General features: G+C 37.6%; 4 protein-coding genes and 1 non-coding gene across 5 annotated transcripts in view; 3 read left to right on the top strand and 2 right to left on the bottom strand.

Moving 5' to 3' along the window:
* Positions 1 to 4,869: 4,869 nt before the first annotated feature.
* LOC117374736 (5-hydroxytryptamine receptor 3A-like) lies at positions 4,870 to 24,653 on the bottom strand. Its single transcript, XM_033970923.2, has 10 exons — positions 24,569 to 24,653; positions 24,388 to 24,484; positions 22,320 to 22,483; positions 21,326 to 21,370; positions 20,155 to 20,264; positions 19,010 to 19,182; positions 18,084 to 18,247; positions 16,753 to 16,963; positions 15,510 to 15,668; positions 4,870 to 5,171 (listed from the first exon to the last, which is right to left on the bottom strand). Exons 2-10 carry the CDS (start codon positions 24,425 to 24,427, stop codon positions 4,897 to 4,899), a joined length of 1,341 nt encoding a protein of 446 aa, XP_033826814.1. The 5' UTR covers positions 24,428 to 24,484; positions 24,569 to 24,653; the 3' UTR covers positions 4,870 to 4,896.
* Positions 24,654 to 27,463: 2,810 nt separating this feature from the next.
* On the top strand, positions 27,464 to 36,805 carry tsen54 (TSEN54 tRNA splicing endonuclease subunit). The gene is made up of 14 exons (XM_033971779.2): positions 27,464 to 27,615; positions 28,284 to 28,442; positions 28,603 to 28,666; positions 28,753 to 28,836; positions 29,292 to 29,390; positions 29,948 to 30,000; positions 30,808 to 30,906; positions 31,073 to 31,150; positions 31,609 to 31,787; positions 32,585 to 32,787; positions 33,265 to 33,400; positions 34,115 to 34,175; positions 34,492 to 34,605; positions 35,586 to 36,805. Exons 1-14 carry the CDS (start codon positions 27,494 to 27,496, stop codon positions 35,734 to 35,736), a joined length of 1,602 nt encoding a protein of 533 aa, XP_033827670.2. The 5' UTR covers positions 27,464 to 27,493; the 3' UTR covers positions 35,737 to 36,805.
* Positions 36,806 to 38,049: 1,244 nt separating this feature from the next.
* LOC117374858 (C-reactive protein-like) lies at positions 38,050 to 43,939 on the top strand. The gene is made up of 4 exons (XM_033971060.2): positions 38,050 to 38,079; positions 38,993 to 39,049; positions 40,378 to 40,588; positions 43,517 to 43,939. Exons 2-4 carry the CDS (start codon positions 38,998 to 39,000, stop codon positions 43,923 to 43,925), a joined length of 672 nt encoding a protein of 223 aa, XP_033826951.1. The 5' UTR covers positions 38,050 to 38,079; positions 38,993 to 38,997; the 3' UTR covers positions 43,926 to 43,939.
* Positions 43,940 to 57,213: 13,274 nt separating this feature from the next.
* On the bottom strand, positions 57,214 to 57,285 carry trnat-cgu (transfer RNA threonine (anticodon CGU)). The gene has a single exon. It is a non-coding gene; the product is annotated as a tRNA-Thr (tRNA).
* Positions 57,286 to 61,748: 4,463 nt separating this feature from the next.
* The window catches only part of LOC117375201 (polycomb protein suz12-B-like), a 14,891-nt gene continuing 11,120 nt past the window's right edge, over positions 61,749 to 65,519 (top strand). The window contains exons 1-4 of the mRNA XM_033971469.2: positions 61,749 to 62,350; positions 64,249 to 64,295; positions 64,372 to 64,436; positions 65,512 to 65,519. The exon at positions 65,512 to 65,519 is cut by the window's right edge and continues 61 nt beyond it. Of these exons, the coding sequence (XP_033827360.1) occupies positions 62,203 to 62,350; positions 64,249 to 64,295; positions 64,372 to 64,436; positions 65,512 to 65,519 (268 nt within the window). The 5' untranslated portion in view covers positions 61,749 to 62,202. The remainder of the gene's footprint in view (positions 62,351 to 64,248; positions 64,296 to 64,371; positions 64,437 to 65,511) is intronic.

Genomic DNA, 65,519 nt, shown 5'->3' with positions numbered 1-65,519 from the left:
AGACTTGTTTTCTTCAGGATCTAGGGTGGAGTCAAATATGATGGTTTTGAAATTCTTGCATGTGTGACATGTGTTTTGTGGTCAACCAAAAGAATGAACAGAGAGACAGAACAGTCTTCACTTTGTACATTTACCAGGGTTTACACATGTAGCTGATGTCTTAATGGCAGTATTTTGAGTTTTCTGAGGTCAAATTGTTAGAAGATGACACTACTTGGTTTATCTAAAACTTTTGTTTTTTATTTTTATTTTTTATCAAGTTGCGTTCTTGTAAGGTACACTAAGTTTAATGTTGTATGAACATTTTATTTATCTGCTAGATAAATAAAATTGCCTTGAACAAAAGACAGATATAACAGCCCACAAAACTGATGCCTTGGGAAACTTTTACTTCAGTCCACACATTTAATTTTATATTTGTTTTATAGTGATAGGTTATATATTTTAGTGCATTTTTTAAAACGTGGAGAGAATTCAAGTCATTTTAAAACTCATATAATGCAAAACCTATGGTAGTAGTAGTAGTAGTAGTATTTGTATTATTATTAATAGTAGTAGTAGTAGTATTTGTATTATTATTAGTAGTAGTAGTTGTTGTTGTTGTTGTAGTATTTGTATTATTATTATTATTATTATTAGTAGTAGTAGTAGTAGTAGTAGTAGTAGTAGTAGTAGTAGTAGTAGTAGTAGTATTTGTATTATTAATAGTAGTAGTAGTAGTAGTAGTAGTAGTAGTAGTAGTAGTAGTAGTAGTAGTATTAGTAGTATTTGTATTATTATTATTATTATTATTAGTAGTAGTAGTAGTAGTAGTAGTAGTAGTAGTAGTAGTAGTAGTAGTAGTAGTAGTAGTAGTAGTAGTATTGTTGATGCTAATGTAAAGATTGACGCTTTTCTGAACAAAAGGCCGGTCGCAGAAACGTATCGTTCTTGTCATGATCCGCAGTGTCCACTCCGGGTTTTCCTCCCTGCGTGCTCTTTCCCTCCCTCACCTGCCAGATCTGGGCTGGGCTCCTGGCTCCTCCCGCGCGCACCTGCAGCCCATCAGTGCAATCAACCTGCCTGCTGGGCATAAAAGGAGCTGGGAGAGGAGACTCAGCGTGGGATCATTGTCATGTTCACTTCACCCTGTCGTGTCACGTCTTTCCTGCCTGCATTCCTGGCGCCCTTGTGTTCTTGTCGTGCTCCGGTCCTGGATGTCTCCTGCCTGCTCTGCCCTATACCCGTCTGGTCTGCCTGTCGTCCTGTCGTCCCTTCATGTGGTCTGTTCCTGTGTCCTGTGTTCCTGCTCACCTCCGGATCACCCCCGGATCACCCACTGGTTGTACATTGTCCTATTTTCTACAATAAATCCTGTAAATATTTCCCGAGTCTGCATCCTTTGGTCCGCCACACACACCCGTTACGACAGTTCTAAAGCCGCCCACCCCCAGTCCACCGAAGCCCAGCCTAAAACATGGCAAGTACCACCAAACCCTAGAGAAATACAGTTTACATTTAATTATTATTTTTATAATCATTTCTTTTCTTGTGTAACTATAATTTGTGTATCATTTCTTTCTTCCTCTTATTTCTTCCGTAGTTTGGTGTATGTGCATGTATGTGTGTATGGATGCATGTGGACCACAGACTGTATAAAGAAGTGGACTAAGTGAATACGTCACCCATAGGCTCAGGTCAATTGAAGCTCATCAAGGCTGGCAGCTACAGAGGGGAATTTGGAGCCAAGTACCAGCCACGAATATCATAGCAACCAAAGAGCCAATCTGGAGCCAATCAAACCTGTTGCAAACGCTGGCGGGAGCGACCTTGGGAAAAGAAGCCACCTGATTTGTCTGTTATTAATGTTCATATCTTGACTTATGAACAAAATAGCAAAATAAAAACAGCAGGATCATGAAGAGCATGTTAATACAAACATTTTATGACAAAAATGATGAGTCTGACAGCATCAGTTATAGAGAGAGGGCCACAGTTTTTCAGTGTAAAGTGAATTAGAGCCAGAGTCGATGGAGCCAGTTGCTCACTTCCTATTTGGAACGGCTAGCATGTCAGCTATGTCCATTTATATATACAGTCTAGGGTGTGTATGCAGTCTCTTTTAAAACATGTGATCAAACTCTGTGAAAACTAAGCATTCACACTTTGATGATTAGGGTCAAACAGGCTTATGGTTTTTATTTTTATAGCTCTAGGCCTAAACTCTATAAAGAAGTCTAATCAAAAACAACACACATGATAAACACATTTAAAAAAGGGGCCAAATAGGACAATGACATTTGTGACATGTTTCAGGCTTATTTTAGGCACGTTGTTGTTTGTAGAATGTGTTACCTGGTCTGAAAGTGCAGGATTTGAGAGAGTACCCCAATGTGACCCCAGCGAGCGCAGTCTGCTTGGTAGGCTCTCCCAAGTAAGAGTTAGCATCACGAGAGGACTTCAGAAGGTAACACACATACTTTCTGTGGAAGAGAAACAAAATGTGGGAGTTTATGCACTTCTATAATCATTTTGTTCCATGTCTTTGAGCCTCAGTGCAGATATTTCCTATGAGCAGCTCTTGAGGTCAAAATAAGCCCACTTTGTGCTGTCATCTAACTAGAAAGCGTTTTATTGTCCAAGAATTAGGAGGTGCTCTGTTAGAATGCTAGTTGTTGTTTGTATGAAAGTTGTGAAAAGTGCTTAGAAACATATCACATTCAAACTGTTTCAACTGCAAACTGCTTGTTTTGTTTGATTTTATTGTTTTATTGGTAATTGTTTTATTGCTTTTATATACATATTTATTATGTTTAATTTTGCTATTTGATTTTAGTCTAAATGTTGATTTACTTAACCAGTTGTTTTTATCTGTAATGTATTTGTGCAGCACTTTGGAAACTGCATTTGTTTGTGAAATGTGCTATATAAATAAAGTGATTGGATTGGAAAATGAACTATTTATTTAAATATATCCAAATAATCTTGTTTTCCCTTTACTCTGGGCTGTTTGAAGCATGGTTGTAATCACAGTGCCCTTTAGTACACCCTACTAGTCACTGATCAGACTGCATCAACCGCGGTTCATCATTCACTTGTTTTGTCGTCCTGTGTTACGGAGGCCATGTCGATGTTGAGAGTACGTTTTAGAGTATTGTGCATGTGTACTGAGGAGCACAGCAGGTTCAAACACCGCTGCATAAACCCATATTATAGATCCAGAGACAACACCAGCAGCGCCAACTTTCAACACAAGTGACAGAAATAACTAGATTTTTACTTCATGTTTCGAGATGTTAGTTAGTTCTACAGAAAGGCATTTCAACAAACAGTGGGCTAGTTTCAGGGCTAGTTTGTGTGAAGTGGAGGATCCAGACGGACCAGTGGAGGAGACCGTCTGTTTATGAAACGACAGCGTTAGTGGAATTACAGGACTATTACACTTGTGGTTTTGATTTGCATCTGTAAGTGGTGAGTGTGAGCGTGCAGTTTTAAGGAAAGGCTGTCTGACCAGTGCACTGTTCTCATTAGTATCTCTTCATGAATGTACATTATGTGTAGTACTTTACATATGTGTAGAGCTCACTCCTGTGGTTTCTAGATGCATAATAATAATTGTATATCTAACAATAGTACTGAAGTAGTGAATAGTATTATTATTATTACTACGTCAATAAAAATAAATCTACTAAATTGCAGTGTAGTTTGAATAAAAAGTGGTGTTATTGTTATTGACTAAATGTTGATGTCCACACCAAGTCTGCTCGTCTACCCATAAAAGTCACTGCACGCTACTGCAATGCAAACAGTTTCTGATCTATTCCATAAATGTTGTCTACATATCTATTTTAGTTCATTATTATATTTTTCACCTTGTCTAATCTGACAGTGGCTGTTTACATGCACACTAAAATCTATTTCTGGAGTTGTCAGATTATTGAAATATCAAGTTAACATTAGTTTCATCTAGTGATAGGACTTTTGGCTCTTTTATGGGATCTCAATCTTTTCCATTCATTTCAAAGAGCTGTTCAAAATACTGGCTCTTTCACTATTTGTTTATATGACAGAAGCCAATTTTAACAACAAACTAATCACAGAGAGAAAGGACCAAGGCTTAAATGTGTTTAAACTGGCTCAAACTGAGAGTGAGAGTGTATTTACCCTTTCAAATTATGCAGAATTGAAATAAAACTAAAATAATTATTTAAAAAGTAACTTATTAAGACACCAAAGATGTTTTTGTGCATGAAGCTCTCACTCGCGTCACCTGCTCTGCTTCTGTTCCAATTCTTGTCTCAGTTCAGAGTTAATCGGGATTATGACAAAATGAGCCTTTGTAATCTCACCTTAATGTTGTTTATATTCACACATTTCCTATATTTTTTAATGTGTAACTAAACACCAAACATAACTATCCCGGGTGTGGTTTGTTTAGTCTTTTAGTTAGTCTACCCTTAAGTTAAATACCGCACTTACACCTGTTACTTTAAAGAGATTTTATTTGGTTACATTTAGTTAATTCAGTTACAAAACATATGCAGCCATTCTGAGCTGAATCTCCACACGTCCAGACAAAGAGGCGGTGCCCTATATCGGACATTTTTAAAGGCTTGGGTGTGGTCATAGGTGAGTAATGTGATTTATTTTCTGATTCTTCACACATTAGTTATTTTAAATTGTGTACTTTTTCTTCCAAATAGATCAGTTACTCTTAAAACCCACTGATTAACTGAAACGTGTCACCAGATGTTTTTCATGATATTTTGTGTTTTTTAACAATAAAAAAACACCTGCAACTGAATAACAAGATAACTTAAATTAATGACATACTGTGGAATATTATAGGCATAGCAACAAGATCAAAATGAAGACAGGTGGTAACCCCCCCCCTACCAGAAAAGTTAAGCATTATTATTACATATCAAAATAGCGTCTGGCCCACACCACGTACATATAAACAAGGAAGGTGCAAACTGTCAGGAAGTATAACAGGAAAAAAACTTGATCAATGAAATGAGCCAGCTTTCCAAACCGGGGTTTGGTCTTCACGCCTTTTGGACATTCCAGATCCCCTTTCGTGGATTTGATTTCATAGAGAATTTGATGAAGTAGAATAGACTCAGTCGTGCCGCTCACTGGAGGAGGACTGGCCTTTGTCAGTTTACCTTCCACAGTCAGAACAAGAGGGTCTGAAAACAAGACAAAGAAGTATTCAAGACATTATATATATTATTATCAATAGTAGCAGCAGTTAACTAGTTAAAGTCGTGGTTGTTGTAGTTGTGGTATTAGTAGTACTTCAAGTTGAGGCAGTAGGACTGCAAATTATTGATTTTACTAGTTAACTAGAGATTATTTTCTGGATTTCTTCACGAGTCAAACCAGTGATATGACGTTCAAATCACCCTCAAGATGGCAGTGCTGTGATGTGGCTGCTGATCACTATTGTGGCTGCAGAAGCAGAAACACACAACGAACTCCTATGGTGACTGTGCAAACACACCCGTACCCTTCCTACTGGTTATTGTGGGTCACTCAATTTAATATTGAAACTAATTTACCACTGTGTCACGCTCCCGTGCCTATGCCATCTAATCAGACTGTCTTTTATCAGGATCGAGAGTTGGGTCTTTGATTGTGTGTCTTTGTTAAATAACATAGCTTTAAACTCCTTGACATTTGCATATTATGAGCTTTGAGATGCTGCTAAAAAAATAACTCAATGTCCTGAACTTTACTTAAGGGCTTAGTTCATGTCCTTAATCATGATTGTTATGGTGTAACAATCACAATTAAGGCCAGTCCCTGCAAGGATTTGTGTTCTTATGATATGTAATATTTAATTATGATATGTAATATTTAATAAGTCAAGGTTAGTTTCATTTAGTTAACAGGGACCATGCGCAAACACACTAATCTCATAAAAGAAATGCTTTACACTAAATTTACCTAAAGCTAGTTTCCATCTGCAGTCCCTGGGCAGGCTACAAACAAACATGCATTTACAATCAAACCATGCATTCTCCCATTCTTTCATTTAAAACATCACACTCCACAATCCTTGTTTGAACTAAATACCACAACATAACCAGGTGTGTGTATCAGGATCTCTTCTCCTTTGTCAATACTTAATTTTGACAGTCCCATTAGATAAACATCACCTTGACCGGGCTCAAACTGTATAAAAAGCCCACGGTGAAGAGGAGTTTTCTGTAAACTCAAGATGAGAAGACAGGTGCTCCTGGTGCTGCTGCTCTGCCTGTGGGGCCTCTGCTCCGGTCAAGGTAATGGGAACACTGTTGAAATCAGAATATCCACTTTGATTTATACTTTATGTTTAACACTTTTACTAATATACTATTTTAATTTCAATGTTTTGTTAATAAAACCTTTGACTGGGAACACTTTGTGACTCTCCGCAGATTTGAAACAAAAAACTAAATATATTTAAATGAGTCACTATAACCAGTCAATAAATGTACAGCTAAAATGTAAATGTATCAGAAATAGTCGACCACTCAAATTAATGTTAATTTATGTTAATAATTATGAACATATTGGGGCTTTTCTTTTGTCACTGTTCTGTTCCTATTTTGTAGGATTACTTGATTGTGCAATTGTTCCCTATAGTTTGTCTAAATTAATAATTTTGTAAAATAAATTTCACCGACTTATAGTCCAGTGCAACTTATATGTTTTTTTTTTCTAAATTATTACGTATTTTTTTTGGCTGGTACAATTTATACTCCAAAGTCCACAGTATAGTCCGGAAAATACGGTACTTACTTTCCTAGATTAAAAGGAATACATGTCAGTACTTTGAACTGTACATCTATGGTATTATTAAGAAAAAAAATAAAACACAGCTCTTACAGTGCATACATGTGTGATATTTCATCTCTAAATAAACATAAATTAATGCATAACCAACGCTGCAACACAATAAAGCTGTAATTTTACTTTTTGATATAATGCAACTTGGTGTAATGTACAGTTTAATGTTCAGTATTCAGTAATTATACACATTTTCAAAGTATTCCCATCACTGTTAACAAGGTAACAATGGTGCACTTTGTTTAGCTCATTGGCAGCTGTGATTGGCCAAAAATACCACATGATTACAACAGCCATCCAGATCAATATTACAGAGCCAATAGCAATGCAATATCAGAGTAGCTTTTATTTAAGCATGTGGGGTGCCCCAGGGGTCAAGCCTGGGACCCCTGTTGTTCAATCTCTACATGCTGCTGTTAGGCCAGTTAATACACAGCAATAATGTGTCCTACCACAACTGTGCAGATGATCTATGTCTCACTGCAGCAGGTGAATATGGGCCAGTGGATTCACTCTGTCTCTGCATCCAACAGATCAGTGTGTAGATGCAAAACAACTTCTCCACCTAAACTCAGACAAGACTGAAGTCATCATCTTTGGCCCACAGAAACATAGAGAAAGTGTCAGCAGTCACCTCCAGTCTTTCTCTCTAAAACCTTCAAATCAGGCAAGAAATCTGGGAGTAATAATGGACTCAGACTTGAACTTTAACAGCCACATTAAATCAATAACATCTGCAGCTTTTTACCATCTAAACAACATTTTATGATGATTTGTTTTGATTTGTTGTAATGTGATTATAATTATTTTGTTTCTTATTCTGTAACACACTTTGAATTACTTACTAATACGAACTGTGCTATACAAATAAACTTCCCTTGCCTAAGCATCTACTGCATGCAAAAAAACTTACAATGTAGAGCTACCAAAGGATGATTCTGCTGTTGTTTTCCACAAGCATACACATTTTTTACAGGAAAATACCAAGGCTAAAAGGGCCTGTACCTGAAGAAAAATTAGACCAAAAGATGTAACCAATGCATTTTACATAGCATTTTGTTGAGTAATAACTGAGAATCTACTGCCAGGGTCACTTGTTTTCATCCGATCATGAATATTGTTCGCCAAGAATCATGGAAAACGACAGTTGGCCAGACAACAGAATCTCTGTCACGGTGCAAGGTCGAAGTAGTGGAAGGACTAAGCGGGCAGGGCTACAGTTCAGAGTCAAACATCAAGTACAAGCCCTTTAAGTGTCCAAATACGATGATCCTGTTTATTTTCAGGGTGTGTTGTGGAGCTTCAGGTGAATATGGAATTCAAGGGGATTCTGGTGTCGGACGTCTACTCTCCAGATGAGAACCACTGTCAGCAGATGTGCACTCAGGAACCCACGTGCCATTTCTTTACCTTCTACCGACCTGACTATAAAGGGAACACCAAAAGGTATACAGAAATACTTCTAAAAACACCATGAAACTTAGTTGTTTACTATTAGAGTTACTAATAGAAAAATATCAGGTTTTCTCAGTTTACCTTTTGGATAATTCACAAGAAAGCACAATGTAATCAACAGGGAAATCTGACTCTTGACCCCATCTGGGATTATAACATCATCACAAGCTAGAATTTGAAAACCCCAAATGTCATATCACAGTTGATGAACTCTTCTCAAACAACAAACTAATGCTTTCCACTCATGCACCATTTAACAGACTAAAAAGTCCAATTTATTCCTTCAAAGTCTAAATTCAAAATTGTGTATTTTTACTGCTACAATTGGCTGTAGACCCACCAATAAAAAAATACAAAATAAATAAATAAATAAATAAAACAGCCAATAAGTAAAATTTAACTGAAACTATAATATTTAACCACAGAAACTACCTCACCAAAAATATGAAACCCTGTCATATGCACTTTAAGAGAAACTTAAACCGTAAATTTTATGTTAAAGTAGCACTAAGTAACTTTTCTGGTAAGATTGCTCGCCTCTACACTGATCTGACCACTAACTTGGCTGGGTGCCATCACCTGCTTGTCTCATGGTGATAGATACTGTGGAAAATTCCAGAAAAAGCAACAACATCTCCATAGAAAGAAGACGCTCCACCAGAAAAGTTATATAGTGAACCTTTAATGTCAAGCCCTGACACAACTGCTCCACCTCCAGAGTTATTGTCTCAAAAACATGTCTAAAATCTGGTCTTTATTCCACAGTATTTACATCTGCTCCATGTTGAAGGGTCATACTAACTTAGAGTCTTACACTGGAGACCCCACTTCAAAGAAAGAGGTTGCTGGAGTCATTTCGGGGTATTCCCTCAAACTCTGCACTGAAAGACCAGGTAAAACACATGAATTATAGAAAAAAATCTGAATTCTGCCAACTGGATTAAGGTTTTAAAAGTCGAACTAAACTCCGCCCACAACCACATTTCAAATAGAGCTGCTAAACAAGCCCTTTGAAGACTAAAGAAGAGAGTGAGGAGGGGCGGAGTCTGGGGGTATAAGGAACACTGATTGGTCTAACAGTTATCCACACTTCAAACTACGCCCCCGCAGCCAGGTGTTTGTAATCAGAGCAGTCCTGTGTGATGTCACGTAGTACTTGAATTTGGAGTGACCACTGGAGGCAGCACGCAGAGACACATTTTGACTGATTGTGAACACAAAGCTGCACATATACGTGGTTTGCACTTAAATTGCCAAAAAAAGGACTAGGAACAGTATTAAAACACCATGTGTCTAGTTCCTACATAACTGTAAATATGTTTTACCCAAGAAGCTTCTTTAGTTCTGATAGGGTTCTGATAAAACACTACCTTATATCTGCTTGAAGGAAGGAGATAAAGGCACCTAAAAATGAGGAAAAGACAAGTTCTGCAGTGGTCCAAAGTTACTGCTCACTGATCATATGCAGTGTGAGCATCCTAATTATTCACTGCAATGAGTTTATAAGTACTTTTCACAATTTCCAGGGGCGAGGGCAGAGTTTACCTTGATCATAAAGTTACTAACATAGAAGACCAGTCTAGGTCTACATCACAACTAAACAGCAAAACAAATACCACCAAGTGTATTTGTTTTTATTGTGATTGTGTTAACGTCTTTCTTATTCTGTAAAGCACTTTGAATTACTCTGTGTACGAATTGTGCTATACAAATAAACTTTCCTATTTCTGATTTGTTTACGGTAAATGCTAATTCCCATCTTTGCGGTCCCACCAGTCTTATGTTTGGAGACGGTCTACCCAGATGTGGATGTATTGATACTTTGCAGACCAACATTCCCGGGGGCACTGCTCTGCTTCGAGCTCTATTTCTCAAGTTAGACTTTAATCTGAGCTTTATTTTAACACAATTTGACCATAAACAATTGACTAAGATGGAACAACAACAGAGTGATTTAAACATCTCTCTCAAATAACATCACAGTCACAAGCTAGCTAGAATTAACCAACAGTTTTACAGTTAGCTGCTCTCACTTTTTATTGTTAAAAATCAATCGACGCTCATATTGATCACAGGCTCCTGAAATTGTGTTGTTAAAATCCATTTTGTTTTTTTCTTGCATTTTAAGATAATCTAAAAAAAACTTATCAGGCTGTGTTTGCTAATGTGTGCATTGTGTCGCCATGGTAACTGCTTAACATCCCTCCATAGACATACATGTATCAATAAGAGCAATACTTCATTTGAACATGTTTACCTCATATCTAGGGACACAGATAGGTTATGTTTATTAAACAAAAAATGTAAATAAAATGTCTACACTCTTCCATAACTGTTCAATTTTGTATTTTTAGATATGAATGCACGCTAAAATTCAGCTGGACTGTTGTACGGACACCTATTGTGGCTAAAATAGAAAACCAAATCTCTGGCTTTTCTTACCATGCAGAAATCACAGCTCGGACTTTCTTTGCAAGTATGTCCTAGCACTGAATATGAAAATGAATGAATTTCAATGTTGTACCTATGTTAATTATCTGTTATAAACATAGACTGTATATATAAATGGACATAGCTAACTTGCTAGCCGCTGCATTCAAAATAGGAAGTAAGCATGGGTGCACTTCTGGCTACAATTCACTTTACATTGAAAAACCATCGCTCCTCTCTTCGTAACTGCTGCTGTCTCATCATTTTGGTCTTAAATTGTTCGTATTAATCCGCTCTATATGATCCTCGTGTTTTTATTTCGCTATTGTGTCCGTAAATCAAGATATGAACATGAATATGAATACGTTGCTAAGCGCCAGCTCCCTGCTAAACCAGCGGTGTGAGCGGGAAGGGGCGTTACCTTCAACAGCCCCGCTCTGAATTGGCAGTGCAGAAAACTGAGAAAACTGCACTGAAAATATAAAACAGAAAAATGTACAATCAATGACAGATACTTAAAACAGTCTGAATTTTTATGAAACAAGAAAAATAGTGAATAACAAGTCGTGATTAAGAATTACTTTTTTCAGGATTTAGTTTTGTTCTGACTAGATCTAATTCAATTGCTTATATGAAGTAGATGTGTAGCTTATATATTACCATCTCGATTTAGTTCTTATTTAGCAGCTTTAAATGTAGAATGCAAACAAAAAAAACAAAGAAAAATAAATGATAAACAAATAAATAACACAAAAAGCATTTATCTTGGCTCAAATACATTCAAATCAAATTCAGCGTTATCTGTAACAGCTTAATCTAAGAGACCGTGCTACACAATCTATTTTCATAGTACGTTCTTTGCTATGTGATAGGGCAAGAATGGAGTGTGTTTGTGCAGTGTTGCGTGAAAGTCCTAAACCTCCTTTTAGTCTAATCTCTAATATTATGAGCAATGACGTTTTACGTCCTTCAAGATCCTTCACCAAACTAACTGTCTATTGTATTTACTGTTTGTAAATTGTATTTTTTTTTTTCTACAGAATGCAACAACATATTCTTCGAGAACAAAAACTTCAGGGGACAAAACATAGTGTGGATGGACTGTGGCACCAAAGAACACTGCAGTGTGTTGTGCGCCGCCCACCCACTATGTACCCACTTCACCCACGCAGAGTACGCCCACAATATTACATGGACAAAGAGGAAACCAGTTTAACCACTAATAGGCCTGTCATATCTATACATCAATATAACAAACCAAAAACAGCCCTGGAATTGCCAATTTCTACTGAAGTAACGGTAAAAGGTGGTAGTTACCTTGAAAAATACCACTTCATGACATCACAAGGTGGAACAGAGCATTTTGAGCTTTGGAGGTGTAGACAGACTAATAATAAAGGGTTATTTGTGTGAATGAAAGAAAACACAAGTCCAGGTTTGTATTTGAGGAGGTAACAACATTTTAAACATGGCTTAAAGCTCACAAGAGATGATTTTTAATTAGCCTATGTTAGACAGAACAATCAGTTTTGAGGGTCAGTATTTATCGTAGGTACTTTTTCTTTGTACAAGTGGGAAATCTTTAGCTATTTTCTATACTACAATAAGATTTGAGTTGTAGAAAGTTGAATAAATAACTTCTATGACTCGTTATAGATACAAACAAACTACTAGAGTGTTTCATTGTGCTATTTATTTATTGCAGCTCATGTTAATGATGTAAATTTAAGTTAGTGTTTTGGATATAACCCTGCTTTAGAGTTCAGCGGCATCAATTTTTTTTCAATATCATCCATTGTCTATATTTTCATCACCAATATATCCTGCTTCAAAGTTTGTTATTGTTACAGGCCTAACAAATTACAATTACTTGAGTTCAAAATATTTTCTTTTTTATTTAACCAGTTTAAACGCCTCTATTTTGCACTTAAAGCTACCATCTGCTAAGTTGTTTATTTTATTTTTTCACCAGTAGATGGCAGGTGTGAAACCTGTCCCCCCTCCGACCTCTCCCCGCAGAGTGTCCATACTGGGAATTGAAAAAAAGCCCTGTGCTCTCTTCTGTCTTGCAGATTTTCAGGCAAAAAAAATTAAAACATAGATATGTTTTTGTTTTGTTTTTATTGGCCTAAAACATTGAGAACCATGCATCTCCAAAAACCTGACCTGGAAAAGGGTCTCCTAAATTTAATTTCAACTGGTAAAACCCCTCAAAACTATAAAACTAGAAAATATTCAGAAAACAAGTAATTTTTGTGTGTATCTTGGCAGCTGATTACCATGAACCAGAAGATGAACCATATAAATGTTAAGTCTTTTGACTAATTCAAATCTAAATGTGTATTTCAAGGAACACGTTTCCTCAAAAAACACCTGAAGAGTTTTGTAATGGAAGACAATCAAGTCACATCTGGATTACCTTCACACTTCTGTCAACAGCCTAGGTGTATGACAAAAAACACAATCCTCTCCTCTGTTCCATCTGATTCTCCCCTCTGCATCACCCGTTTCATCTGACCCTCCCTTTTGCTCTCTCTCTCCTCTGCATCCTCTGCTCCATCTGACCCTCTCATCTGCAACAAAAACATGCATATGACCAATAAGCTACTGTTGTTCAATGGAGCTGTACACAAAATCTCTATACATTCCCCTTAGATGGATTTTCCCTAAAATGTGGGACAGTGAAATTAATCCAATTTTAAAGCCACAGTATCTAGCTTTTAGCCAAAAAGGGGGCACGAGATCCATTCACTCCTTGGCAGAGGCTCAGCAGCTCCACCTGTGGGCACTGCCTCGTCTGCAGAATGTTAGGGCCGTCCATCTGCTGGACGTGCAGAGCTGTGCTGCGGATTTTCTCTTAAGGCAAAAACTCCTCTCAGAATCAAACACTCTGCTTCAGCAGGATGTACTAGCACACCTGTGGCCGAGTGCCTCCTGTATGCATTTTCTCCTTTTCCACTGCTGCTCCACAGTCACAGAGAACTTTGTTGGTATTTATTCTCGACCTATGTGCTGTGGACACATGTAAATATCCAGAATTCATAGAACCTTAGTTACATGTGTAACTCTCGTTTAATGGACAGGTCCACATTCAATCTTCTATCAATACAATTATATGGTTTGGAGCGTAGTTTAGACTTTGGAGGGGAAAAAAATATATATAATTTTTGTGTTAAATTGCACTATTAAAAAGTCTGTATTGTTATTTGCATAAAAATAAGACAAAATTTAATTTACAAAAATGACATTCATCTTATTCTTACAATATGATGTTTCCTAACAAATTTCCCTGTTTTAAAACAATGTTGTTTTTTTCTTATTTTCAGGAAGCTTTGTGCTCTGAAACGGGTTATCGTGATTCCTGCTCTGACCAAAGTGGTTCCCATGGATCATGTTGTGTCTGGGTTTGCCCCAAAAAAGCAATAATGAAATAATGCAAATATCTACGGTATGTAAAATCAATTTGTTCAGAAAGCAGAAATAAAAGATTCAATGACCAAATGCACTCTTTTTACTGACTGTTTTTAATAGATTTTATGACTAATATTATTAAAGGGGTTCTGTGTAAGTTTTTAGGTGGAAGGTCCAGAACACACACTTCTCTAATACTTTATGAAGAGTGAGTCTGATCACCAGTGATCCCTGTTTTCAGATGGGCAGGATTAACAGGTGATTAACAGGTGGATAAGGAGATCAGGGACACACATGGTCCATCCATATCACAACAAATGTGCCTGCTCACGAGAAAAAAGGAAGAAAAAATATATCAGAGGGAACTGAAAAACAATGCGAAACAATGAGAAAAGCACAAAAAGCACAAAAAACTCTGTTAATCAACTTTTACAAATTCAGTTTCATAAATATGTTGTTTATATTTTAATGTAATTCCACATACATTTAGTTTTTCAGTTCAAGATAATGATCCCTGAGCGTCAATATAAGGTAAAATACTTTGTAGTAGAGCAGTTTCACAATTCATTAATTTCGATACTGCAGTATAGTTGCCATAGTATTACTAGGTATCAGATCAAAACAAAAATCACTGGTGCAGCCCATCACTATTTTTGGCAAGAAAACTTTTGGACTGGATAAACACATACTTTCATAGTAAACTGTGGAGTAAGATAATGGATTAATTGCGTTGTTTCAGTAGTAGTCATCAGTTACATTTAAGAGAGACTTTTTAAAGAAATTGCACTTTTCAAAGTACTTTTCTAGAGGCATACTTTTACTCCTCCTTGAGTAATATTTTTTACTTAAGTAACAGTTCTCTTACATGAGTAAGGTTTTGGTTAGTCTTCAGTGTGAGTAAGTCTACAAGTGACAAAAGCTTTATGTTGACCATATGAAATCTTTTGAACATTTGTGTTTATTGCAGCGCTCCTTCAGATATAGTGTGTTTTTTCTCATTTTTGTGTCTTTTGAAAATACCAGACTTTGTGCATTATTTAATGTTTTGTCCTTTCACATTAACTTCAAATTATGAATCAGATGTTACGTCCCGACAGTTACTCTTTAAGTTACTCTTACTTGAGTAGCAGTTTTTTCATACATCATAGTCATCATAGTTTTTGCTCTTACTTGAGTAATTTCTTGGATGACTACTTTGAACTTCTACTTGAGAAATATTATTTTGAAGAAACACTACTCTTACTTGAGTACAATTTTTGGCTACACTACCCACCTTTGATTAGTAATAGTAGCAGTAGTAGTAGTAGCAGTAGTAGTAGTAGTCGTAGTAGTAATAGTAGTAGTAGTAGACTAGATCTGCTGTTTAGTCTGTTGACTGTTGCATATTCAAAACTCACCTTTGGAGTTGGTTCTCTCCAGATGAATGCTGCCCTCACAGTCTCTACAGTATTTTGGATGCTTTTTGACTTTTTCTTCAAAACTGAGCAGGAAACTTATTGTCATGGCCTCCAGAACGCTGATGCCCACCAGAGCGAAGATCCCAATGCAGTAATTCGCTGAAATCAACAACACAATTGCATTTTTTTTTAGCTCAATACACAGTCATTCAATCTACTATCAATGACATTATGTGGTATGGAGAAGAGTTCAGACTTTGGAGAAAGAAACTGACTAGTTTTGTGTTAGATGAAATTAAAAGTCTGTTTTGTACCGGGCATTAATATTGAAATCGAGTTTTCAGACAAAACTGAATAAAAAACAGTCATCTTATTCTCCCAATATGATTTTTTTCTAACACAAATTTCACTGTCTTAAATTATCAAATATCTTAATTTTTTGAGGCTTGTTTTCAGGTTTGTGCCGTGAAGTGAGTAATGATTCCTGCTCATTGTAATAATGAGCAGGTGCAGAGTTTAAAGGCGCACTGTGCAACCTTTCTGGTGGAGAGTCTGCCACCTCCTCACTTCCATGGAGATATTTTTGTTTTACTGTATGATATTAAACTTCTGTTGTTAATTTATTCATGTACATGTGTTAAAAAGATCCTCTGCATTCTTACTATTATTATTACAATTACTAAATGTCTGGATTTTGTTTGCGGTTCTTCTTTGCCATATCACTCATCCTTGTGACAGTGTAAAACTAAAGACGTTGAATTTTAATGTTTTTGACAACTCAGATTCTATTTTTGTATTGAAGGGAACATATTAAACTGGAACTAAACACTAAATCAACTTTTTTCTACTATTCCAAGTCAGTTTTTTTGGTAATCTTAGTGCAAACAAGATAAATTTGCAGCTTTGAGGCCAAAATGATGAATGTCCTGGCTCCAGTGGCCTCTGCAATTTCAAGAACTACATGACATCATACAGGACTGCCCTGATTGTTTGTGATTGCAAACACCTGACAGCAGGGGCGGAGTTTGACGTATGGACACCTGTTCAGGAGACCCAGACCCCGCCCCTCCTTCTCCCTCTCCCCTTTAGTCCCACAGGTTCTGCCCAGTCTAGCAGCTCTATTTGAAATGTGGTTTTAGGCAAAGTTTAGGTGTTTAGCCAGACTTTAATTTCATGATAACACTAACAGGTCATGTAATTGTTAGCTGTAAACCATCTGTGTAGGTTCATTTGGTCGACTCACCGATCCATGGCATGGTTTTCTCAGTAGAGGGCAGCATATCTTTGAGAATGAGCAGCAGCACAGAGATGGAGAGGAGGATGGTGATTTTGAAACTCAACTTTTCTCCGCGCTCCTCGTTTATGAAGAAAGACGCCAAATCCAGAAGCAGGAAGTAGAAGAGCGGAATTATGAAGTTTATAACATACAGCATGGGTCTGCGGTTCAGACTGACCTAAAACACACAGAAGGACACTACACAAGTTAGGGATGATTTTTTGAGTTGGGAAAAACATCTTAATAGCATTGTGATTAGATTTATGATTTATGTTTTGTATTCAAAGTTCAGATTTTGTCCAGAAGAAATGAAAAAAGATTAAAATATGAACTGACAAACTAATAAAAGTTTGTACAGATATAAACTACTAGGAGTTTTTACGCAGAATAAGACAAGATATTGTGATGTTTCTGGAGGAAATTGCCTGACTTGATGTTATGAATTAGGGCTGGGAGATATGGCTTTTAGTAATATTTTGCAATAACTTTACAGAAGAAGCTCATTGGTGCAGCTCTTCACCACATGCCTGGATTCAAATATAGCCCAGAAGTCAAATTTTGCATCTTTAAAACTATTGTCGGCGATAATTTCATATTGTCCACTTCTATCAGAAAATCCCCTTTAGTTGAAGACCAAACTGAACTTGTCCAAAACCCTGGATTAAGTCCAAATCTGCAAAAGATCTTACCGTGAATAAGGCTACAAAAGACCCTACTTATTCTGCATACAAACTGCTAACCCTATGGTTTAGCTCTGTACAAACATGTCCTGAAATGTGATTCTTATGTTAGTCTGTCTTTTTTCATGAACTATGAACTAAACAGAATCCTATGAATAAAACATAAATTGCAAATGTTTACCACAATCATAATGCTTGTCAGAAAAATCGTAGTTAGATGTATTTCCAAAATCGCACTCAGAAAGTACAGTTATGACACGATCATCACCATGTTAGCTTTTATTGTTCTGAAAGTGCTACATTTGCCAAAAACAACGTATTAACATATTTTATAAGTTTCACCTTCATTTTTGGACCCTCCATTTGTTTCCCATGCCAAGTCACTCCCCCTTCAGAGCGTTATAGGTTGGTGACATAGGCTTCAAGGGTTCATATAGGGCCAGAGAGATCGCTAAATTACTCAAACATGTAAGTATGACACCTAAAATAAATGTCTTTGATGAGGGAACAATACCACACATTCCTCCTCTTTAACATTACCACTTCCTAAACAAATTTACTGACCAAAACTCTATCCACAAGTGCGATCCGACTGTGATCTTTATGCCGTACTCTTACCCTGTAGACGAGTGCACTTTGCGTCTTGTTGTCGGGCATTGTTCTCAAAATGGTCTTGATCTGGATGTGTTTCAGGTCCCATTCGCCCTGAGTGATGATGACCTCTTTGGACTGGTTGGTCAGCTGTGTGCCGTTGCCCTGTGAGCTCAGAAGTATGGCCTCGGCTGCAAGACAAAAAGCCGCATGTGGACTTTTTATTTTACAGTACACATCAGTTATAGCACAGTAATTACTTTAAGCCCCATTCACGTGCCGTTCCCAGTAAATACTAGTAGGGCTGTCACGATACTAAGGTTTAAAACTCGATTTCGATACTAAGGAATAGAATTGATCCCGATAAAAACACTCTTTATTCATACAACAGAAGAGTGATTTTCAACATTAGTACTTTTTTTTACCATTAGGCCTTATATCTGTGTTTAATCCCTCAGTGGTCCAGGTAGTTTCCAGAGTGATCCATGGGCGTATACTAGTCTGGGTCTTATACTTGTTGTGATACAGCTCAAGATAATTCTAAACCTATTACCTAAGGTTTCAATGTTTTGATTATGATATAACTTACAACTAACAATTGCAATTTATCAATATTAGAAAAGTATCAACCTGGGTCTGAACCAGGACTATGTAATAATAATAATACATTTTATTTATAATGCACTCTTAATTAAACAAAATCCCAGAGTGCTACAATAAAAGAACATTAAAATACTAATTGTTAAAAACAAAAAACATCAGCAGTAAGTTTTTCTAAATAAAAAGGTCTTTAAATTACTATGTCAGAATTAAACCAGGACTAAACCAAAACTAAACCAGAATTAAAACAGTAAACGAGAGAAATTTGTGAAGTTAAACAGGCTTTTTTGAATATGTAGTATCCTGCCAATTTTGCAAATCAAAGAAAGCTGTTTTTGTTTTGATGCTTTTACCGCTTGCAGTCATAGAGGAGAAGGTGATGTCACATTTCTGGTCGTCGAAGGGGAACATGTTGAGGTCGAGCTGACAGGTGAAGGTCAGGAGCTGCCTGGACGTGGTCATGGCCCAGCCGTCCGGATACAGGTTCACATAAGGACTGTCGTAAGAACTGCCGGTGTCTGACGCGCTGCACAGGAGAGGAGCAGTGAAGGACATCGAAACAACCAGACACGTGCGGGGTTACAGATGACATTACAACATTCTATAGGCCAATGTTATTTAATACAGATGAGGGCAGCTAAAATGAATATTGCTGAAATATAGATTTTATTTGAAATACGACAAGTTCTAGAGTCTATTCAGCAGATTCATTTATCCAGTTCAACATTTATGGATTTATGGATTACATTTTATAACATGTTTGTACACATCTAAACTACTAGGAGTTTTTATGCAGAATAAGATAAGATATTTTGAGGTTTCTGGAGGAAATTGCCTGACTTCAAGTGATGTTATGAATGATTTTAATTCTAGATATTTCATAAGAAACTACAAGATAATGAATAAGGAAATCTGGCTCTTGCTCGCCATTTAGGAGTATGACATCATCACACATAATCTGAAAACCACCAATTGATACTTTGCAGTGACGTCACTCTGGGGGTGTTGTACATGTCTCTGTATGGCAGGAATGTTCAGCAGTTACCATGGTGACACAATGCATACATTAGTAAACACTGCCAAAAAGATTGTAAGATTTTAAGATTGTATGAAATGTAAAAGAAAATGCAAAATGAATTTAAACAACAGATTTTCAGAAGCCTGTGATCAATCTGAGCGTTCGTGATCCTGGGTGTTTGAATTTCAACAAAAAAGACGACTATATGAAAAACTATTGGCTAATGCTAGCTAGCTTTTGGCTGTATTTGTTATTTGACAGGGACTTGTTTGATAGCACAAATCATCTCACCTGGTGTCAGTTCTTTCTGGTCAGATTGTGTGAAAATAAAGCTCAAATTAAAGTCTAACAAAGTCTCAGACAGAGCATGCCTACAGTTAGCATCCCACACCCAGGGAATGTTAATGACGTCAGCTGCAAAGTATCAGTTGTGGGTTGTCAGTAGTATTCTAGTGCCATGGATTAAAAAAAAAGACCTACTCCTCTTGGATGTGAATGTCGGGGATCCAGAGCAGGGAGCGAGGGACGGTGATGACGTCGATGCCGCAGAATTGTGAAGAGTTCCAGTTCACGAACTCATTGGACCAAAGCTGCACAGAAACAGGAAGAGTTTAGAACAAATGAGGCACACAACAGTGGCGTGGTTACAACAGTGTTCCACAACCTTTTTTGTCTTGAGGAATCCCTAAGCATTGTGTCACTATTAACAGCACCTAGGCCCTTCACGATAATTATTATATCGACTTAATATATGTTAGATGAAACAATAGCCTTTGGGCATCATCATTTATCGTGTGTGCTTGTATCTCTTTGCGCCAGTGAGACATTTTGGTTATTCTTTCTGCAATATGATAAGATTTGAGCTGTAGAAGGTTAAATTATGACTTAAAATTCTAAACTAATTACTTGAGTGATGCATTATGATATTTATTTATTCTTTTTTAAACAATATTGTGGAATTACAGGCTACTTTTTTTAGATTATTTTGCTTTACGGTTTGGTTGCAATATTATCGTTTATTGTCTATAGTCACTTCAGCAATATATCAAATATGTCAGCTGGTCAAAAACTTGCAGGAGCAGCTCTTCAGTTCTCAACTTTGAACTGATTTGAATTTTTCTTTTTCTATGGATCATATCTTGACAACTGAGGAATTACACAAACAGTTCAAAATTTGTTATCGTGACAGGTCTAACGGTACCAGGGTTTCAGTTATTCAAATATTTTTAAAAGGACATTGCCAAAATTATCCTACAGAAATATTCCCAAGGATCTAAAATGTATTACAAAGAGTAATGTAGAGTGCATTCACTCTTTCACATCAATTACATAAAAATTTAGACTGAATTCTGAACTACAGCAGGACTAAACCGGGACAATAAAAGACTCAAGCAAGTCTACATCTGGACTAAACCGAGCTCAAACCAGGACCAAGCAAAAACATGTGTGATCGCACCCTTACATTCATGCCACTTTTCTTTTAAATGTGAAATCAAATCAAAACCGGGTTAGAAGATTAGTCCTGATATTTGATGTCAAATTCCATTGCGCCACTGCCACCCCAAGATCCAAAAAAAACGAAAAAACAAAAGAGGCAGAGGTGCCCACCGCACTAATGCTATAATCGGTAAAGTAGTCCAGGTCAACTCACCATAGTGGTCCAGGTGTGTCCTTGAACAGTTTGAGACTTCTCATCCTGGAACAAAAACAGCATTAATAAATAAGTAATAGGCTAATAATAGTGAAACATATGCTGAGAATATGGTTAGTGGTTCAGGGATACTTTAACTGGGGGATTTTGCCTATAATGTATCATACTTTTGAATATTTACGTAAAACTGTCCTGTGGGAGCATGGGTGACGCAGGCTTGTGGGATAAGCATTAAACAGAATAGTACAGCGAAACCTAATACAGCTAATGATGTGCAAGGCAAAAATGATAAGGTCCCCCCTTGTTTACAGATGTTATTCAAACAGAGAGAGAGTCAATATCATCTTAAACCAACGGGTATATTTAAAAAAATTAAGACCAGAACCAATAAAAAACGTCATTGTATTTCTGTTCGAGGGGTTAGTGAGTGTAATATAAATGATAAATTAAAAAGTTCCTACACAATAGAAGCATTTAAAAAGAGGTATAAAACATTACTTTTTGAAAATTACAGGCCTCAGGAATGATCCATGTGAACTGTCGTGGTTTGTAGTTTATTTTTATTTTTTTTACATATTTAGTCATATGTTGTAAAACTGATGCTGCTTTTCTTTGAATTCTATTATTAAAATGGATTAGGCATTATATGTATTTTTTTACTTCAGCCTAGGTGATGTTATGTACAACCTTATACAAGTTGAATAATGTTTGATTTGAATGTAATGACCAAATAAATAAATAAATACATTTTTTTTTAAAAAGTAAAAAGGGTTCAAATAGGGTCTCTGAGATATCGCTCGATTACTCAGACATGTATGGATGACATCTAAAACTTCAGCATGTTTCTGACGCGGGAACGTTATAACACGGTAGAAAGCTCCAAAAAGTTGATTTTGCGTAATACCCCATCGTTCAAGTCCACCTTAACCTTATAACTGTAATTTTAAAACACTATTATTTAAATGAATGCGTTGTCTTCCATGTCGACACTGACCACGTATAAAATGCTGTACAGGATCATCTCAATTTTGACTTTTGTAATTTCTGTCCAGGACCGAACTGGACGGACGTTTGCCACAAAAGTGTTGCTGGTGGTGAGGTTCAGGTAGTCCCAGAGCTTCCAGTACGAGCAGCGAGGAGGGTTCGAGTGGCACAGGCCTGCGTAGAGTGCAAAGAAACACATAGAGGTAGAAAGAAGTAAGCCTTTCACTAGGGTTAGGGTTAGACAGTCGGGTCTGGAGTGACAAAGGTGAACAAGTAGCTCTGGTTGTCATGGTAATGTGTTAGCTTCTGTTGCTATGAATTTGCTCTGTGCAACAGCGCCCGGCAACCTCACTGTTAGTGTCACTACTTCCTGTCCAGTTGTATCTCTATGGGGCTTTGTCAAGTCACGCTAAAATGAATAAATATTTAAAGATCCGACAGTGTACAGGGAGTTGCGGCTGGATAACACCGACAACATGTTAAAAACTACACAAAATAAACTGAATACATCACCAAAAGACACTTCTGTGAGAAATGTTTATACCTCAGTGCTAATGCTAATGCTAAGTTTGAGGCATAATAAATAATAGCACAAAATGAAGTATTCTACATATAAATATAATTGTGTTGTCTTTAGTTTAATTAATTTGAATTTTAATTGGTTGTTTATTTTAAGTTTGTTCTGCTAACATGCTGACTAACCCAAAACATTTCCCTAACCCCAACCTTAACCATAATCCCCTTAACTTAAAAAAAATATAACCCTGCTACTAAACTTCAGTTCAAGTCCCCAGTCACAGCCGACCGTCCCACCATATACAGTCTGTGGTCCCTCTGACTCTACTACAATACTGTACATATAGAATAGTTTTTTGGGGGAAATCCTGCTGTAGGGTTATTGTGTCAATGGTACAAAGGCATTTAATATTATTGTTCATCATCTATATTTTCTTCAGCAATATACCATACTTCAAAATCTACTTTTCACAATAATTAAAGGTGCACTATGTAACTTTTTGGTGGATGTTTGGCAAACCAGCTTGTCTCATGGAGATGTCATTTCTTTACCTATAAAATGTTTCACAGTGTAGAATTAAACTTATCTATGTTTCCATTTATTTGAATGGGGGTACAGTATTTTTATAGCTCAAAAAAAAAAAAAAAATGAGAAAAAGCGCTAACCCTGATCTGTACAAACAGTCTTTTTGGCAATTATTCTGCTTTGAACAGAATCCTGTTATTAAAACATAAATTTCAAATCTAATCACAATGCTTGTCAAAAAAAAAAAAAAAAAAAAATCGTAATTAGATATTTTTCACAATTGTTCTGTACAATTATCAATGTAGCAATAACAAACAAATCAAAATAACAGCTATATGTTGGACAAAAATAATTCTCAAATTCATATTGTACTTAAAGGTACAGTGTGTAACTTTCTGGAGGTGGTACATCGACTGCATGATTCTGGGGAACATTCAAACCAAACCTCGGAACTTTACCCAAGTTGACAGATAGGTTTTATGAAGATTAGAGCCAAAGGAGCAACATTTCCATGGAGACAAGCAGGAGGCAGGTCATATAAGAGTCAGGTTTGTGGAAATGCAAGCCCGCTCAGAGAACGTATATTTTTCAGTGCAATAAACACAACCAATCTATCCCACTGACACAATAACTCAAGAGCAAATTTAAACCCTAAAAACTATTCCATGTACAATATAGTTAAAAGATCCTGAGCTGCAATAAATAAACAACAGAAATAAACACTTTAGTGATTCGTTTGCAAGAGTAATGAGTTGTAAAGGTTTAAAATTCAACCTTCTATGGCATAAATCTCATCATATAGCCAAAACATAATAAAAAAATGTCCTAGTAGTGCAAAGAAAAAGTACACATGATAAATACTGACCCCCCAAAAAATTGTTTCAGCAAGTTGATACAGTAATTATCGTGATTATGTCTTTATTTTAGTGTGTACTGGCTAAAAAGTTAAATATTGTGGCTTTAAACAATTGTTCAATAAATTTGTAAATAATAATCTAGTGTGAAATAATCAAGTACTATAGATTCAATAGCTTACCAAGTAGGAGCAGTAGAGCTGTGATCCGGAGCATAGCCATGGCTGGACCTCTCCTCCTTCTCCCCAGTCGCTTTTAAACCAGCTGTCTTCATATCCTCTACAACAATATGAACAAAAAACAAGATGGACATTTCAAATTAATGGCACAAAGCTCAGAGGTTTTTTCTAAAATATTAATTACCTTGCGGTTCTTTTGTGTTGTCTGTGCAGTCCATGGGTTGAGTCAGTGAGCAAATACACATATGCAGATAAGAGGAAACACCATTGTCGTACATCACCTGTGCAATACTCAAACACACTAGGTTTCAGATCACAATATCCTACATCTACCCCCTGTAATTAAAGTTTAAAGCTAATTTCACTAAAACATAGTTAACTTATATTTAAGACTAGACAAACAAACTTGCCTAGTTTCTTCTAATTATTTAATTTTGTTGTAGTTTATAATTTTATTTCCTGGTTAGACACGTACATCAAATGTGACATACAGTGTGAGGTCCATAACTGCTACCTAGCAACCATGATGTAAACAAAAGTCAAAACTTGTCTCATCTACAAAATAGTCATGATCAAACAAATAAAAACAGGTAACAATGCCTGTATTTTGTTAAATAAATGTTTAATTAGTCAGAAAAATGTGTTCCTCGTGGATAAATAAAATCGTCCCTGCATTTTGGATGGAGTTTACTGTGTTGACGACATAGGTAGAGATATGCCGTTTAACAACTCATCGCTGCTTCCTGTATTTTTGCACTTTTCCTGTCAGCTATTTTCCACAAACTGTTACTTAACTGATGTCAAACTGTCATACATATTTGACACACTGGTACGATCACACCAAACCAACTAAGCATAAGAAAAAACATGCAAACCTGTCCATGCACTTTAATCCTGTAGTGTCTCAATAAAAATATCAAAGGAAGATATGTGATATTTCAGCATACTTTGTGATAAAAAAAAAAATATATATATATATATATATAAATTATTATTGTTGTAGTAGTAATAATAATAATAATAATAATAATAATAATAATAATAACAATAATAATAAAAACAAAAACCTCCAATGCAACAATGATAACACTGGTCAACACTAAATTTATTGTCTAAGATTTTTTAGCTGATTTAGGATAATTTTGATGTGCTGAATCCAAAAACCACATTGGTTTTGCTCAATCAGGTCAACGTTCTGAACTAAGTTACATATTTGTTTTTGGACGATTTTGTTTACATGTATGAGTATTTTCACGTCATATGATGCAAAATTCTGTTATATTTCTCGCTATAAACAAATTCTGAAGATTTTGCATGTGCCAACTTATGACTAATTGTTTGTTTTTTTTATATTACAAGTGAATGAAATGGCTTCGACTAGAAGATCTTGCAAAAATAAGCCTGACATATTCTGCTACATCTGCGGATCCTAACAGGAATCAAGTCACAAGTTTCATAAAGCGTGCTTACCATGCTTATTTTGGTATTAAACTTGGTGACCAAGATGAAGCTTGGGCGCCACACATGGCATGCAAGTCATGCACCGAGTATCTGCGTCAGTGGACTAAAGGCAAAAAGAGTTGTCTGAAGTTTGGAATTCCCATGGTTTGGAGGGAGCCGACATCAATAGCTACTTCTGGGCTATTGATGTGACTGAGATCAACAGAAAGAACCGAAGCAGCCTCAAGTATCCTGACCGTGAATCAGCACGTCGTCCTGTAGCTCACTGTGATGAAATTCCAGTTTCTGTCTTTGTAGAAGTTCCTGACATCAGTGACAAAGATTCCTCCAGTGTGGTTTTAATGATGATGCTCCACATCCTTTTTCCCAAAAGGAGCTAAATGTTCAGGTTTCCTGAGAATCTGGGATCACTGAGTGATGAGCAGGTGGAGAGATTCCATCAGGACATAGAAGAGATGGAGACCAGGTATCAGGGACGCTGGGATGCAGTCATGATGGCTGATTACTGTTGGACTCTGAAGAGAGACATCCCTGCTGCTGAGCATTCAAGGGGTTCATAAAAACAGAAGTTCATGTCCTGAATTTTGCACAATGATAACGTAACGTTCCAATTTACATGTACTTACCTTTATCAATTAACATAACGTAACATTTAATTAATACATTCTGTTAGAAAACTATTTTTTATCTCCTAAAACATTTTTTGGATAAGAAATATTAAAGAAAATCAACTGATAATGTCACAAAATTGTAATCAATTTAGTCAGAAGATCGGATTTTTCTAAATCAAATTAGCATAAAAACCTGACCTGACTGAGAAAAATGGATATCATTTTTGGATTCAGCGGTGCTAAATGGTCCTAATTCAGTTGAAAAAACACAGACAACTTTCAGAAATGTTTTTTTTTGTAACCCAGTGTAATATACTGATCTCATCTATGGATGGGCTTGGTCAATACTGCTGGGAATACCAGATGTTGTAGTGGGGGTTGCAGTGGCTCTAGTAAGTAATGTTGTTGTGTCCTTCACCCACCTTGCCGATTCAAATGCAATACAGGTGTGTGTATATTATTTTGTTTTTTTTTTAAAGAAAGATTTTGACTACTCTGAATAAATGAATGAATCTTAAGGTCTGTAGGCCTATGGGTTTAACAAAATATATTAAGGTGACGCAAGACCAAGGTTTACCAACTGTCATTTTAAGTGATTTACTGTGTAGCAATGATATAATATATCATGAGCAAACCAGAATCACCCCTACACAGCCCGACAAACAATGGCAAAACAACTATGTTGTTAATGACTTTTATCAAAATGAATGATTAATGAACATCAGTCTAGGCTAGACTTGAGTCTAAACGCGCCAAAGATAACGTGTTTGTTTTTAGAGGTAGAAGACAGATAATGGAGGACAGCTGAGCACCTGGGAAAAGTGTTCAAATGTTTGCCTGTTCATGTGGCCTGAGTAGAAATGACTGTAAAATATGTTTGCTTTGTGTATCCACAAATTAAACGTTTTATAGACTGTAAACCTGTACTCATTAGGCTATTTAAGTTTGTGATACATAAATAGAAGTACATATTTTAACACTTTTGCCTTACATCCATCGGTGTTGTCTCTTCTCCATCTGCGGCCGCTGTTTCACGCATGTGGACGTGTCCGGCGCTAGGACCCGGAAGCTGTTGTGACGTCACTCCGTCGAAGCGTTCCAAGATGGCGGACCAAAACACAAGCAGCTCCAAACCAAACCTCTACAGCGAGGTTCTCACGTACGAATCGGGACGTTTTATTACTTTAGTCACCTGAACTATTTAACATAGATGTCCTTAATTCGTTTAGATATTTTGATGTGCTTGTCGCTCTTGAAGTGTCGATATTTGATGAGTAGCCCAAATGGAGCTAACGTTAGCAGTAGTGTTTTTAGCATGGATGTAGCTTTCATGTTTTTTTAAGTCAACTTAACAAATACTACTACATGTCACATGCATATGAATACATACAAATTAACTTCCTACTTATTATTCGTTTTGAAATAACTTATAATAAATTTTAACTAATGTGAATATGTCGCCCTCCTCCGTGTTCCTATAAAACAAAACTGAAACAGAAACAACAGTGTTTTTTAGCGGGGTAGAAGCAGGTGGATTTTTGCATGATACTGACAGTCTTACGTTATAGTGTTTGTAAAAAATATGACTGAAAACATGAAAAATAATGTGACATTTTACCAGTCAATACTTTCCATCATCAGGGCAATGTCAGCCTTGAAACGACTACATGGCTCTATAATCTTAAAGTGCTAGTGCCTGCTATACATGACTATTCCTGCAACATTTTGAGGGCTTGGTCCTATTTTTTGTCATCCTGAAATCCATGGATAGGATAGGAGTATTGGATGATTCTTTCAAAATTGTAACTGTTGTTCTTTGTATTCCAGTCCTTCTGAGCTCTTTTTGGCCCGTTCGCGGAGTCACAAGATTCCAGTGAGAGGACAGAAGGACTTCATCCCAGACGGATCTGAGGAGCAGAAACAGAAACTGGAACAGGCTTTGAATGAGCACTGGAGTTTAATCTCAGAGGAGAGAGTTGAACGACTGTGAGTAGAAAAAATTGTGATGGGAAGAATACTCTGGGAAAAATACAGAATTCTGAATACCTGTGTGGTCAAATCAGAATACTGTATTCTGTATACTTATTGTTATTGTTGTTATTATCATTGTTATTTTTAGTAAATTTGCATATTTCTGTTCCACCAGAGGGAGTTTAGTGAAAGGTGTGTGGATTCCAGAAGAGCAGATCATTGAGCTTCAAACTCCAGCTGTAAGTTGTATGATTTGTAGTTGAATGTTTTTACGACTTTACCAAGACTAACCCAAACTTAATATGTTTTTAATGTTGTGTTTTAGGGAAAGTTTTGGCAGACAATGGGTTTTTCAGCCAAAGGGAAACAGTATCTGCTCCCTGAAGAAGCCCTGTTCCTGATGGAGTGTGTGAGTGACAGTCAATTTATTTTTATGTCTTTACAAATGCAAATCAAACCCCACATATTATGCTTTATTCTGGCATAAACATCTCCATGGAGACACACAAATGGGTGACTTTCCTCCAGAAAAGTTACATTGTACCTTTAAATTAAGGTATGGAAATATTAATTCAATTTACCAGGTATGTTTGGATGAAGAAACAGCATTATAACACGATAAAAAACTCATAAAGAACTCATTTACACTTATTACTAATACTCAACTAGATCTTATTCAGTAAAAATTATAATTAAAATTGGGGATTGGATAAACTTAATTTTAAGCAGATTTATAAATAATACTCAAGATTGTGATATAACTAACGTGGTAACTACATAATGTGGTGTCATACTAAAAATATATTACTCCATAAATATTGTATATAATTCAATGTTAAGTATAAAATATGTTGTTTCTAACAGGGGAATGTACAGGTGTTCTACCAGGACCTGCCTTTTTCAATACAGGACGGATACGAGAACTTCCTGTCATCAAAATCAATAACATTTCAACAATATCTTGTAAGACATTTTAAAAAGGTTGTTTTTTTGTTTGCAAACGTCAATATTTATAATATAGAGTGCATATTTACAAGTGGGAAAGGAATATTAAGTGGACATAGAAAAGTGAGGGAAATATGGGATTCAAGACAAATGTTCATAGTTGTCAAAGTAAAGAGGAACCGTAAAAGTCATAATGATGATAATAGAAAAAATAAATAATAATTTTTTTAAAAGAAAAAATAACAAAAACTTAATAATAAGCACATACATATATACACACACAGATACACACAGAGACACACACACACACAAATAAATGAATATGTCATATACACATACTTGCATATTTCCATAGAACAATGAATAATCTATAATTGTAATATATCTAAAATTTATCTGAATCTGGTTAAGGCTGGTGAAGTAATAAGGGAGAGTGGAAAAATGGGTTTGACACAGCTATCCATGGCTTTCAGAATAAAAAAAAAAAAACAGGACCATTGCCATAGCAATTAACAATAATGGTAAATGAGTAAAGAATAAAGAGAACATTTCTGAGACCGTTTCTGCTCATTCAGGTTTATGGACACCTTAAGAGGCTGGGATACGTGGTGCTCAGATTTGATCCCAGGTAATAAAACATTGTGATGTTTTGAGATAATGATCAGAAATGGAAAGAAAATGTATAACAAACATTAAAATAATTCTTAGTGTTATATCGTTATCAGCATTTGTAATGTATCACACTTTATTTGGCTATTTAAAAAGTTTAAGATACAGAATATGTAAGGAGCCATACAGTCTTTCATCCCCGGGTTTAAAGGGCCTATTTTGCACTATTTTATTATCTTTGTTATAATGTTGTTTCCTCATCACAAACATACCTGGAGTTGTGTTTTGTTTCATATATTACACAAATCCGGCATATTCTCTCAAACAGAAAACACTCTGTTCCACCTTATGATGTCATGTGGTATTACACTGTGTTTTTAAACTCTATACACCTTCACTAGAATCATTTGGGTGAGTTCAGCCCTTGAAATGCCCATCTCTACTGAACAAAAGTTAAAAGGAAACTGTCAACTTGAAAACTGCCACTACATGACATCACAAGGTGGAACAGGATTACTTAAACATGTGTGAATGAAACAAAACACCACTCAGGGTTCGAGAAGGTAACAACATTATAACATGGCTTAAAGCTCACAAGAATCCATTTTGCATAATATATGACCTTTAAGTCTGCTACGTGAAGATGTTTTGGTTTCCAGATTAAAAAGTAGTTAATGGACAAAATCCTCAAATCACTCCAATTACATTGCTGTAGCTTGCGTGATTTTATGCCACATGCTACTAAATCAGCATATCTAGTTTGCATTATCATGTATATATTGTACAGTTTATTGTCATATATAAAAATCATGTTTGCTCCTCACAGTTCAGAGCCGTCTGCATATGCTCGTCAGCTGAACTTGCCTGTGTCCAGAGACCAAACAGCGAGAGGCAACAAGAGGAAACGTAGCCCCTCTCCTCCACGGTAACACACTCTCACCACCTCTTTGCGTCTTTGACTGTTTTATCTCAGACATTATGAAAAAATGTAGCATAGGAACCTCAGAGCTATTCTCCATGTTCCCATTTATTTAACTCATTTTATTTACTTTATTTGTTTGTATAATTGCAATATTTTCTCTTTTGTGCAGTTCAAGTAATAGCCGAGATGAAACCACAGTGGTGCAAATGGAGCAGGACCCTGTAGGGCAACAGTCTGGAACACCAAGGTGAGTTTTAACAAAATAAATTATATTTGTAGTAAGTGTTAGCTTTGAGTGTTTACATTTTTTATTACTATTTGATTATGGACTATTTAAAGTGGAAAAGATTCCGTTTAATCCAGATTATTTGTTTGAATTGTTTTGACTGCTGGCTCAAATTATTGCTGATTGATTTTAGATTTTTTCTTCTAATGTTCTTCCAGTGGTGCAAGACAATGTGGTTTGAAAATATTATAAAATCCAGAGTGTTTTCCTTACCAAATTCAATGAAATCTAAACCTATACATAAATTTAAACAAACAAAAATAAGCCATTATCTGCCAGGCCAAGGCCATACTGTATAAATATCTCCATGGAAACAAGCAGGTAGCATGCACTCCACCAGAAAGGTTACATCGCACACCTGTAGAATGAAACAAAATGCAAATTTTTGAAAGGCTTGTGTTGTATTTTTGTGTTATAAGCTGTCAAACTGAAGTGGAGTCAGTGGAGGAGGAGCCTGACTGTAAACAGGACGTGATCCGGAAGTCAGAGGTCAAACAACGGTCATGGTGGTCTCCAGGCAAAACTTCAGGATCCTGCTCCGTGTCTGGATCCCGACAGTGGGACTTCAGCTCGATACACTTCCCAGATGTGGGATCTGGTAGGGATCAGGATTAAACTGGGACTAAACTCTAAACTAGGACTGAAGCATAGCTAAAACAGAATGCCAAATTCGGAATGTTTTTACTTAAAGGTCCTATGTTACGCAAAAATGGCTTCTGTGAACTTTTAGTCATGTTGTTACCTCCTCAAAAACATACCCAGAGTTGTGTTTTGCTTCATTCACACATGTTTGAGAATTAAACCAGTTCTAAAATTTTCTCAATGATCAGTGATTGTTACTCGTCAGATCTTACCCAGAGACAAGCTAGAAGTGTAGGAGCTCAGTTTAGTCCTAATGTAGATTGATTTGGACGTGCTCCAGTCCTGGTGAAGTCCTGGTCTAGTCCAGGTTTAGTTAAGTCTCATTTTGATCTGATGTTTGTGCAAGTCACAACAGAATCAGTTTTATTTAACAAGAACTTGCTTCTGCGTTTTGGTGCAACTAAAACAATGAATAATAACAGTAAATATAAACAATAAATCAAAATAAAAATATAGGCATACATTAAAATAAGGTAAATAAAAATGGACTTTGATATACAAATACAAAATATACATATGTATATATACCAAAATACAATTTAACCAAGACTTCAACAGGTCTGATCAAGGACTAAGGATTGGACAGGACTAAACCTGGACTAAACCTGGACTAAACCTGGACTAAACCTGGACTGAACCTGGACTGAACAGGGATTTAACAGTTTTCAAATCACACAATAAAATGCCGTGATACACACTAGTTTGATCAATTTAAAGTAAGTCTTCTGCTTTTTTTTTCTGTTTTTTGCTCAGCCCTCAGATCTCGGCCCGATGACGTTGTTTCTTTGGCCGCTCCTGACCCGTCTCTTCTTCCTGGGGCTTTGACTGTCGGCCCGTGTGACGTCATTCCCTGGAGGCAGAGGATAAACCTGAAGGAGGTCTATATGTCTCCAAAAGATCGACAAAGAGAAGAAGAAGCAAACAGACGATGGATGGACGTGAACAGGGACCCAGAGGTGGAGTATGTTACAGTAATTCAACAGGTTCATTGTTGAGCCTTTGGTCGGTGGGACTGTAGGTGCAGACTGGCAGCCACACTCCACCATTTTGGCCCACGGCACCTTTGACTACCACCAGTATTAAATGAGTAATGTTTTATGTTTTATTTATAAGAGGCTGTACTTGTAAATTTACTTTGGCCTCCGTAAGTTATGAAAAGCACTTATAAACTCATCATGGTGAATAATTAGGATGCTAGGACTGTATTAGGAAATTAGGGAATAACTTTGTACTGCAGAAAAGTTTTTTTTTTAATCTGGTACAGCGTCCTGGGTGGAAACGCTTATTTTTGTTATTCTAGTTCTGGTCCTGTGTTCATTGGCAGTACTTTCTAAATGTATTCATAAAATGTCCCATACAGTTAAATCCAAATTCTAATCATTAGTGTTATATGACGATGTTATTTTAATTGTTATCTGTGTACTGTGTTGAAGGTGCGGAGCTGCAAGAGTTGGGCAGAGTATCGGGCACTGTTGGCCAGGCGGGGGTCAGAGGTCAGAGGCCATCCAGGTCATCTTTGGGACAGAGAGGTCACTCCTTTACATGACCCCAGACAGAGCATACCCCATGGTGAGAGAAGGGAGAGAATCAGTATCTAAACTGAAAGATCCTATATTCTTCAAAACTACTTGTATAGGTTTTAGAAGTGTTTTGAATGTCTGAAAAAAACATAGCTGGAGTATTGTTTTGTTTAATTTAGTTTAATTCATCCCGCATGCTTACTGAAACTAAATAGTTTATTTATTTATTTTATTTATTTGAAGGACAGTGTGCAGATACATTAAAAAGGTGGCTGCACCAGATTTAGCAAAATGCTAATTTCCATCTGTTGTCATGAGTGACAACATGAGTTGTCATGATACTAATATTTCAAACTCAATTTCAATACTAAGGAATTGACTCAATACTCAACACCGATTCCACGATGATGATTTAAAAAAACAAACACTTTATTTAGACAATAGATTGTAATTTTCAACAAATCTTAGTACTTTATTTGTATTCCCATGTGGTCTTATATCCGCTCCTCAGTCGTCCAGGTAGGTTTCATAGTGGTCCATGGGTGTATACTAGTCTATGTGTCTTATACCTGTTCTAATACAGCTCAAGATCATTCTAAAGATATTCAGGAAAGGTTCATTTCTGTCCTGTGAATGTGACTTTTTTAGTATCAATACCTGCTCAAATGAGAATCTAGTTTCGATAATAGTTTTAGTATCAATTAGTATCATATTTTTAATACTTTTGACAACTCTAAAGCAAAATATTTTTTTGTTTTTCCAGAGGAGCTATTGGACAAAATCAGCATCATCAAACCAACTAACTTACTGGAAGGAGCTTCAGGGTAATTTATTCATGATTGTTTCTAATAAGAATCAAATTTTCTGGAAAGTTCCACATTGCAAGTCAGTTACATGTGTTTTTATTGATCAAAAACACCTTGAAAAACATATATTCTTACTGTAACTCAGTCCCGTGCCATCACCTGCATGTCTCCGGGGAGAGGGATAAGCTTAATACCATACTGTGAAACATTTCAGGCAAAGCAATAACATTGAAATGGAAACAAGCAGATGGTGGACTCTTCTTTAGTAAAGTGACATTATTTATTGTGATCCGTATGTATTATCTAATCATCCATTCATGTATTTGTGTTGTAGTTTGAAGCCCTTGGACAACTGGAGGATCAGCTTCAGTGTTTTTCAGCCAGACTCAGTGTCAAGTTTTAAGAAGAGCAACCCGGGGAGGCCCTATGCACGAATGGTGGTTTGCAGGTGGAGACAATACTCATGTTTATTTAAGATCCACTTACATTAGACACAACAGGGACACAATGAAATGAATGGGGCTTAATGGCCAGGAGGTACACAGGGTAGTAGAATCATTGTGGTCATATGTGATGCATTGAATAAACAAACACGATAATAGCCTGCATTGTTCCTGTTGGCATTTACATATATAATGCATTATTATCCAGCGTATTACATGGACTTGGTATTTTTCCTTTGCTTCTGCATGTACAGTTGATTGACTTCAAACAATTCAACAAATGAAATAGCTAGAAACGCTTTATAATAACTACACTTTTAAAGACCCCTGGATCAGATTTTTTTCTATTTGAGCAAAATGTGTCTTGCACCAGTAGAGATATATTGTATAACAAGCTCTTGAGGTTAAAATAAGTCCGCAGTGTACTGTCTGCATCTGATTATAAAGCATTTTACTGTCCGATAATCAGGAAGTTCACGGTTTGTATGCTAGTTGTTCTTAGCATTATCGTGACTGCAAAACTCTGCTTTGGTTGTGAAAAGCACTTATAAACTCATCACTGAAAATAATTAGGATATTCTGAATTCAAAAGGTGAGTGAGGAATAGCTTTGGATCACTGCAAACCATTTAAAATAAAATAGTTCTGTTTCACATTTTTACAGTAAAAATCAGGTACGTTATTAATATGGCGTTTATTTCATTGCAGATTTATGAAAATTAAAAATTCAAATACATTTCATTTTCAAGACTCATAATGCAAATAGGTCAGGTATTCGTAAAATGAATGGGCTTGCCTCTCTCCAGATCTTACCTGTTGTGTTTTGTGACACCTGCTTGTTTCCATGGAGATCGATACAGAACACTCCAGGCAAAGCAACAACATCTCCATGGAAACAAAGAGGTTGTGGACCCTCCATTAGAAAAGTTCCTTAGTTCACCTTTTAAAACCCACTTCTAAAACCGTCTTTCTCGTCTTTTTTCTAGTTTCAACGACCCTGTCCCGGATTTGGCCGTGTTAAAGCAGCTCTCGTCTCAGAGTCCAGAGGTGGCGCTAGTCTTCGCTGCAGTCGACCACGGAGACATTTCCTTTTACACATTTAAGGACTTCCACATCCCCAAAGATGTCTTCCCTTGACAACATCAAAAATCACACAAAAAAAACATTCAAAACGTATTCAAAAATCACCAAATGCACTCGGACAGACTCAACCACTCTGGCACTCAGGGAATTTTTTAAGAATTACAGTGTCCTCCATTAACACTGCACTCTAAAATTAGAGTGCAGTGTGGAGTAGCTGGGCTATATATTGTTTAGTACTTCATATCAAAATGAGCTACAAAGATTAATTGACTAATCTTGACTTGTCAGACTATTTTTTAAAAATGTTTTTTGATAATTATAATTATCTGGCTCAAAACACTTTATTTGTAAAAATCCTCTATCTAAAATTTTTCAGTCACTATTCATCAGCTTTATTTAAACTGGCAATAGAAATAATTGTTTAGTAGTTGCAGCCCTGTTTGAAAGCAGAAATTATATATAAGTCAAAACTCTGCAGAAATTTTAAAACAAAACAAAAACTTGTAAGGTTATTTCTGCACTTTTGTTGTTAATATTTTCAATAATAATAATAATAATAATACTCAGACGGATTGCAAATATATAAGAATCCCCAAACACAGATATAATTAATTTTCGTTAATATCATCTAGACGACTGTGGGATTACACAGAGAATATCACCAACACTAGATTTAAATTTATATTTTAGTTCTAGTGACATTCTCACCACAAAACCCTAACTTACCTCGCTGTGATAAAGATTTTTGGCCCTTTCTTGACGATGATGTGATGTAGCAAACAATCACAATGCCTTGATTTTGGATTGCCTGGGTTAGAATACTTCCTGTTCCTTGGCATTTACTTTGCAGGTTTAGAAAAAAAAGAAATAGAAGGAAAAAGAAAATGAAGGATATAAATATATGCTCATTTTAATATAGCAATATCTGTGGAATGCACTTAGCTTTTAAAAAACACTGTTTGCAAATAAGGGTTACTTTACAATGTGGATGTTTTTGTTCATAATTAAATTGCAAAGTGCTAATATTAATGGAGGGCACTGTTTGTTTCAGTACAATGGGTTTTGTATGTCATGTCTAATTGATTCATTATTATAATTTTAAATAAAAATCAAAACACAATTTTAAACCTTTTCCAGATATTTGTGAGAGGGAACGTTTGATTTTGCATTTGCCTTTAGACCAGTGGTAACTTGTGTTTGGCTCCATGTATGTAAAAGAGTCAGTAGGTTATCACTGTGGGCCCCACTGCAAACAATGTCTGCAATTAACTCAAATATGTATATATACAAAAAGTAGGACAGTACAGTATTAGAAAAAATATGTAGATAACTACATCTAATGGACCCGTGCCCATTTTCCCATGTATTTAAGCAACATGTGTCTCCTCAAATACATGGAAAAATGTCTGCCCCGCTTTGCCCCAGTACAGATAAATTGTATAAGTCATTCTTAAGGTCAAAATAAATCCACTGTGTGCTGTCTGCATCTAATTATAAAGCGTTTTTTTTGTTGATAACCAGGAAGTGCACGGTTAGAATGCTAGTTGTTGTCAAAACTCCACTCTGGTCTCTGAAAGTGGTGAAAGGCGCTTATGAACTCACTGTGAATAATTAGGGTACTCTGAATGGAGACCATTGGTCCATTTTAGCCACAGGGCAGCTGTGGCTACAGTTGAATGGCCACTTGTGATTGGAGTGTAAATTAATAATGCAGTAAAAACACTTTGAGTGGACTGAAGGCCAGTTTAAATTGCTCTAACAGTTCCCAAATAGTTTGTGACATTCACTGATCACAATTATTTATTTGATTTTATCTTAACAAACATAACACTTCAATCATTGCCATTTGAAACAAATTATGGTACAGGTCTGAGGCTCTGTTAAAATAACTGAGGTCAGGTCTGAACTCAGCTCCAAACCACATGTTTTTACTAACAGACCTCACCATTAAAAAGACTCAAACTGATTGACAAGTAGAAATGGCTAGGGTAAAAGTCAAGATTAAAGTATTGAATATCAGTTACTAAAACTGATATTGAACTATATACTCACCTGAGCAGATATTGATACTAAAACGTTATATTCACAGGACAGGACCTTCCTGAAAAGCTTGAGCTGTATCAGAACAAGTATAAGACATAGACTAGTATACACCCACGGACCGCTGTGGAACCTACCTGGACGACTGAGGGATTACACAGATAAGGCCACAGCCCAATTTTTCCCTAAATATTCTGGACACTTGGTTTTATTTCTTCTGCAAACCCACATATCTTTGGTCCACAGTCCACTATAAGTCGATATTCAGATAACACAAGGGTCAGGGGTAAAGTAGGGCACTTCACTATAAAAACAAGGGCAGCCACTGATCAACCAGGACTACACATCGGACTGGAGGTAAGCCTAAACATCTGAGTCATTTATATGAGCCAGGCTGCATTGTGTGTGTTCATTTTTATGCCTGATTTGTCTTGTATGACAGTTAATGCCTTTTTTCTAGCAGTAGCAATGGGAGTTACAATCTTTTTCCAGCTGAGGTCAGTGTGCACCAGTGCGTTAAAAGTACAGATGCTCTCAAAACGTAGTGTAGTGTATTATTATTATTATTATTATTATTATTATTATTATTATTATTATTAAGGACACAGAGAGCACATGCCTTTTGTTTTTGTGTTTGTTCAGTTCTACTTAAAGAATACACTTGAAAGAGAAATAAAGTCCAGAGAATTTCCAAATAAAAATACCTAAGTAATACTTGTACAAAGAGTCTGTGTCGACATTCCCAGGCAGACAGCCCGTTTGCGTCTATACAATAAGTTTCATGACAAACTGTAGTGGGAGCCTACCATAGTTCAGACTTGGCGTCTGTTCATTGGTGCACAGATGAGCCAGGCCTCTTGGCACATTGCACAGTTTAATCAGACTGTGACGAGCATCCTTCAGGAGTGTGTCTGGATATCATGACATCATCCCTATCAGTAGTCCTCAGCCTATTTTCTTAGTTTGGTATATGATAGTTTATAATATCATATCTTTGTCTTGACATATATCTATGAGTCTCACAGCGGTGATCGGGGTTTTATAATAATGAACTATAGCAGTGGTTCTACACAACAGCTCAGTACAGTATTAATCCAAACACACATGGTCCAGAGATAAGAAATACACAATATAAAATATAGTGCATATTGTTAAAAGGAAAGTAAATATAAAATCAGATACACAGAACTGTTTTTATTTATTTAGGTGAAATTAAATAGTGGCAAAATGTATCAATCATTAATTAATATTAATTCTGTGTGTATTTCAGTCAAAATGAGGCTGTCTGCTGTGCTCCTGTTCTGTGCTGCATCTCTGACTCTGGCTGGTAAAACAACTTTAAACATAAAAAATATAAATGTATATCTTTGAGTAAAGATACATTGTCTTGTAATGTCAGCACAACACAACATATGAACAACTTTTTTTTTTAACTTTAGTGTCAAAATATTGGTGATAATTATTATCATGAATATGTTAAAACAACTATTTTACTATTGGGCTGGTGGGAGAAATCTAGAAGATAACATGCATAGTTGTTTGTTTGTGTTTTGTTTTGTTTTGGGGGTTTTTTAGGGTTTTTTTCTCAGCAAAATTATTAATTTTATGTATTTTTTACAGCCAAGCAATTTCAGTAATATTTTTAAACAAAAATACAGTTAAATCAACACATTGGTGAAGAGGAGCATGAAGAAGAAGACCATGTCTTATGTCTTATTTCAAGATCAATTTTTTATCTTGTTTGGAGATTATCACAATTTAAAAAAAAAAAGTTTTAAAAAGTACTACAAGTACTATTGTCTACCATTTAAAATTATAAATGTTATTACTATTTTAAAATGTAAAATATATAATTGTATAAAAAATAACACTGCAAGAGGCTTATGTGTGTACATTCACACGGCACGTACAGAATTTGCATTATATATTATACAAATGTAGACAAAAATATAATACTGTATTTTATATTTCAAATTCTGTACAGAGAACTTTTGTTTCAAAGCTTTTAGATTTGTGCTATAATTAAAATAATGTAAGAGAGATTGAAATTCAACAAGTTTGGGTTTCTGCTGACAAAATCTGAAGCAATGGATGTGATAGAATGAGGATTAGTTCAGCTTTTTTTTTTTTTTTTTAACAGCAATAACTTTTTCAAAGACACTAAAAAGTACATGTTTTGCATTAAGTTGTAGGTTTGTATCAAGCTTGCAAGTCACAAACAAAAATATGCCATTCCAAAAGATTTGAGTGTAGAGCAGTCCTAAAATACATCAGTGACTGTTTCTTCAATGCTATGACAAAGTGAGCAAAGATGATCTATGTTTAAGTGGAGATTTGAAATGACAGCATTAACAGGGCAACATTTATGCAGGATTTTCAGACACACCTCACAAAATTTAGTAGTTATAAAATATTTTCTTGTCAAAAGCCAAATATAGTTCCAATAAATATCAGTAAATGCATTGTTCCAAACAAAAACAGAAGCTGGTTTACTGATGGCTTTCCTTATAAGTTTTCTTATACATTTGTTATTTGTTTTAAAGCTCAAAAACAGAGTTGTGATAAATGATATCACTGTATATTGTCCCCTCTTTAGTCATGATGTCATCTGAAACACAGCAATGTTGTATCTTACCCTTCATTTCTGTCCTGCAGGGGGCGTCAGTGTGCGGTCCCTGCTCTTCAGCTCTGAATCTGCCTCAAACTTCGTGACTGTTCAGCCCCAGAAGCCTCTGGACTTGAGCGCGTTTACATTGTGTCTGCGTCTCGCCACAGAACTGAAGACGGAGCAGAGAGAGATCATTCTGTTTGCCTACAGGACCAAGTACTACGACGAGCTCAACCTGTGGAGGGAGCTGGACGGGAGGTACGGCCAGAGTCACCCATTAAAGTGGAGATAAACAGTTTCTACATGGTCTTTAATATTATTGCTTACTGTTCCTAGACCTTTTGACAACAGTCAGCGTAAGCTGCCTCCAGTGGCCACTGCCATTTCAAGTACTATGTGATATCACACAGGCCTGTCCTGATTACAGCCTGATGTTTCTGATTAAAAAGTCTGTCAGTAGGGGCAGAGTTTGAAGTGTGGATACCTGTTAGACCAATCACCCTGTTCCTCATATGTCCAAGACTCTGCCCCTCCTGTCCCCTCACTCCTTTCTTTAGTCCTCCAGGTACTGCCCAGTTTAGCAACACTATTTGAAATGTGTTTGTGGGCGGAGTTTAGGTGTTTAGACCCACTTTAATAGGAGAATATGGTGCTTCCCATAGTCTAAAACAACTTGATATTTAAAAAATAGTAAATGCCAAAGTTAAATCTGTCAACTGGACAAAAAGTTGTAGGAGTCAATACGTTTCGCTACTCGTCCAAGCCGTTCTGGTCAGATTGCTGGTGGACACTGCCTTATATCTATCTGCAGGGACTTGCAATCTACAGTGAAACTGTAAACAACTCTTGTTTACAGTTTCAGCCCAATATATAACTCCATCCTCAGACCCAAAGCAAACAACAGAAACAAAGAAAACAATAGAGCGAGCCTTTAGGCCAGTGGTTCTTAATCTGGGTTCGATTGAACCCTAGGGGTTCGGTGAGTCAGTCTCATGGGTTTGGTGGAGGTCAAGACACATACCCGACTCATATGATTTGCGGACTGCTAGCGTCTCCAGATTCTGGCCGTGTACCAATTTGAAAAATGCACCCTTCGGTGTGCCTGTCGAAGTACCCGCCCGACATAAATGCGCCGTTCAAACGCAGCAAGCGTTTAAGGCAGTGGTTCTCAAATAGTGGGTGAGATGCCTGGGGGGGGCGCGTTTTACTCCACGTATGACACTAGTACTGTAGGTATCACGTACGCAGCGCACACGCAGCATTGAGCAGGAGAGAGCGAACAGATCGTGACACAGGGCAGTGAACAAGAGACACTTTTGCTAAAGAGACACTATGGAAAACATTTTATCAGGGATGAAAAGAAAGGCGGAGATAGACGGAGGTAATGAGACGCACGAAAGTCACCCGAAAAGTAAGACGAGGAAGTCTGATGAAGAGTATTTAGCACTTGGCTTCACCGTGACTCCGGTGGGACACGAGGACAGACCGGTGTCTGCTGTGGCAGTGGACAGTATGAAGCCAAATAAGTTCAGACACCTCATTACACCTCAGTCACGCTGATAAGACGCTGGAGTTTTTTCAGCGTAAACGTGCCAAATATTGCCAACAATCATCCCGCTTTGTGAATGTCACTTAAACCAGCGAGCACTGAGCATCATATAAGGTGGCCTACCAAATTGATACATTACTTGTTTTAATTTGATATTTATTTAATTTGAATGTATTATTTTGATATTTATTTAATTTAAATTTATTCATTTGATGTTTATTTAATTTAATTTTTTATTTTATTTAATATTTAATTAAATTTCATGATATTTTATTTTATTTTATTTTTTGAGTATCAAATGGTTCAATCAGTTGTTCCAAAAATATGTATAGTTCAAATAAGGATAAAAGTAAAAAAAATAATAATAATTTAATTATTTTAAAATAATCGCTGTAATGACAGTAACATATTTAAAGAGCCCCATGCCTCTGCTTTGACATGAATTTACATGAGAGCGCAATTGGTTGCGGAGTTTCGGTGTGTGTTAAAATGTTAAAAATAATAAATAGCATAAATACAATATGTTCATTATTGGAACTCATAAGATGCATTGTATTTATTCTTTGAACACAGTGATGTTAATGCACGATTCATTTTGTGCACCAGTAAAACATACATGTGTCTTGAATTTGAAAAAATCATATTTTATTTTTCAATAAACAAGGGTTCGGTGAATGTGCATATGAAAATGGTGGGGTTCAGTACCTCCAACAAGGTTAAGAACCACTGCTTTAGGCCCATTAACTGAATATCAGCTCCATTAGGCTGAAACTATAAACAAAAGCTGTTTACACAGGTATTGTTTAAGCAGCTATTGTCGCCAGCTGGAACTACCCTATTCATCCCTTAACGACCCTGATATTGTTCTCATTGTTCTGGGTGTGAGGATGGAGGTATAGATGGGGGAGAGATTATGTCTCAGACCCCCATTCCTGTTTAAGGAAGGATTCTCTTTCCTAACAAAAATAGCTTCTTTAATTCCCCTCTCAAACCATTTCTTTTCTCTGGCTAAGATCTGGACTTCACTATCTTCACATGAGTGGTTAGTGGCCTTCAGATGGAGATGTACGGCAGACTGGGGTCCAGAGGAGTTCTCACGACGGCGTTGATACATCCTCTTATGGAGTGGCTCTTTTCTAACGCTCACTGCACTCTTCACTACACTGAGTGGAGTAAACTACATTACTTTGTTTATGGCTTGGGGTTTTGTCCTTTGGGTGGACCAGTTTTTTGAGTTTCAAATTACTACAACAAGTGATTAGTATCATTGAAGAAAGTGAAATTAGTCACAGTGACTCTTCAGGTCATCCCTGTCAAAAACTCCGGAGGGCCAAATTTGTATTTTGCAAGTGTTGCCATGGCAATGCCTGAAAACATCCATGTTATTCCTTTTAGTGCATCAGTGCTTCCAAAATGTGTTGACTTGTTTGTTTAGCGACAGATACAACCCAAAGCTGCAATAACAGAGACACATGGTGCAATACGGCCTTAGTGGGCCACGCAATCCTGTAGCCGTTCAATCCTGCTTGCAGCTTTTATTTATTTATCACATGCTTTCCTACTGTGAGTGGGGTGTCCTTTACAAGTAACTGTCCTGTAACTTAGTGTAAGGTATTTGAATTCTTTCTCTCCCTCAGAATCGGCCTGTACCTGAGCGGAGATGGCGTGTTCTTCCAGATGCCTCCACTGGGCTCCCTGCAGACGCACCTGTGCATTACTTGGGATTCTCTCACTGGAGCTACATCGGTTTTCATGGACGGCAAGAAAAGTCTGACTAAAATCTACCAGAAACGACACAATGTTCGCAGCGGAGGTCAAATCATCATCGGCCAGGACCCAGACGAGTACCTTGGAGGATTTGATGCCAATCAAAGTTTTGTGGGTGAAATATCAGACATTAACTTGTGGAGCAATGTGCTTCCAGACACTGTTATAAAGGCAATGGCCGACAATGGCAACACAGTCCAAACTGGAGATGTTATAGACTGGAGTGTGGCTAATTTAGAGGTTACTGGACAGGTTAATGTTGTCAATAGAGATATGTAATGCTATGCTAATGCTAACAGTTTTTTTTTTTTTTTAATTGTTTTTCCATGTGAATTATTAACTGTGAGACTCACTAAATGAATCGCAGGTCTAGAGAAAATGTCTGTAAAGATCTCAGGAAACAGAAGAGTTAGCGGGTTTGGGAAAATGAAATGAAGTTAAAATAAAGCCCTATATTTCACTATCAACTATTATCAAGATCATTTCACTACTTTTGATGTCAAGAGTTGTGAATGTAATGTTGTAAGTATTACAGAGGGACATCAAGACTGGAGAGCTCAAATATAAATCTTTCAATAATAAACAATTCTTTGCACTTAAATGGTAAATGGTCATATTTTTTAGAGCACTTTTCCATCTTCAAAGCACTCAAAGTGCCTTACATCAAGGAACCACTCACCCACACACACACATTCATACAGCAGTATACGCTGTATATGCTGGGGGAGAGTGAGGTTTGCCCAAGAACACAATGACAGCATGCATTTGTGGGAGCTGAACTCGCACTTCCAACCTGTGGGAGAGTGGATCTGACCGCTCGACCAATGATGTTTATGTTGAGAGAGAGATTCGAACCTCCAGCTTTCAGACATTTTCTGTTCTTGTTGAAGTGTTTGTTTGTGCTGTTCCAGTGCCATTATTGATAATTATTGTAGTGAAGTAAAAGTAAAAAGTATCCACTGTAAATTGTACTCAAGTACTGTACTTCACTACATGTACTTTGTTACCATCCACCACTGTCGACATGTTTATTATATTTTACAATTGAGATTTACATTTAAAAAATGGACCATTCAGCTATAGATGTGATAGTTTTGTCACTTGTCTCACCAATAACAAGTCAGGGGGGATGTGCTGTATGTAACAGATCAACCATATCATACTGTTGAGAATACTGCTGTTATGTAGCCCATTATATTTGTATTTATTCAGTTCAATGTATTTGTGTATCGCCAAAATCACAACAGCAGTTGCCTCACAGGACTTAACACAAATGTTGATTTAATGAACTGGTAGAAAGTCAAACAGTGAAACAGTCGTTGGCCAATAACACACAAGCACATTATACTTATCTCCATCAAAACAAAATGAACTTTTTCTTCATATTATTATTATTATTATTATTATTATTATTATTAGTAGTAGTAGTAGTAGTAGTAGTAGTAGTAGTAGTAGTAGTAGTAGTAGTAGTAGTTGTAGTTGTAGTTGTAGTTGTAGTAGTAGTAGTAGTAGTTGTAGTTGTAGTTGTAGTTGTAGTTGTAGTTGTAGTTGTAGTTGTAGTTATAGTAGTAGTAGTAGTAGTAGTAGTAGTAGTAGCAGTAGTAGTAGTAGCAGTAGTAGTAGTAGTAGTAGTAGTAGTAGTAGTAGTTGTAGTAGTTGTAGTTAGAGTAGCAGTAGTAGTAGTAGTTGTAGTTATAGTAGCAGTAGTAGTAGTAGTAGTAGTAGTAGTAGTTGTAGTTGTAGTTAGAGTAGCAGTAGTAGTAGTTGTAGTAGTTGTAGTTATAGTAGCAGTAGTAGTAGTAGTAGTAGTAGTAGTAGTAGTCGCAGTAGTAGTAGTCGCAGTAGTAGTGTTCTTTATTAAGGACACAGAGAGCACATATGGTCCATAGATAAGAAACAGACAATATAAAAATATATTAAAAGGAAACAAAATATAAAATCACGTACACACATCTGTTTTTGTTTAATTATTTTTATTTTTATTTTTTTCACTCACTTCAAAAAATCTGGTATATTAATTGAGGTGAATTTAAAAGGTGCCAAATTGGTTATATTTTAGACATTATTATGCATGGAGGGGCCAGATACATAGTTTTGTGCAGGTGTAATTTGGTGTTTTTACACGTATAATATTCCAATATTTGTAAATATTGGAATATTTTGATTTAGTCATTCACTTCAGAAAATCTGGTATATTCCCTGAGGTGAATTTAAATAGTGTCAAATTGTTTTAGGTTTTAGTATCCGTCTCATCCATTTATACATAATAAATTAGGAATCCAATCATGTCAAGAATCTTGTTGACTTTAGACATTTAGGCAGGTGACAGGTGCTGACAGGGGAGGGGGTTGGGGGAGGGGACAGGGGGAGAGGCGGGGTCCTCTGCTTGAATTAATGACATGGCCCGGACAGCAGATAGGTGCTGAGAGGGCCTTTGCATATCATGTTCCTCCTAAACATCTTCCTCACTCCTGAAAAGAAGCGTGTTCGTCCTGTCTTAGAATTGGCCAAGAAGGTGTTGAGTTGAATGGTGAGATGTTGTTTCACCGTGGACTCAATGAAATCGGTGTTCCTGTCTGAGACCAATGAGGACGCAGAGCCGATCTCTTGCAGAAGGCTTTTAGCAGCTGCTTTACCGATGGTTTTGAGATCTTTGGCTCTGAGTTTGCTGTTCTCAGGGATCACAACCTGGTGCTCCACTTTTCGGAGTCTTTGAACAAGTGCCACCTGTTGGTCATTGTCTGGAAACGGCTTGAGTTTTGGAACCAGTTTCTTGAACATTGCTGCGATCATGCAGTGTGTGGCTTCAGGGCAGTGGGTTTTTCCAGTTGATTCAACACTCTTCTCTATAGAACAGGCTTGAGGCAGACCATTTGTCATGTCTGGAATTACAGGCTGTGGTGAACTGGGACGAACTGGTTCAGATGCCTCCTCTGGTTCACTGGGGGTCTTGTTTGTACATATGGTAACCTCCTGTACGGTTACATTGTGGTTGCTGGTTGCTGGTTCAATCTCCTCTTGTTGGACCTCCTCTGGTGCAATAGAACCCTCTATTTGATTGAAAGCCTGATGAGCGGTGCCCTGAGGAGTCAAAGAAGGTTCAGGGGTAGAGGCCAGAGGAACCATAATCTCCTCTGGGGATGGGATATAGTCCTCTGCTGAACTTCCATACTCAGCAGAGATGTCCTGTGGAGCCGAGGCCTGTTCCACTGTAATTACCACAGGTTGGGTGATCTCCTCTGGTTGTACGGGCTCGGCAGGACTTGAGGTGATGTCCTCCTCGATGTCCTCCACTCCTTGAATCGAGTTATCAACAACATCTTCAAGAACAGAAATATCTTCAGATGTTGGGACCTCTGCTGGTGGGATAGAGTCCATTGCTGAACTTAGAGGCTCAAGAGGTGCAGACACTGGATCCTCTGCTAACCTGACAGTAGGACTAGTGGTGTCCTCTATGTCCTCCACTGCTTGAAACCAGCCATTAACAACACTGGCAACTTCTGATGGAAGAGAGAACTTCTCAATGATACGGGCCACAGTTGTGTTCTCTGGTGGGATAGGTGTCTCTGCCGGACTGATAGGCACATGATTTTCGGCAGTAGGGGGTCCTGCTTCAATTAGCTCTGGACTAGTGACGTCCTGAGAACCTGTGGCTTGTTCTGGGGCTGGGACTGTAGAGATAGTCTCCACCTCTGGACTATGAGGCTTAATGGGCCATGTGGCATCCTGAGGAGCTGGGATCTGGACTGCCCTGGATCCCTGGTTTGGTCCTGATTCTTGGCTTGGTCCTGGTTCCTGGTGTTCTGGTTCCTGGACCGGTCGGGTAAGCGCTCTTACGGCCTCCTGGTGTTCCCTCTTCTGTCGTGCCCTCAGCTCGTAAACGTGCTGCTGGAACAACGCCGCCTCGTGCGGCTCCATTGGAGGGTTTTGGCTTTCCATTTGCTCTGCAAACCCCATCATCCCCAGCATTTTCTCCGCTGCCAAGAGCTTAGCCTTCTTTTTGCTGGGGGCCATAGCCTGACACGACATTCTGCCCACTCTTACCTCCATACAATACCGCACCCTGTTACTGGCCAAGGTTTGAACAGCAACGACCTTATACTCAGCCGACTTTTGCTTTCTCATCATAAGGATTTCCACCAGGGCACTAACAGGATCTTTATTGTAGAAGAAGTATGGACGCTCCAGTGGGTCCTTCGGGTCAAGGTGCGGTTTGCACCAATACGGATTTGCATCAACCGGCACTGGGAGCTTCTGCAACTTCTTTACAACTTTTGAGGCTGCATTTAATTTCGCCTGTTTCTTTGAGGGACCCGAGCCGTAGCCGACAAACTCCCCCACTCGCACTTCCATGTGGAAGGTCGGCCTGTGCTGCGGGCCTTCTTCTCCCATTTCATCAAACTGGACGTGCAGATTGTGCACCAAAGCCAGTTCATGCAAAAGGGCCAAGTCATTTTTGTACAATTCCTTTGGCCTTTGACTTTCCATCTTTTCGTCTAATTTCAATAACTTATCAAAGTTTAAGCTCGTAATTGTTGTGATATTCCGCGCTTGTCTGTTAAACAAGTCTGCAGTATCTATCTCTCTGGATATCAGTAAGTGGCTGACCTCTTCAGAAGCTAGTAATGTTGTGTCCTCTTTGAGCCAAGACACTAACACTAACTAACTCACACAACACAGGGCTTACGTCATAAAGCTGAGTTGCTTTGGTCATTTCCATAGCAACCGTCCTTTTACGCATGCGCACAGGTTTGAAAAAGTATGTTTGGAGATAGGCTTAATTTTAGGGTCAAACATATTCAAATTTAAGGAAAAGTAGTTCAAGGAAAAATATCAATAAATGAACAACGCTCAAAGGGAGTTTTTTTTTTAGCGTCTCGTGTCTATTGTTTTGACATTTTCTGCTTATAGGCGCAACTCAAGTAACACGTCCCGCATTTTATTATAGGCGGAATTACAACATTTTACTACTCTACTAAACAAGAGCTTTGTGCGTAGCCATTTTGCTGATTTTAGGGTACAAAGTGGCGCATCTGATCTGAAGCAGCGCTTCTTGTAACTGCGCTCTGTCCTTTTCCCTTCTCGCTTCTGCGCGCTCTCGTCTCACAGCGAACGGACAAACACCTCTTTAGGAACAAGAAAAAGTTTAGTCTTATTGTCCCGAAGACAAAACACAGACAGGAAAAAACAACTGAAGGCAGAATATTCCAAAATGTACAAGAATTATGTATAACGTTTTATTTGAACATTTAAGTCCAAAGAAGGTACTGCAAAAATAGGAGCACACAGCCCCGTGTCCAGTGTGTAATTAAACAGAAGAGGCACAGTTTAAACATCATTTATTTAGTTTAACGTTTTTAGACCACAAAGCTGAAAGTTAACACAAATTTATTTAGTATTTAGTCCCATTTTAATTAGACATTTGAGATATTTTGTGTTCAAGTATGTCAGAATATGGTATTATCATCATTAAATGTGTTGTGTGTTTGACAAAATTAAGCTGTTTGCTGTGCTCCTTTCTTCATCTATGTCTCTTGCTGGTAAAACTTAACTTTAGACATAAAAAAAGATAAATGTACATCTTTGACTAAAGTCACATTGTCTTGTAATGTCAGCACAACACAACATATGAACAACTTTTTTACTTTAGTGTCAACATATTCAAAAAATATGTTGACACTAAAAAATACAATACTGCATTTTATATTTCAAGTTCTGTACATAGAGCTTTTTTCCAAAGCTTTTGGATTATTGCAATAATTTAAAGAATTTATATAAGAGGATAAGACGGACTAAAATTCAACAAAATTGTGTTTCTGGTGACAAAATCTACAGCACCTACTTTGATAGGATTAGGATTGGTTCAACAACTTTTTTCTTTTTACATTTTATTTTATTTTGCAGCAATATCTTTTTTAAAGACATTGAAAAGTAGATGTTTTGCATTAAGTTGTAGATTTGTATCATACAATGGAGTATAAGGGTCAGTTAATAATTCAGATGGAAAAACAAATTAAAGCCGCAAGCGGCATCGAACGGCCCTCGCGGGCCGTGCTTCGCACTAGGCCGGCCCCGCACTCCCTGTGGGTGGCGCTAACGCGCCACTTGTCCCTTTTTTATTGCGACTTTGGGCTGCACTTGTCACCAAACAAGTCAAAACACATGTGAAGTGCTGATGCACAAAATGCAAAAACCTGGGTTTTCCAGGCATCGCCATGGCAACACCGTGCAAAATACAAAGTTGGCACCTTGGACTTTTTTGACGGGGACGACCTCAAGAATCACTGTGCCAAATTTTGTGTTCGTCGTTGACGGTAATATGTCGTTATAAGACTTTGAAATGTACAAAAATGTGGAAATTTTCCCATTAGGATAACATGGGCGCTTTCGCGCATCACCATGGCAACCCAGTGAAAAATATGACTTGGGTCTGATTGACTTTTTTGATCAGGATGACATGAAGAGTCATGGTGCCAAATTTCACATTATTCCATCAAACTAATATTTTTCCCATGAATGGGAAAAATCGGGAGGATTCCCATTAGGATAACATTGGCAGTTTGGCGCATCGCCATGGCAACACGGTGCAAAAGACGACATAGGTCTGATTGACTTTATTGATTGGGATGACACAATGGAATTGTGTGTCAAATTTGGTAACATTTGGGAAAACTAAATTTTCGGCCTTCCATACAAATTTATTTGTTATTCTATAGGGGGCGCTGTCGCGCCAAATTTATTTGTTTCACAATCAGGAGAATTAGGCATGAAAGTTTTACAACTGATTCGAATTTGACCAAAATCGGACTTTGCATGCGCAAACGGGAACAAATTTTGAAATTTGAAAATTGCAAAAATTCCGATGGAATTTTGCGGCTTCGCCGCACGGAAACCGTAAAAGGGATCATCATAAATTGGATAACTTTAGATGCCCCACTTGTCTAGATGACGTACAGTGAATTTCAGCCCTGCAGGTGAAGCGCCTTCAGAGGAGTTGACGAAAATGCGACATCAGCGAAAACGCTGACTCGGCATTTTGGAATTTTCAATCCAAGATGGCCGACTTCCGGTGCGTCAGAGGGCGTGGCCACAATAATATTTTTTGTTTGGCATCTCTTGAAGAATGCATGTACCGAATTTCGTGGCAGTATGAAAAAGTTGACGTTGACGTCTCCCATTGATGTCAAAAATTTGACTTTTGCAGGGGGCGCTGTCGCGCCATTTTTTTATGCCCAATGACGCACCACATAAAAAAATAAATTTTTCACCAGACCTGAATTATGGGCAAAATTTGGTGAGTTTTGGAATATGTTCAGGGGGTCAAATTACTGCTCAAAGAGCAGAAGAAAGAAGAAATAAAAAAAAATTAAAGCCGCAAGCGGCATCGAACGGCCCTCGCGGGCCGTGCTTCGCACTCGGCCGACCCGGCACTCCCTGTGGGTGGCGCTAACGCGCCACTTGTCCCTTCTTTATTGCGGCTTTGGACTGCACTTGTCACCAAAAAAGTCAAAACACATGGGAAGTGCTGATGCACAAAATGCAAAAACATGGGTTTTGCAGGCATCGCCATGGCAACACCGTGCAAAATACAAACTTGGCCCCTCGGACTTTTTTGTCGGGGACGACCTGAAGAATCACTGTGCCAAATTTCACATTCCTCAATGAAGCGAATAAGTCGTTATAAGATTTTGAAATGTACGAAAATTTGGAAATTTTCCCATTAGGATAACATGGGCGCTTTCGCGCATTGCCATGGCAACACAGTGAAAAATATGACATGGGTCCCATTGACTTTTTTGATCAGGATGATATGAAGAGTCATGGTGCCAAATTTCACATTATTCTATGAAACTAATATTTTTCCCATAAATGGGAAAAAGTGGGAGGTTTCCCATTAGGATAACATTGGCAGTTTGGTGCATCGCCATGGCAACACGGTGCAAAAGACGACATAGGTCTGATTGACTTTATTGATTGGGATGACCCAATGGAATTTTGTGTCAAATTTGGTAACATTTGGGAAAACTAAATTTTCGGCTTTCCATACAAATATATTAGATGTTCTGGAGGGGGTGCTGTCGCGCCAATTTAGTTTCTGTCATAATGAGTAGCTTTAGGCCCAAAAGTTTTACAAATGATTTGAATTTGAGCAAAATCGGAGTTTGCATGCGCAAACGGGAGCAAATTTAGACTTTTGAAAATTGCAAAAATTCTGATGGAATTTTGCGGCTTCGCCGCACGGAAACCGTAAAATGGATCATCATGAATTGGATAACTTTTGATGCCCCGCTTGTCTAGATGATGTACAGTGAATTTCAGCCCTGCAGGTGAAGCTCCTTCAGAGGAGTTGACGAAAATGCGACGTCAGCGAAAACGCTGACTTTGCATTTTGGAATTTTCAATCCAAGATGGCCGACTTCCGGTGCGTCAGGGGGCGTGGCCATAATAATCTTTTTTATTTGGCATCACTTGAAGAATGCGTGTACCAAATTTCATGGCTCTAAGCCAAACTTGACGTCGCTACGTCTCCCATTGACGCAATGTATTTTGACTTTTGCAGGGGGCGCTGTCGCGCCATTTTTTTATGCCCAATGATGCACCACATAAAAAAATAAATTTTTCGGCAGACCTGAATTTTGGGCAAAATTTGGTGAGTTTTTGAAAATGTTCAGGGGGTCAAATTACTGCTCAAAGAGCAGAAGAAGAAATAAAAATAATTAAAGCCGCAAGCGGCATCGAACGGCCCTCGCGGGCCGTGCTTCGCACTCGGCCGACCCGGCACTCCCTGTGGGTGGCGCTGACGCGCCACTTGTCCCTTTTTTATTGCGACTTTGGGCTGCACTTGTCACCAAACAAGTCAAAACACATATGAAGTGCTGATGCACAAAATGCAAAAACATGGGTTTTCCAGGCATCGCCATGGCAACACCGTGCAAAATACACACTTGGCCCCTAGGACTTTTTTGACGGTGACGCCCTGAAGAATCACTGTGCCAAATTTCACATTCCTCAATGAAGTGAATAAATCGTTATAAGACTTTGAAATGCATGAAAATTTCCAAATTTTCATGCATTTCAAAGTCTTATAACGACTTTGAAATGCATGCCGTAGGCAACCCATGCCTACGGCATGGGTTGCTGGGATACAGGAGTCTGTGCAGGGGGCGACAGGGGGCGACTCCTCCTATTGACTCCTGTTAACGCATGTCAGCGTCAACATCGAGTCAATGGGCTTCGCCCATTGACTCGATGTTGACGCTGACATGCTAGCAACAACAAATATGCAAACCCATGCCTACGGCATGGGTTGCTAGGACACAGGAGTCTGTGCAAGGTCGCAGTGCTGCCACGAAGTTGCGCGCTTCGCGCGCAACTTCGTGAAGACAGTTTGCAACGATGAGTGCTTCGCACTCATCGTTGCGGAAGCAATAGGCCCTACGCCCTGTAGGGGCTCGGGCCTAAAAAAATAATAATAATAAAAATAATAATAATTTTAGCAAAAACAATATATCCGATAACATTACAATGACATATTATACGTTTTTTGAAAGCTCTCGACTTTCCCCACGTCACCGTGGGGTCAATGGCGAATGACGAGCGCTAACGCGCTCGTCATTCGCCATGGCGTCGGGGTCCGCCATTGACCTCCCATTGACTTCCATTCATTTTAGCAGTAACAAGTATGGCCCATGCCTGCGGCATGGGGGCTTGGATAGGGCTCGATGCCAGGAGTGTGTTTGGGGACATTAGCGCTTCGCGCTGCATCAGCGTCAACATTGAGTCAATGGGCTTCGCCCATTGACTCAATGTTGACGCTGACATGCTAGCAAGAACAAATATGTATGTCCCATGCCTACGGCATGGGTTGCTAGGACACAGGAGTCTGTGTAAGGTCGCGGTGCTGCCACGAAGTTGCGCGCTTCGCGCGCAACTTCGTGAAGACAGTCTGCAACGATGAGTGCTTCGCACTCATCGTTGCGGAAGCAATAGGCCCTACGCCCTGTAGGGGCTCGGGCCTAATAAATGCAAGGACAAATTGTTAGCATTAGCATAGCATTACATATCTCTATGGACAAAACTAACCCGTCCAGTAACCTCTAAATTAGACACACTCAAGTCGTAGCTTCTCTAAAAAAAAGGCAGGCATACACAAGAATGCCACTGCTAACGTATATAAATACACACATATACATGGGCTCTGGATACACATTTCTCTGTCTCTCCCAGTATTTGGCTCCATCATGTAGCGTTGGATCACAATCTAACAGTCCCTCCACATTTAGGCGTTCAATTTAATGTTTGTCTTTTAAATTTTGCATTTACGCCATCTAGTGGTGAAACCCAAGGAAAAAACAATTTTAAATAAAATTCCGCCCGACCCTAATTAGATGCGCACTCAGCCATCAGCGCCACAGCCACGTTTTCAAGATAATAGATTGGCCAAAATATAGAAATAATAAACAACATGTGACATCTTTATTAAATGTATTTAGAATAAGAAGAAAGAGCCCAAGATACCAATTAGCCCCTCGTGGATGTCACTTCACGAGGTTTGTGTACTTTTATTTTTGTTTAATTTAAGTTTCATGTAACGTGTATGTATTTTATGAAATTCACTTATATTTATTTATTGTATTTCTTTTTCGTGATAGTTCTCAAGTGCGAGTGGGGGAGTTTGTCGGCTACGGCTCGGGTCCCTCAAAGAAACAGGCGAAATTAAACGCAGCCTCAAAAGTTGTAAAGATGTTGAAGAATCTCCCAGTGCCGGAGGATGCAAATCCGTATTGGTGCAAACCGCACCTTGACCCCAAGGACCCACTGGAGCGTCCATACTTCTTCTACAATAAAGATCCTGTTAGTGCCCTGGTGGAAATACTTATGATGAGAAAGCAGAAGTCGGCTGAGTTTAAGGTCGTCGCCATTGAAACCTTGGCCAATAACAGGGTGCGGTATTGTATGGAGGTAAGAGTGGGCAGAATGTCGTGTCAGGCTATGGCCCCCAGCAAAAAGAAGGCTAAGCTCTTGGCAGCAGAGAAAATGCTGGGGATGATGGGGTTTGCAGAGCAAATGGAAAGCCAAAACCCTCCAATGGAGCCACACGAGGCGGCGTTGTTCCAGCAGCACGTTTACGAGCTGAGGGCACGACAGAAGAGGGAACACCAGGAGGCCCTAAGAGCGCTTACCCGACTGGTCCAGGAACCAGGACCAAGCCAAGAATCAGGACCAAACCAGGGACCCAGGGCAGTCCAGATCCCAGCTCCTCAGGATGCCAAGAGGCCCATTTCATTGAGAAGTTCTCTCTTCCACCAGAAGTTGCCAGTGTTGTTAATGGCTGGTTTCAAGCAGTGGAGGACATAGAGGACACCACTAGTCCTACTGTCAGGTTAGCAGAGGATCCAGTGTCTGCACCTCTTGAGCCTCTAAGTTCAGCAATGGACTCAATCCCACCAGAGGAAAATACAGCAGAGGTCCCAACACCTGAAGATATTTCTATTCTTGAAGATGTTGTTGATAACTCGATTCAAGGAGTGGAGGACATTGAGGAGGACATCACCTCAAGTCCTGCCGAGCCCGTACCACCAGAGGAGATCACCCAACCTGTGGTAATTACACTAAAACAGGCCTCAGCTCCACAGGACATCTCTGCTGAGTATGGAAGTTCAGCAGAGGACTGTATCCCATCCCCAGAGGAGATTATGGTTCCTCTGGCCTCCACCCCTGAACCTTCTTTGACTCCTCAGGGCACCGCTCATCAGGCTGTCAATCAAATAGAGGGTTCTATTGCACCAGAGGAGGTCCAACATGTTGAGTGTCTAATTGTGTTAACTCCCCTTCCCTTGGCTACTCTGGCATGCCCAGGCCAACATTGTAAATAAGAAATTGTTCTTAATGTTTTGCCTGGTAAAATAAAGGTAAAATAAATAAACAACAAGTGGAGATTCAACCAGCAACCACAATGTAACCCTACAGGAGGTTACCATATGTACAAACAAGACCCCCAGTGAACCAGAGGAGGCATCTGAATCTGTTCGTCCCAGTTCACCACAGCCTGTAATTCCAAACATCACATGTAGTGTACATGTAGTGAAGTACACTACTTCAGTAAATTTTACAGTGGATACTTTTTACTTTTACTTCACTACAATAATTATCAGTAATGGCACCTGAATCGGGCTAAAACTACGTGACTGTTCGGCCCCAGAAGCCTCTGGACTTAAGCACGTTCACATTGTCTCTGCGTCTTGCCACAGAACTGAGGACGGAGCAGAGAGAGATCATTCTGTTTGCCTACAGGACCAAGTACTACGACGAGACATTTAGCCCCACTTTAATAGGAGACTATGGCGCTTCCCATAGTCTAAAACAAGCAGAGCAATAAATTCATATTACTGATAAATACAATAAAATGTCCTGAATAATGAATAATAATGATAAAGAATGAGTTCTCACGTTAAAATTAAAGAAGCTTCCAATTTAAGCTGACAATAGGTTGGGTTCACACTATATTTTGATAACGTCATTATCTCAGTTGGTGATCAAGGGTCTATAACTCTATGGTAGGTTTACTATTTTTGAAAGGAATATCCAAAACAAAAATGCCCTAATGCTGAGTCAACATTTGTCTACACAAACTTGCAATATTAAACTAAAAAAAGGTCCTTTTAAATGACTGTTTGGAGTTGAATGATAGCACCACTTTCTAAGGATATTATGAAAAAAATATTTCACTTTCGTTTATTTATGCTCACTAACAAGACATTGAACTTTTTGCCAGTTTTTGTTTCATGTGGATAGGTCCAGTAATTACAGAGATCCACTGCCTGACCAAAAAGAAAGTTGCCACCCAAAAAAAAGGTCACACACTCTAATATTTCGTTGTAGCGCCTTTAGGTTTGATTATGGCACACATTCGCTGTGGCATTGTTTCGATTTCGTTTGTGCAATGTCACAAGATTTATTTCCATCCAGTGTTGTATACATTTTTCACCAAGATCTTGCATTGATGATGGTAGAGTCTGAAGGTCTGGCATTGTCATCTTAGAATATACCCGTGCCATCAGGGAAGAAAAAATTCATTGATGGAATCACCAGGTCATTCAGTATATTCAGGTAATAATCAGCTGACCTCATTCTTTGAGCACAGACTGTTGCTTAACCTAGATCTGACCATCTGGAGGAGGCTTGTACCTATTTGCTTAGTTAAATCCAGGTGGCGACTTTTTTTTGGCCAGGCAGTGTAGTAAACATAAACCATTTCAACAAATCAGCAGTCTGACAGTTAAACAGCAAATTCCACCACAGAGTTCTGACCTGTCTCCAGGTTCGGCTTAAACTATGGATATTCTAGATTGTTGCAATGAAACCAATTCGTTCTACTGTCTAAACAATTAGCTTTTTTGTTGTATCAAAATTGATATTGCTTTTGAATCTTTTGTGACAACACTATTACATGTCTTCTCTATTTCAATAGCATTTAAGTCTGTAACTTTTAGGACAAATACCTTATTGTAGTTGGATTTATTTAAAGTTTAGAATGTAAAAAATTATCAGTCCCATTATACGCCGTAGGCACGGACGGGGTTCGAACCCGCGATCTTCGGTTTACGAGACCGACGCCTTACCACTTGGCCACCGCGCCTGGTATTGCGTGTGGGACACTGTAAAAAATTAAAAACACGGTATCTTGTCACTAAAATATTCGTAGAAGATGTCTATCGTCCATTTACATAAAGTTAAATGGACATATCAATCTTTAATTATGCATATTACAAAGAATAAAGGTATGTTTTTATAATTTTGCTGTTCTGAGAAAGCAACACTCCAAAAAGCGTCTCTTTAGCTGTCCCTGTGTCCATGTAACCACAGACCTTGCTATTGTTCATACAAATACATAACAGAATGGTCTACTTCTACAGTCTAATCAGAAAAAGACTTACTTTTGTTAGATCGTTTACATAGACTGTATGATCGTTTATGATTTTTACAGCGCGGTTCCCACGCTTTCGCCGACACCCGGAAGTAGTAGCCGAACAGCGGAAATGCTCAGAACAGCTGCTCTGGGTCAGGGTGTAGGTACTCGAATGACAACATGATAAGCCCTATATTTCACTATCAGCGATTATCAAGATAATTTTGCCACTTCGGGCACGAGAATTACCTAATCTAATGTTGTAAGTAACCATTACAGACACAAATCAACACCAGATAGCTAAATTAATTGGCCGATGGTAAAAGTGCTAGCCTCAGTGAGACCAAATTTGGTAATCACTGTGTACAGTCTATATTTGAATATCTTTTTCATTTGACCTATGTTTGTTTATAATAATGTATTTGTTTGTGTTAGTTGTGTTTAAACGTGTTCTTTAGATATTGGTTTGGTTTAACTATGAATCAGAATTGATGGAAATCACTGTTGCTATAAAGTTTGTTAGTACACACTGTACATTTTAGCCAAATACTTTATGTGCCCTCGACTGTACGTGAGTAACCTGTTTGGTGAGTTACCATGTGTTACTTCTTTATTTTTATCCTAAGCTACTAAATATGTCAGAAAGAAAAAAATCCGGTGACACGCCTGTTTTGTATTCTGCAAGTGGCAACATTGGCTCTACATTTTTTAAAGGCCACTGCATAGTTTCATGCATCTGTTAAGAATATCCAAAATACATGATAAGTAATATTGACCAACTTTTTCCTTATCTTCCTACCCAATATGAATGAACAGTTTGGGGAATATGTCTTCATTTTGCAAAGACACACAAAAACAAAACACAAGATCAGAATTACTTTTATTCATCCCCAAGGAGAAATTATTTTAATAAGAGCCAACCAGCAGAAGAATATAGTTAGAAAATACATTTAAATATTAGTAACGTAAGAAAATAAGTACAATAAGTCTTATATCAACTAAAGACCCAATAAAATAAAGTAAACTTACATTTTATCTTAAATCATAAAAAAAGTAGTACCCTCATAAAGTATGAGATATGAACAGAACATTGCTCATAGTGAGACTTTGTCCAGTGAGACTTTTACACCACAGAGTACAAATGAGCTGCTAAACGAATGCAGCAAACACAGACATTTCAGTAGCATGTGTAAGTTTTGTAGTTTTATGTATAATAATATCCTACTAGTATGGGATATTAATTACTATGCAGTTATTGTATTTATATAGATATTACAGTTTTTTCCCACTCATGATTCAGTGTAAATGCCAATAATCTTTCCATCTTCTCCTCCAGTTTGTGACCTTTCCTCTCCCTCCATCATGCATATTGTGGTGGATGCGGTGTGGGCCTTGTGGAGCATTGGGGCTGGGGTCTACGACTACTTCCACACGAGCGCCATGGAGGAGCGCATTCACACACTTGAAAATGTACTGTCCATTCACCAGTTTGTGATTGCTGGTCTCTCCGCTGGCCTTATCATTATGATGACATATATTCTACTGAGAAAACACTAAGGCAGAGACATCTCCCATATGTTTCGCTTTTTTAGACCATAAAATGGGAGTGATGATGGGGAAATACATCCAACAATTTTTTTTTACGAAGCTAGAAGTTGTTGTGTATTTGTCTAACCTCTTGGCCACCGTGCAGTTCAATCCTAATCCACAATAAGATGAACTCTTTCCTGTTTCTGCTCATCATGTAAAGTCATGAAGATAACTTTGCACATTGACTGTCACTAAGCGTGAAGAAATGCCAGTTTGGATGTTGATGTTGGGGAGCAGTATGCACTCTTCCCTCACAGCTGGAAGGTTCTGGATTCGAGTCTGGGGGCAGTGTGGGGGCCTTTCTGAAGTTTGCATGTTCTCTCCGTGTCTGCGTAGGTTTCCTGTAGGCGCTCTGGTTTCTCAATAGTGACTGCCTACCTCCTGTTTCCAGAAGTAAATTTCCCATTCATTTTTTCCCATAGACTTTTCCAAAAAATATATATATAAATTAAAAACTTGAAAACTTGCTCACAGCTAATCAGCTCTGTGGTAATCAGTGACTGCAATTTCAGTTCTGCATTTTGCAGAATGTTGCATTTTAAATGTGCTTTTTGGAGCTAAAACAACTGCATTATGGATGTTGTTACCACATAGCTGGTTAGTCATTAAACTCTTAATATTTTAGTATTTCGAAAAGTCTATGGGACAATGAATGGGAAATTTACTTCCAGAACCAGAGCAGACTTCAAAGTGAGCGGGACTGTTGACCTCCATAGACTTTCCTTAAGAGCTAGGACTCCCCTTAAAATCTCAATGGGACTATCCTGGTCAAATGTAAAATAAATAAATCCATGTTGATTTGCAAACCTTTGAAATATACCTAAAATAAAAATATTGAATGGACATGGTACAAAATAATCAAAATAATCAATCTGGTTTTATATTAACTGTTTAATAAAAAAGTTGAGAGCCCAAATGATTAATCTTCTAAACATCGTGTAATATAATGAAAGCCAATGAAAATTATTAATTGCCAGCACAAAACATGTGAGAACTGATGAGAATGAATCCTACACTTTGTTTTATAGTTTCTTCTCCCAATGAAAACCTTATCTGCCCTGTTTCACTCCACTGGATAAATTTCACTGCTGATTACTATGAAAATTGTTGACTTAATGTATAGGTTTTGTCTGAACTTAATGAATTTAAATTATCATTTAATGTTGCGTTTTGTCATTGCATATAGAGCTGCTCTGTGAAATTCATATGTCTCAGTTTATTTGATAATAAAGGTACTGATGCTGTTTGGTGTTTTTAATGCCATGTGTGCACTACCATCTGTTTCAAATTAAGCCTTTTATCACAAGGGAAACCATTTGATGAATAAACCATGATTTTAACCCAATGCACCGTAGTGTTTTTGTGTAGATAAAATTATTATCTCTTCACTGTGTCAGTTATTTTGCTTGTCACAATATTTTCTTTTGAGTTTGTGTTCAATATGACAGAGGTAATCAATACTTTATGGAGCTGCATCCTTTTTCTCTTGGGATAGTAGTAATAGGTTAATGTTTGAGCTGTACAGGGTGGAATAATTTGATATATCTATGACTCATTATGGTTTTGCACATTGTACTTTGTAGTTCTATGTATTATTTTATGTATTTATTGCAGCTTTGAACGTGTACATTCACTTGGAAAAAAGCTTACTGGAATTCAGTAGTGGATCTGTACTTAAGTAAATGTTGTGAATACTTTTTACTTTTACTTCACTGAATTTGAGAGCATGAATTTGAGTTCATAGTTTGATCAAACTAAAATATACAAATAAAAGCAGGTAGAAAAAACAAACAAACTATTAATTAAATTGTTTCTCATCAACAAAATTCAGCACAAATCTTTATCAAAATCACCACATTTGAAGCTTTATTAGATTTCAAAATCTGTGTGAACTACTTTTATTTTTTACTGTACTAGTTTTTTATTTTATTTTTTAATTAATTAATTTATTTTTTGCTCTGGTTTTTGTACTTTAAGTGTCAAAACTGACTACTTCTTCCACCACTTTGCCTCCATTTAAAATATCAGAGGAATGGCCTTAAATATCATCGTTTATCACAATAAGAAACTTCAACTTCAAAACACAGACCTTAAAAACTGAAAACCTTCAGAATCAGAACATAATAAACAACTTACTATGGATATATTATGTCTTTCAACGTTATTTCATAGAGAAAAAGAAGAGTTAGGAAAAAAGCGCTGTGATTGGCTGTAGAGGACGAAGGCGGGATCTTTCAACAGAAATCACAAACTTTCAGCCAATCACGTCAGAGATACCGAAATCAAAGCGATAACAGTGGATAAAACCCTTTTAAAATAAAAGCATGCTGTTTTTATATTGATTATTTCATCGCATCTGTGATTGTTTCACAAGGTATAATTGAATTTCAGCTAATAACTAAAAAAATACAGTGTTTTATCTTTTATGAGCATGCAAAGTTAGCTTTCACAGTGTTTTTTTTAAAAAAAACGTTTTAAATAAAAGCCCTAAACCGGATACGCTGCTGTGTTTATGTAGCATTACAAAATACAATGTGCTAACAGGCGGTTTATAACTAAAACACATATTTTAGTTATCTGTTCACTTTAACAGCATTCGAGGACATTTATCGATATATATTATACTTATTGTTGCTGTGAATGTACAGGTTTATTTGATAATTAAAGAACCGGATAGCTGGATATGGGTCGCCGGTTAGCAAAGAGCGGTGGCTAAGCTAGCGGCGTGCTAAGGAAGTTAGCATGTGTGTTAGCAAGCCGGAGGATGGTTCGCCGGAGGATGGTTTCAATTTCCCGCATTTCAAACACTCTCTCCCGCTGCTGCCCGTGTTGTGCGTCCATTCAGAGGATTTAGATTCAGCCTATAAGCATTTGGATCAACGCTAAACTCCAAACAGTTACAAGTTAAGCACTTTTTGTACAATGAGGACATTTCTCATGAGCGGACGGGATTGTGGAAGCGTTGCTCTTTTGTTTTGACAAAGGAAGCCGAGTTTTTGTTTCGTGGTGTTTTTTTCTTTTTAATATTTAGAATTAATTTATTAGGATCAACGTTTAATGGCGCCACACAGACACTCTGGCTCCACGATGGGCTACGGTTCAGGAGGAAAAACGAATGGTTTGTACCCGCCGTCCTCCACCAACAAGAAGCCGAGCGTGCAGCAGATTCAAGCGGACCACGAGCTGTTCCTGCAGGCCTTCGAGAGTGAGACCCTCTTTTCACATTCACTCGGCACCGAGCAGTTCAGAGAATTATCCATTTTAGCTATAAATATACTTATACTCAAATATATAGAACGCAAACTTGTAAAGTGAGCATGTAGTGGACACATGTGTACTGTAAAACATCCAGTACCTTTGTGTGGAGATATGTTGCAACGTGTTATAAATTAAAGACAGGTGTATTATAATTGTTTATAATTACAGACAGCTAGCCCATTAGACTGTTTATTTAATAGATACTAATAAAAATCTATGTCAAATGCTCAAATCATTTCCATTTGAAGTAACTAAGTATTCAAATGACAGAAGCATTAAAACATTACTGCAAATTATATTTTTTACTGTTTTTTAATATATATATAAATATATTATTACTGTTATTGAAGCTATAAGCAACTTTGCAAAATCTAAAAGTGGCCTAGCTTAGTTCAAAATGTGATCCTTGTTCAATCAAAGAAAAGCTCAAAAGTATTATGTGCGTTATTACATATGACTTCATGTATTATTGTATTGTCATGTTAACTTTATGCATTATTTTAGCTGTAGTTTTTTTTGTTTTGTAGCTGTAGGCTTGTTTCTGCTGACTTGTTCCGGCTCACAGTGAATTCTTGTCATTCTTCAGTGTGTCTTGTGTCAACTTTCCCCACAGTCACTTCATTCAAAGATGAAAAAAAAACATCTAACAAATGATGATTACTAATTCTGTAACAGGCTGTAAACTCCCACAGAGCAGGAACAAGATTTAACATAATTTTCCAAAATGTGGTTTTGACAGTGTGCACAAAATTGAACAAGTTGACCACAGGGTTTGAATAAGATTATAGGGAGGGCAGTACATTTAGTTGTCAGTTGAAAGATTATGTTTTAGCTTTGTTTATATCTCTTGCACAGTGTTTACCATACGCAAGCTCCTTCAGGTGGTCCTTGGGCAGCTCTTTAGTTTGTGGGTTTACCTAATTTAGAGTTCATTTTATGCACTTTTTTGTTCTCTGGAAAAAAATTTCTTGCTTGAAACTACAATAGAAATAATGCAGTCCACTTTTAGACCTGGTTTAGGCCTAGATTAGACCTGGAATAATCCTTTTATAGACTTAACTAAGATCTGGTGGCCATATCTTTTCTTTGGTGGTACTTTGTCTGAAAAGTTTGAGACTTGCATATCCTGTAGTTCTAGTTGCGTAAACTAAAGATTACTCATTTTTGGTGATTGATTTGATGATTGGTTGGTTTTTAAGTTAAGTCAAATAAACAGATTACGATCAATGAGTATACACCATTGAAAGTAAGTAATCCAAGAGTCTCCGTTTGATTAGTAAATTGGATATACATTGGCGGCCACATTTCTGCCATTGTGCCCTAAGGCAGCTGTGTCATCAGAAGACTTTTATTGCCATAGTCTGTGAACACAGTTCACAAACTAGGAACTTGCTTCATGACTGTAGAGTGATTGAACAATGGAAAGTCAGTCATTTGAAGTAATGGTAGTTATTTGGGTTTTGAATACAGACTTTTTTGTACATCGGCTGTCGGCCTAAAATCTCCAACAGAGGCTGGTAATACATTTAGACCAGCCAGCTGTCTAAAGAATACGCCTAGAGCTTTAATTGAACATTTTACTACGAAGAGGGTACTGTACAAAATTGGAGTACACAGTTCTCAGTTAAGTTATTAATTTTGTAGTAAAATATGATTGTGGATGAGTTTTAGTAAATACAAAAATGACATAATTGGGGAAAAGCTATGAAAATCGGCCCCACATATCGGCAAAAAATTATCAGCAGATTCCTTTGCTTTTGTCATCGGTCATGGAAAAAAAAACAACGCATTGTTTGATTTTCAGTTATCAATCTAAATGATCCCACATTATCTATCTTCTTCTAGAGCCAACCCAGATCTACAGATTCCTTCGTACCAGGAACTTGATCGCTGTGAGTATTTCCTTTTTATTTTATTTTAGACTGTACTGTGCCCAGGCTCAAATATATCCTTTATCTTTCTTTACAGCCCATTTTCTTGCACCGCACGTTAACGTACATGTCCCACAGAAACTCGAGAAACAACACCAAAAGGTACAATTCAAGATTCACTTTTAGTAACTCTGAACATGTGAAACAAGTCTTCTAGCTGCAGCGGTAATAGTAGTAGTAGTAGACTGCATTGCGTGGGCAGAGTTGTGATTTAGTTTTTCGAGTAATGCCGAAAAGAGGGAGCCACTCTGTGTGTGAATGGTCATGTATGTTAATTGTTAGTTGTATGCTAATCAGTTTCAATTGCAGTGCTGTAGAGGTATTGGGGGGTGGTGATGGTGGTAGTAGTAGCAGTAGTAGTAGTGAGAATAGTAGTTATAATATTGCCTTTAGTACCATTTACTACAAGTAGTATAGTTGTGACGGTTGTATTAACAGTAGTAACCATGCTAGCATTTATTTTTTTGATAGGAGTTGTAGTAGTTGTAGTACTATGAGTAATACTAGTAGTTGGAGCTACTTGAAACTAATTGAAATATTTATTCAGAATGTATATACATGCATACATACACTATTACACAAAAATCTGAGAGGCATTTAATATAACATTCAACCACCTGAACAATGCACTTGAAACAGTTGTACACACGTACAACCTAAAGTAAAATGATTACTCTGGTCATTCACTGCTTTACCCTTCACACTCCTATCACTGTCATTACTATTACTGTACATTACATTACTGTAGCAAATAGCAGTTGTAATAGTTGTATAAATAGTGTCTCAGAGTACTGTTAGTTTGTGACTAAGTGACTTGAGATTTCAGTTGAACTGTTTTGCATAATGACTCAGGCTACAGAGCACGTGCTTCTTGAGATGTAGACTTTTGTGGGAGACTTTTCTGAATTTAAACATGAAGAAAATGGCAGACTGAATTTGGCCTGGAGGAGAGCCTCCTCCTGCTTGTTTCCATGGAAATGTTGTTCCTTTGGCTGTTATCTTCCACAGTATATCATAAAACTCGTCTATCTCCATGGAGACTTTTCTGAGTTATGCAGTTTACTTTCCATCTCTACAAAGTTGCATACTGTCACTTTAAATTAAAAAGTGCAAATGTGTTTGTATTTGTCCAGTAGATGTTTCTAGTACAAAAATGGCATTGTATCTATTGTCTCAGGAAAAACT

This window comes from Periophthalmus magnuspinnatus, chromosome 8 (assembly GCF_009829125.3).
Source record: "Periophthalmus magnuspinnatus isolate fPerMag1 chromosome 8, fPerMag1.2.pri, whole genome shotgun sequence".
Taxonomy (NCBI): domain Eukaryota; kingdom Metazoa; phylum Chordata; class Actinopteri; order Gobiiformes; family Gobiidae; genus Periophthalmus; species Periophthalmus magnuspinnatus.
This window is presented reverse-complemented; position numbering and strand designations above follow the sequence as displayed.

Excerpts from the sequence above, each read along its gene's own strand:
- LOC117374736 (XM_033970923.2), bottom strand. The coding sequence starts at position 24,427 with ATGGCTATGCTCCGGATCACAGCTCTACTGCTCCTACTTG. Across the intron at positions 16,964-18,083 it reads AAAGTGCACTCGTCTACAGG|GTCAGTCTGAACCGCAGACC; the intron begins GTAAGAGTACGG and ends TGTGTGTTTTAG. Across the intron at positions 5,172-15,509 it reads GGAGAGAACCAACTCCAAAG|ACCCTCTTGTTCTGACTGTG; the intron begins GTGAGTTTTGAA and ends TCTTGTTTTCAG.
- tsen54 (XM_033971779.2), top strand. The coding sequence starts at position 27,494 with ATGTGGACGTGTCCGGCGCTAGGACCCGGAAGCTGTTGTGACGTCACT. Across the intron at positions 28,443-28,602 it reads GAGGAGAGAGTTGAACGACT|AGGGAGTTTAGTGAAAGGTG; the intron begins GTGAGTAGAAAA and ends CTGTTCCACCAG. Across the intron at positions 33,401-34,114 it reads CAGACAGAGCATACCCCATG|AGGAGCTATTGGACAAAATC; the intron begins GTGAGAGAAGGG and ends TTGTTTTTCCAG.
- LOC117374858 (XM_033971060.2), top strand. The coding sequence starts at position 38,998 with ATGAGGCTGTCTGCTGTGCTCCTGTTCTGTGCTGCATCTCTGACTCTG. Across the intron at positions 39,050-40,377 it reads TGCATCTCTGACTCTGGCTG|GGGGCGTCAGTGTGCGGTCC; the intron begins GTAAAACAACTT and ends TCTGTCCTGCAG. Across the intron at positions 40,589-43,516 it reads TGGAGGGAGCTGGACGGGAG|AATCGGCCTGTACCTGAGCG; the intron begins GTACGGCCAGAG and ends TCTCTCCCTCAG.